The sequence below is a fragment of the Saimiri boliviensis genome, chromosome 8 (genome assembly GCF_048565385.1).
Source record: "Saimiri boliviensis isolate mSaiBol1 chromosome 8, mSaiBol1.pri, whole genome shotgun sequence".
NCBI classification, from domain to species: domain Eukaryota; kingdom Metazoa; phylum Chordata; class Mammalia; order Primates; family Cebidae; genus Saimiri; species Saimiri boliviensis.
Genome location: NC_133456.1, coordinates 89,853,775 through 89,925,863, shown reverse-complemented (window position 1 = coordinate 89,925,863; position 72,089 = coordinate 89,853,775). Strand labels below are relative to the sequence as shown.

The window sequence follows — 72,089 nt, the reverse complement described above, 5'->3', positions numbered from 1 at the left end:
CTCTGTCATTGGTAAGTGTGAGGTTTGGTGACAGGCTGTTGTGTCTCAGATCTGAAGGGTAAAGTAACTCATGTTGCTTATGATTTATCCATGTCCACAGTGTACCAGATGAATTACCGTGCACACTCCCAAAGTCACTGAGGGGACTAATACAAATACTTATTCCTTCTCTTTCAGATCTTGGCTGCCTACAGTTATTTTTCCCTTGCTTCAATCACATACAGCACACCCACTCAGAGCAATTAATTATCTTGGCTCCTTTGAAATTGCTCTCCAATCAAGTAAATATGAAAAGACAGAGTGTTACAAAAAAATAATTCCTATATGGTCCTCTCATTAGCCAACAATTGCATAAACAGAATATGATTTGATCTTTGCACCTGAATTTAGCAGACATGGAGTCACGCTGTCTCTAAGCTATTCTGATGAAAGCCCTGTTCTTTTTCTGGGATTTTGTGATATCGCATAATAATCTTCTAACTTACTGTTTCCTCGGCAAATGGTACCACAGCCATTGTGTGGCCCAGATGCATGATTCTACTTAAATATTTTAAAAGTGTTCACCTCCAAGGTTATGTGACCTTGTAGATTCATTTGATTCTCAGGAACATTGCAAAATTCCACAGAAATAATTTAATTAATGTTTAAAGCATTATAGTATTTTGAACTTAGTGATAGGTAATAGAAAGAAGAATAAAACTTTGCTTCTAATAGAACAGATAGAAATATAGGTGTTGTTCTTCATAAATTTAATGTTGGATTTCACTATACCGACAACATTTTCCTCCCAAGACTGATAAAAATATGAAGCATTTTCTACACCTGAGAAATAATAACAAAAAGGGAGACAGAATGAACTGGATATTAAGACTAGTATTAGTAATAATACTGCCATTAATATTTAGCATTTAATAATTTGTGGTACCTTTTACCTTTATATTAATGAAACTCATGTTAAGTGACTTGCCTGCGATCACATAGCTTAGGAATCTGGAATCAGGATTCGAACAGAATTTTAAACTCTGTACTTTTCTCATTATAGCATCTGATTTCCCAAGTTAGCTCTGATAGTCAATAAACAATTAGAAAAGTTGTCTCCATCATATTTTGCCATCAGTTCTTTTTTTCCTGTGATCACTGTTACCCTAACTATTGCCTTAGATTGAAAAAAATGTTAGGAATCAAGCTTGTTTCCAAGTTTGATCCTGAGTTGTCCAGTTACCAAAGCTGAGGTCTGAGTTGAATGCAGGAAAATCCTAACCCTGTTGCTGCTATAATCATAATACCAACTGCAGAATTGGGATCACACCCAATGTACTTGTAGAAGGATCTTGAAAAGCATGTTAGAGCTGGGGTTGTGCACAGAAGCCAACAAACCTGATCTCATCAAAGTAGACATGGCTGTAATTTGCTTCACAAATAACAAATAATAGAATAAAACAATTCTTCAATGAAAGGGGAATTGATTAGATCACATTTTGAGGCTGAAGTGGGCAGATCACGAGGTCAGAATTTCAAGACCAGCCTAGCCAATATGATGAAACCCCATCTCTACTAAAAACACAAAAATCAGCAGGGTGTGGTGGTGCAGACCTGTAGTCCTAGCTACTCAGGAGGCTGAGGCAGGAGAATCACTTGAACCTGGGAGGCAGAGGTTGCAGTGAGCTGAGATTATACCACTGCATTCCAGCCAGGGCCAGAGTGAGACACTGTCTCAAAAAAAAAAAAAAAAAAAAAAAAAAAAAAAAAAAAAAAAGTATCCCCAGTAGCAGACTGTAATCTAGTTGGATTCAAAGGCTCAGATGGTGTGATTAGTATTCAGTCTCTTTCTCTCTCTCATTTGTTTTTCTTAGTTCTCTGGCAGCTCCAGTTTTACATCTTCCAGCATCAAATTAAACATTTACTCTAGAAAACAGAACTATTAGCTTTGATTTGAACTACTTGGGTTAAATGCTGACCCTACAACTAATTACTGATTTACACATCCATCAGCGATCTTGGCTCCACCCAAACCACATGGAAAGAGAGTGAATAAGAAGTGGATTCATAATAAGCACAATGGACTCATTTCTTTCAAGAAAGACAGCTGGATGTTTTGAGAAGAAGCCCTGGAGTCTGCATATGGCCAAGGAGAAGTGAAGACGGATCAGGAACTAGTGTCCAAATTAGAACTGTAACATTCACACTAGTTTTCTTTCTCCAACACCTCACAGCTTCTATGGAGTATATTACAAGGTCTGACGTCCCCAAATCATCACCTAGCTGGCCTTTTCTGATTTTCCTTGGGATACAGAAAATGAAGGAAAATTGATGGTCTACGGGGCAGGCTATGTGGTAAAGCAGGGGTATCTAATCTTTTGGCTTCCCTGGGCCACAGTGGAAGAAGAAGGATTGCCTTGGACCACATTTAAAATACACTAACAATAGCTGATGAGCTAAAATAATAATAATAATGTTTTAAGAAAGTTTACAAATTTGTGTTGGGCTGCATTCAAAGCCACAGTCAGCTGTATGTAGCCGCAGGTTAGCTAAGTTTGTGGTAAAGAATTATGGATATAGTATGAATCGTGCAAAGTTATAAATACACTTGAACTAGACTTAACTCACAAAGAGAACCTTTTTCAGTCTACCCTTCTGATAACAATGACCTTCCTCTAATAGAAAGGTTACAGCTTTCAGTTAGATGACACATTGTTTTTTCCAGAGGGTTAGGGATGAACACAACTTATTTTTAAACCTATCTCAGCTTTCTACTATCTGTCTTGAACCTATAAAATAACCAAGATGGTGGCAAGGACAATCCAATCCCTCTTTCCTGGTCACTTTCAGCATCGAGTCTCCAATGTCTCTCTTTTTTCCCCTGCAGTTTCTGAGTCTCTGTGCTTCAGTTTCATGTGTCTGTCTTCTGTGGAAGTCACCTGCCAAGCTACATTACGGCAGATCTGATGATAGGCTTTATTACTTTTCTCTGGCAGCTGCCTGCACATTATTTTCTTTGCTGGGCAAGGAGGAGGTTTGTTCTCACCCTGTGTTCTCTGCTTCTCAAGTCTACGTATGAGAAGAGGGCAGGAGAAAAGCAGGCAGTGTAGTATATGTCATTCTATTAACAGGGGAGGCAGGAGTAAAAACAAAAGTAAATCTTCCCCCAATACTGGATGTTCCCAAATACACGGCGGACTTGTTTTAGCATTGTGGAGATCCCTATCAGGTGTCTTTGTTCCAAATTCTAACCGTGAAAGATCAGTTACAGGCCAGCTTTATTTAGACTTACCGGTTTTTGTTTGTTTGTTTGTATGTTTTTTGTTTTGTTTTGTTTTGTTTGTTTGTTTTAAATTTAAGAACATTTATTAGGAATCCACAAGACTAGCCCCAGATTTAATGATTTGCTACAAAGATAATAAGACTCAGAAATGCTGTTATACTCATGGTTGTGGATTAGCACAGCAAACAGATACAGATTAAAAATCAGCCAAGGGAAAGAAACAGGGAGCAATGTCCAGAAGAAACCAGCCATGATTTTCCATGTCCTCTTCCAGAAGGACACACATACTGCTCCATATAACAATGTGTGACACGTTCTCCCACACTCCCAGAGTTATATGTACATAATTCATTTTATTTATGTTTTTTATTGAAATCCTAATCAAAAGACTTACTGGTTTTATTCCAATGATTTTGCTTATAAAAAGGTTCCAGGTTGCTAGTACATAGGTTATCTCTGATTAGAAGTGAACTGTCTGCAATGAAATATAGATATTTCATGTTCAGTTTGGAAAAATCTGAATAAACCAGGTAGCTGTGACCTACTTTCTTAGAGAATCTAAACCATCAGTTCTGGGGCCATTACGAAAACTTGAAGATCTCACATATAGTCAATGGAGTCAGATATTGATATTATTCATTTGAATTCTTGATTAAAAGTATTATTTATTTACAGTGACCAAAATAATATGTTGGTTTGTTGTATCTTCCAAAAATGGCCACAGAAATATTATCCACATTTTTCCTAAACTTTGGCACTTCAAGACATGAAATCTCTAGTCTTTTCTCTTGAAACTAGGTAGGCTTTTGTTATTGTCTTAATGAATAGAATGAAGCAGAAATAGCCTTGTATGATGTTTGACACTAGATCCTAAAAGACAATACAGCTTTCTTCTGGATTTCCTTACTGGGACACTTGCCATTAGAGCCCAGACATCATTTTGTCAATAAGCTCTGACTTGGGACAGTAAATAATTTCATCACTTCTAATTGCCCTTTGATCAGGCTTAGTTGATTTTTAAAACCAATGAAAAGATGTTAAGTATCACGAATTAGAAGTGATACTCTGGGGAAAATATTAAACTCCCCTATTAAAAATAAATTTTCCTTCCTTCCTTCCTTCCTTCCTTCCTTCCTTCCTTCCCTCCCTCCTTCCTTCCCTCCTTCCCTTCTTCCCTCCTTCCTTCCCTCCCTATTTCCTTCATGACTTCCTATTTTGTTCCGCATCTACCAAGCTGAACACCTTTTTGCTAGAAATACAGGAAACAAACGGTATCACCAAAGTCCCACTTTCTCCTAGGTGTGAGTAGAACATCTTGGCATAGGACCAAAGTGGCCTGAAAGAGTTAAAGAATCATCCCCCAAGATACATTTCACAATAGATATATTTTATCACATTTTAATGCATCATAAATATGTAATTTAGTTGGTGAAAATATGCATATTTTTTCCTCTGCTTATTTCTTGATAGAGTTCATGGCTATCCTTTCTTCCTCTGACTCTTTTTAAACTTCAGTAAATGTCTATGTGCATTACTGTGAAATCTCCAAAAGACTATTTGTAGCATTTTCCTAAAATAACCTTTTCTGTAAGGACCATCCATTTATCCATACATCCGTGAATTAGTACACTTAACCCATATGTGTCAAGTGTTCATTAAATACGGAGTACTGGGGATCCAAAGGTGGGAGTTAGAAGACTTGCCCTTATAAATATCATAGTCTCATGCAAGAAATAGTAAAGAAAATATATAAGTTAATTAATTCAACAAACATTTATCAAACTTCTGTATTTTCAGGATTATGACAGACTCTGGTGTTCACAGCAATAAGAAAGGTAGATATATGTTTTATAGATAAGGGATTAGGGTAGAAAACCAAATAATAACAACAGCACAAAATCCAATAAAGAGTTTGGAGAATACCTTCTAAGGAAGAGTATCCAGTCTTTTGGCTTTCCTGGGCCACATTGAAATAAGAATTGTCTTGGGCCACACATAAAATACAACAACACTAATGATAGCTGATGAGCTAAAAAACATTGCAAAAAAAATGTCATAATGTTCTAAGAAAGTTTATGAATTTGTGTTGGGCTGTATTAAAGCTGTTCTGGGCTGCATGCAGCCTGCAGGCTATAGGTAGAACAAGCTTGTTCTAAAGGAAGTAAAGTATAAGCTGAAACCTGTGGACTAATTGGAGTGAGCCAGGTGAAGGAAGATTTAGGAAGAGAGTACAAGTTAAGAAGGGAAGCAGGTGTAAAGATCTAGAGGAAAGGAAGAAAATGGTATGTGCGTTTGAAAACCAAAAAATGTTCAGTAAGGGAAGGATGATGCCTAGATGGGAATGATGGTGGGGAATAAGCCTATAAAGGCAGACAGGTCTCAAAGGGAAAGGTAAATCATTGAAGAGATTAAGCACCCAAATAATGAGATAATTTTATGCAGACTCTTCTGATTGCAAGATGATGAATGAATCTTCATGGAGCAGGCCTAGAATCAGGAACCCTGTGAGATGGCTGTAGGGACAATCTTGGACGAAGGTCACGATGGTTTATATGAGGATAGTGACAGTGATGAATAAAAGTAAACATGTTTAAAATCTAGAAATATAATATGTAGAGCATTTTTATTTGATGGATTAGATGTCACGAATGGAAACATGAGGAGTCAGAATAAGTTCCAGTTTTCTAGGCTAGGCAGCAGGGGAGGTTGTCGGGCTACTAAGGGCAAACCCTTCCTTAGGAAGGAGTTTGGATCTGGAAATAAGATAATGTGTACGGTTTAGGTTATACTGAATCTCAGTTTCCTGTAAGATATCCCAGTAGAAATGTCAATTTACAGTCAATATAGCCAAGTTGAAAATTCAATATATATGTATGGAACTCAGAGAAAAAAAAAAAAAAAAGACTGAAACTAAACATGTAGAAACTATCAACATGTAGAAGATAATAGAAGCTCTGAGAGCAGTAAATGTATAAGGTCAGAGAAAAAGGCCTGGTGCAGAATTACAAAGAAAATTAACTTTTAGAGGAGATGTTGGATATCTAGATAGACTCATTGGGGAAGAGAAACCAGGAGAACGTGGAACCTAAGAAATCGAATACATTGCAAATGTTTATATATTTAGAAAACATATACATCAGTTTTAGGAGTATCATTGGGCAGATGCTGAGAACTTTGGATTAAACTAAGGTAGCAGCATTGGTGGGGAAGAAGAGAAAACATACTCTTGAGAGAGAAAGTGGGCGGCGCTTGGAAATGAATGGTCTCGAAAGACTAAGGGAGGAGTAGAGCAGTAATTCTCTGTTTGCTCCAGGCATCAAGGGCAATTGTAGAGGCTGCCCCACCAGTCAGGTCTTATCAGGGTTTATTCACACTGAGTGTTTAAAGAACACACAAGCAGGATGACTATACATCTTTCCGTGTCTTAAAAAGAGTCTGTTTTTATCACAGCCAGTTCTCACTGTGTGACCTTTGCAATGTAAAAAGAGTTACACAGCGAGATACTTGAAGGTGCTTTCCATCAAGGGATTGACAACTCTGCAGGTCTCCAAATGACACATTTTCTGACCATTCTTAAGTTGGCTTTGGGGGTTAGTTACATCCTTAAGAATATGTCTGTTCTGACAACCAAAGACAGAAGGATTATTTCTCCTGACAACCAAAGACAGAAGGATTATTTGGGATTCCTCCACAAAATGCATCCTTCAGATGTTAATTTTTTAGTTAGCTAACAACTAACTTGATCCAAAAAGGAGGGAAGCCTTCTGAAATTCTTACAACTTTAAGCCTGTTTATTACTTAAGGCATGAGATCTCTTCCTTCCTTTTTTCTTTCCTTTCTTCCTTTCTCCCCTCCCTTATCTCTTTACCTCTCAACAATCATAACTTAATGTTCTCATATCAAAGGCTTAAGGAAATAAGACAAAGTAGAGAATACAAGCTCTAAATACATAGAGAGATGATGGAAGGCTCCTGGCCTGCAAGGCCAGAGAGCAAAACACTGCCTGTGGCAAGGTCTCCTTGCGTGCAAATGGGACACTTTCTAAACAGTTGCTACCCAAGCACCTAAAGCTTTTAGCACCCTTGGATAGAACTCATGCAGCTGTTAAGACAGCATCACTTAAGCATTCTGTTCGGTCGATTAAGCCAGAAAATGGGTTAGGACTAAGCACATAAAATGTTCTAACCTGTTTGTGTGTAAAAGTCGCCATTATATTCACCTGGATTTTAAGAAACTGAGAATTTGCTTTATCACTAGACACTCAGAAAGCTGGGCAAATTATTACTTCCACAGAGGATAGGTAGTCCACGTTTACTTGCTTTAGGGTCATTTCACTTCTGGACTGGAAATCTTGTATCCTCTGGATCAGTGTCTATTTTTTCATCGGAAGAATCACACTAAAATTTTTATTAAAATGAACAAACAAACATGGTACACATTTTCTTTTCATTATCCATGATCCATTTTATATATTTATTGCAAATAGCCTTACAGTAAACATGTCATAATTTTAATGAGTCGCCTGTGTTGCTAATTAAAAGGCTTTATTAGGCTGGATTTCATATACTGCCTAATAGTTCCACAATTTATCAGGCTTTCTTTTCTCTACTGCCTAAGTGAGTCTATGGCCTCTTTGAACTCACCATTCCTTCCAACCTCCATGCTTTTCTAAATGCGCCTTGGCTAGGTTGTCATAAAATTCTGCCATATATGAAGGTTATATTACCCATGAACTAAATCACCTGAGTATTATCTTGAAAAACTAGCTATGCGCTATGTTTAGTGAGTGCAACAGAACTCCCTTGCAGAAAGCCTACAAAATTGAAAGCTGAAAACTGTGACTGTAGGAGATAAAAAGCACAAAGATAAAAAAGAAAATAGAAAAACAAAAACAAAACTTGAGCTTCTTAACGGAAACCCCCAGGGGGTGGGGATGGGGGGAGAAAAAAACCGATTTGAAGCAGCTCTGATCCTTGTTTTTTTCCAAATCCAAAATGCATGTCAAGTAAACATTTTACAAAATCAGTTATTCTTCTCAGATGACACCAGAACATTGGAACAAACTACTTTGTTAGGTTTGGATGTGAACTCCTGGGGTGTATAGACTGCCTTCTGTCCTTAAATGAGATGTCTGCCTTCCACATTCCTGCTATATTAAAATAACTAGTGGAAAGAATATGAATGCATGAAGTGCAGAAGTCACTTCATTTATTCATGCATTCATTCACTCATGTATCTAGCACATATCTTTTGAATGTCTGTTCTTTGTCAGACTGTGGATGCCGGAGTAGACAAAACAGTGTTTTTGACTTAATGGAACTTATTTTATAGTAGGAGCCAAAAGATAATAATTAAATAAGGACACAAAGTATTTTAAGAGAGTGTGAACTACACTAATTGGATATTTAAAGAAAGTGATAGCGTGACGAAGGGAAAACCTTGATTCTCTTCTCTCAAATCCCATATTCCATCTATTAGCAAAACCTGTTAGCCCTCCCTTCAAAATGTATTCAGAATCTGACTCACCCCAAACTGTGATCCTAAACATCCTAGCCTAAGTCAGCATCCGTGTTCTCCAGTGTGAACACAGTAGTCTCCTGTTTTCTTTGCTTCAGTTCGCATCTCCCCTATGATCTATTTTCGTGCAACCAGAGTAATAATTCTAACAGAGTCAGATCATGCTACTCAGTCCAGTGCCTTCTGATCTCAGAGTAAATGCCAAAGTCCCAGTAATGTCTTCAAGGCCCTTCATCAGCTGCCATCCCTCCACCTCTGCAACCTGGTTTCCCAACACCGTTGTCATAGCCCACGCTGCTCTAAAATCCTGGCTTTCTTATAATTCTTTAAGCACCACAGCCATGCTCCTGCCTTAGGCTCTGTGGTGGGTAGAATTCCAGAATGGTCCCCCAAGGTTCCTGGACCCTGATGTACACACGCCAACTGGCAGCTGGTTAACTGAACATGAGTCTAGGTACAGCTGTGAAGGGATTTCGCGGGTGTAACTAAAGTTCTAAATTTGTTAACTTTAAAACAGGAAGATTTTCCTGGGGGAGGGGAAAGAAGGAGACTGGCCTGATTTCATGAGACTTTAAATCTGGGTTTAGTGGTCAGGGGCAGAGAAAGTCAGATTCAAAACATAAGGGATTTGATGTTTAAGGAGTTCTCTGAAGCTAGCTTAAAGATAAAGGGGCTGCATGGCAGTGAATGCCAGTGGCTGTTAGTAGCTGAGAGCAGCCCCCGACTGACAGCCATCAAGGAAATGGGTATGATCACCACATGGAACTGAATTCTGTCATCAACCTGAGTGAGACTGGAAGAGGATCCCAAATACGAGATGATGTAGCAGCCCAGCCAACACCTTGATTTCAGCCATGTGAGACCCTGAGCAGGGAACGCAGTGGCACTGTGCCTGGAGTTCTAATCTGTAAGGAACCATGAAATACTACATGTGTGTCGTTTTAAGCCACTATGTTTGGAGTAATTTTTTGTGCAGAAATACAAAACAAATAGAGGCTCTTTGCATATTCCTCTTTCCTGTAATGTTTTCCTCAGTTATCCTTCAGAGACCCCCTCTGCCTTTCTCCCTCACTTCCTACAGGTTTCTGATTCATTACCATCTTGTTATGAGGCCTTTCGTAACACACAGGGGTCTGACATTCATATATTGGGTAATTTGAAGATTTGAATAAAGTGATTGTAAAAATGTAGTTGTTACCCAGCCATCCATGGTATTGCTGCCCAGTGTACATAGCAGCCAATATCATCGCAGTAACTTTCGAGAAAAGAAAAGCTTTATTGTGAGTTGACCGGCAAGGAGACAGGAAGAAACACTCAAACACCCAAAATTGTCTTTCCACTCTGAGGTCTGGGGCTGGTTTTATAGGCAGAGGGTAACAAGGTATAATCTGATTGGAATCTTCCCTTGGGGTGACACCAGGGCTCAATCTAACTGGATTATGGATTGTGCCATGTGGTGTCTTCTTCATTTGGTTCCTGTTCCTTGGTCTGAGCACTTAGGTTCCATGTGGTTTCACACTTAGTTCATGCTCAGTTATGTAACTTGCAACATGGGGTCATGGCAACTGAAAAACAACTCACAACTTTCACTGTACAAAGTTGAACCAGGTTAAGCTGGTTTTGTGATTACACAGGCAGGTTACAGAGAAACAAGAGTAGCACCCTGGGATTAATGGGAGGGCCTCAAGGGGAAAAATAATGATGGGAATTTGGGACGTGACTGTGTAGTGAGAACTATCCAGCAGGAGCTGAGACCTTCCATACACACGTACAGCCAGAAGGAGAAAGTCACAAAAGTAACACTGCTCGGCGGCTCTCCTCCATGCCTATTGTCCAGCTCTCTGACTGGAATGTGAGTGTTATGAGGGCACCTATCTGACCATGTCTGTTCCCTCCTTTATCCCTGGGGCCTAGAACAGTGCTTGAATATAGTGTTCAACATTTTTCAAGTGTATGTATGAGAAGGTAGGAAGATGTTATCGTAGACTGGGTAACAGAGGGCTTTCTCTAACACTTGAGCTAAGGCATAACTGATGATAAGAAGGTGGCCAAGAGCAGAAAAATTAGATAAAATTCCTCATGGAAGAAATAGAAAATGCCCAGGCCCTAAGGAGGAAATGAGGTTCTGTGTTTGAGGAACAGCGTAGACACACAGCTGCACTGAGGTTGAGTGTTGGAAATGATGCCTGATGTGAAAGAAGTAGGCAGAGACTAGCTCCTGGAGCATTTAGTAGGACATGATAGAGTGATAGAGTTTGGATCTGTGTCCCCGCCAAACCTCATGGTGACTTATAATCCCCATTGTTGGAGGTGGGGCCTGGTGGGGGGTGACTGGACCATGGGGGTGGATCCCTGATACCTTGGTGCGGTCCTCATGATAGTGAGTGAGTTTTTTGCAAGATCTGGTTGTGGTAAAGTGTGGCACCTTCTCTTCCCCCCACCCCTGCCATCTCTTGCTTCTGCTTTCACCATATAATATGCCTTCTATCACTTCATCATCTAGCATGAGTAAAAATTCCCTAATGCCTCCGCAGAAGCCAAGCAGACTCTGGTGCCGTGCCTGTATAGCCTGCGGAACTCTGTGCCAACTAAACCTCTTCATACATTACTCAATCTGAAGTATTTCTACATAGCAACACAAGAATAGTATAGCAAGGAGTTTACATTTAATTTTAAATACCAGAAAAAGATCTTGTGAGGTTTTAAGCTGAGCAGGTAAGAGACACTGTGTATTTTACATTGTTAATGTCCAGAGAAAAAATCCAAATATAAGGTAATAACTGAATAGCTGTGTTTGTGAGTCAAATCTTTGCTTCTCAGTTCTAATACATCCCTTTCTAGGTACAATAACTTAATGAACTCTCCCACTTTTTATTTCCCTGTGCCTTTGGTGTTTTTCTACCCTCCATACCTGACAGGAGAGTTTATGTGGGCTGCACCCTGCAGTTCTTTGATTAGAATCTTCAAATTTTAATTCTCAAAAATCCTTCAAGTGTTATCTTTGGTACTGTACAAAGATGGCAGAGTTATACTCTTCTATTTTGTCTTCAATGTCTAGAAGAATATCTGGGCATAGTAAGTGCTCAGTACTCAACACCTTTTAGAATATTTTATTATTAGCCCTTGCTGTTCTAACTTAGTAAAAATAAAATACCCATGATCAGGTAGTTTGTGATCAAATCCCAGCACAAGATCTTTCTAGCAATGCAACATTGAACATGCTTTCAGTTTCTCTCGATTTTAGTTTGTAATCTGCAAAATGGCATGGATAATATTATTTGTCAGTAATTAATTAAAGTAATAAATTAGATGATGTAATACTACAAAGTCCTGACACATCATTATGATGATAAATGAGATATTATTCTTGGCTATTTTTAGATATTGCAGGGGGAACACAGTGAGTTGAAGGAAAGAAGATTGTTTTGTACCTTTTCTCTCACCTACTCACTTGTATCCCCGGGAAAGGGAGCTAATATTAGCTATGTGTGTAGATATATATACACAAAACACACACACACACACACACACATACAAACACACACATATACACACACACACACACACACACACTTAATAAACTCCCCTATGTGTGTGTGTGTGTGTGTGTGTATATATATATATATATCAATATATCTATATATATATCCCAGGGGAGTTTACATACAGGGGAGTTTATTAAATGTGTGTGTTTATTAAGTATTAACTTACACCATCAGAAGGTGCTACAATAGGCTGTCTGGAAGCTGAGGGGCAAGGAGAGCCAATCCGAGTCCCAAAATTGAAGAACTTGGAGTCTGGTGTTCAACAGCAGGAAGTGTGCCGCATGGGAGAAAGATGTGGGCTAGGAGGCTATGCCACTCTCACCTTTTCACATTTTTCTGCCTGCTTTATATTCGCTAATTAGATTGTACCCACCAGATTAAGGGTGGGCCTGCCTCCCCCAGCCCACTGACTCAAATGTGAATCCCTTTTGGCAACACCCTCACAGACACACCCAGGATTAATACTCTGTATCCATCAGTCCAATCAAGTTGACACCCAGTATTAACCATCACAGTGGGAAAACACTACTTGTGTCTAGGAGTGGTGAGCACCAGTGCCCATTCCCACAGTGCAGCTTCAGAGGAGCTGCACAGGCCTGGGGAGCCTGGGGGCCTAAAGTGTGAGAGATGTGGCTTTGATAGCTTTATTGAAATGGCTCTGGGAGCAATAGTAAGCATAGAGGACTAGTCTGTCTCCAGTGCTTCATACTGGACAATGTACATAGTGATATTGACGATGATTAGATTAAAAAGAGAGAACAGGCCCTCCATTTTTTTTCCAAACACCAATCCAATGTCTCTGGAACCTTATACAACCTAAAAAGATTACCTAAAACTCAAACCTTACAACACAAGTTAAATTGGTTTCTGATCATCCTGGTTAGAGAGGTCTCCAAGTAAGATTTAATTTAATGTAGAAAAATAATGTGGTGGAGTGAAATTAAATGCTAAACTGTTTCAATAATGATGATGTAGATAGTAATTAGCAAATATTCAAAGGAGCAAATCTGCGTTGACCATTTTTCTGTGCACCATTTCCCACTTTAAGCCAAATTCGTATTGTAGACTGATGACATGAATTGTCTCGGAATGAAAGATTTCTGAAGAAAGAAGAGCTAATGGATGGATATGGAGGCTATTCCTCCAGCCAAACTCTTTTTATCATAGGATCATTGAGACAGAAAGGATGTCGGAAACGATTTTAATCTCTCTACTGCTTGTCTCTGAGAACGGCTGAGAGCATTATTTCTTCCTGCCACTTTCCTCTGAGATTATTTTGCTTACTGAAATCTGCTATTTGCATTATAAATTTATACAATAAAAACTATTCAGATGTGCTGAAGTGCAGCTCCTTAAAAATGTATGTAATTCCAGCTGGCTTTTTAAATGGCTGTCTTTGAAATGCAGAAATGCATAACAAAATCAACAGTGTTTCAGTGAGTGGAATTATTGAATGTTTCTTTGTTACACTGGGCATCTTTGAACAACTGTAATGCATTTACAGTGCTAGCTGGTCTCTTGAGAGACATGCATCAAACAGTGTTCTTGTTGGTGGGCTGGTTTGAGGACATAGAGGCATTCTTATGTTTGAAGCATCTCAGTAGTTTTATAAATTTTAAAAAATGTGATTTTTCTTTTAGTGATGATATGTTCATTGTATTCTGATGAGTTCTGATTCTTTGACTCAATGACTTCTAATCTAGTTTACAAAGTTTTTAAGACTAGATTACTAAAGACGGAACTTCTCAGCTCCTGGATTATGTAGGACAAGGATTGCTGCTTCTACAGACTCAGGAAGTTGCTATTCTGAGGAAATATGCACAGTGGAAAAAACATAGGTGGTGGGGTTGAATTGTCTGGGCTTGGAGCACAGCTCCACTGTGTTCTAGCTGTGTAAACTTGTAAACTTGTCTTCTCCTGAAAGCTACCCAAAGACAGGGACTTGGGTGCAGGTACTTAACCTAGGAAGTGATTCCAAGAAGGTACTTGACCTGGGAAGTGATTCCAAGAAGGTACTTAACCTGAGAAGTGATTCCAAGATGAAAAAAAAGGAGAAAAGCCAATGACTGATTAGTGCTGTAGACAACCAGAGCTCAATCTGGCCAGGCCTCTCTGAGGTTCCCTGTAAAACGTACTTTGCAATAGTCCCATGGAGGGGTGGGGAAGCTGGGCTGTATATTCACTGATACCTGTTTCTTAAGAACTGAGAGTTCTTCCCAAGGTGTTAAATTCCAGGTTCCGCCCAACTGTACTGACTAGGAACTGCAAAAGCTCTCAGAAAGCCCCCAGGCAGAGAATCACAGAAAACCTGACACTTGTTGAAGACATGGGGCGAGGGTACTGTCAGTGCAAATACGGGACCTCGGCGGTGGGCTGGAGGATCTGAGAGGTGAATAAACAGTGTCTCCTACAGTCTTTGCATGCGTAATCAAAGAATTTTATAAGAATGAGTCAACTTGGGAGGAAAATCATACATAGCGTAGTCTACCAACTTGTACACAACACCTGTGGAAAATACAATACTGTGTTTGCCATATAAAGGTTTCTGTCTAGTCTTCAGTACCTTTCCATTAACATGTATGGTGAGGGAGTAAAACTCAGAAGTATGACACCACTGTTTTCTCATACGATGTGCACTGAGATGTGTGCTTTGTGCATCAGGGGTTCCTGAATGGTTCTAGAAGATGCTGAATGTATTTTTAGCAGGTAACTGGTATTATAAAGTGGCAGCCTGGCATCTTCCTGTTTTTTCTCTGCATAGATCAGTTGACCTGCTTCGGGACTGTGATCTCTATGTGCTGCATCGATGAAATGCTGTTTTGAAGTCCCTGAGGTAGGGAGACACTCTTAGGATCAAAGGAGAATTGAAAATCATCTCTTTCTATGAGGCTTTGGAAAGTTGTGTATGATACCATTAGCCATGCTCCATGCAGCCTTGGTTAAGAGGCATCTTGGGGCTGCTATCAAGTATTTCATGCCCAATATAATCTAGGCTATATCTGTAGGCATGTAATGTATTATTAACCGCATTTTCCAAACGAGGCAACTGAGGACCAGAACATTGATCCATGTATCAGAATAACCTACTGGGCTCATTAAAACACAAATGGCTGGGCCTCACCCCAAAAGTTTCTGAATGCTGATTCTTTATCTGGAGTGGCATCTGAGAATTTGAATCTCTTACAAGTTCTCGGGTGATGTCAGTGCTGCTGGTCTAGGGACCGCACTTTGAGAGCTGCTTAAATACATATTTGTATAGTGCATCTCAGTATCTCAATTAATGTTTGTCTTTGCTGCTGGATGATCTAAGCACTAGAGACCATTTCTGTCTTATTCACTGGTCTTTCTGTATCTCAGGAACTGGCCCATAGTGCCAAGGTGTTTGTTGAAAGAGAAGATGTGTTAGTAAAAATCCAGGTGAAGCTTAACTATTGCCTGTGAACAGATGATGCTTTGCTGCCCAGAATGCCTATTTCTAGGTACATTTTTGAGGTCTTCTTTTCCAGAATCTAGTCTTCTTCTCACCATTTGATACCTGTTTTTTAAATCCTACTGAGCCAATTCCTATTCCAGGTGTCTATTGACTTGCTGGTCCCTGACTAGACATATTTCCTGAGTAAGTTGAGCTCAGGGGTCACTTATCCTTTCTCTGGACTGACTTGCTTTAGTGCAGCTCCACTATCTCTAGTCCATGGTGGATGTGTTATTTCTTGTCTCTATTTAACCTCTGTCTCTTAAGGAGCATAAAAGATTGATTTTGAAAACCACAGCCTGTCTGGGTTACATCATTAAAAACTTCTCTGAATGAAGCAGGAAAGAAGTCAGTAATTTTCTATTCCCCTTGAGGGTCTGGTATTATTAAAACAAAAAGAACCTTTGACTTTTATTTATTTCTTCATAATTGTCAGTGCCCTTAAGTTGCCTTGTAACACAAATGTGTTGAAGAAAAATCTAAACAATATCAAGATACTTCTCCTTATTTTATGAGGAAGGCATGGTTTTCTTGAAATCTTGGCTTAAGAAGATGTACATGGAATTATCCATGGGAATTTAGAATTCAGATTGCTGGGTCCCAACCCAGTTGTATTGAATTGGAAGCAAACTGTCTGTGGAGGAGGCCCAGAAATGAGCACCTCTGGGGACTGCTATAACCAATATGTGAGAACAACTGCTATAGACCATGGGCTGGCAAATATTTTCTCTAAAGGGTCAAATAGTAAATATTTTCAGCTTTGCTGGATGCATGGTTTCTCCTATGAATACTCAGCTCTGCCACTGCAGCTCAAAAACAAGCATAGCAATTTGTAAATGTGTATTAGTCCATTTTCGTGTTGCTGATAAAAACATACTTAACAATGGGACATTTATGAAGGGAAGAGGTTTATTGGAACCACAGTTCCACGTGGCTGGAGGAGCCTCACAAGCATGGTGGAAGGTGGAAGGCACATCTCACATGGCTGCAGACAAGAGAGTAGAGCTTGTACAGGAAAACTCCATTTTTAAAATCATCAGACTTCATGAGGACCATTCATTATCAGAACAGCACAGGAAAGACCCACTCCCATGATTTAGTCATCTCCCATTGGGTCCCTCCCACAACATGTGGGAATTATGGGAGCTACAAGATGAGACTTGTATGGGGACACAGAGCCAAACCATATCATTCTGCCCCTGTCCCCTCCCAAATCTCATATTTTCACATTTCAAAACTAATCTTGCGTTCCCAACAGTCTCCCCAGAGTTTTGACTTATCTCAGCATTAACTCAGAAGTCCACATTACAGACTCTCAACTGAAGCATGGTGAGTTCCTTCTGCCTATAAGCCTGTAAATCAAAAGCAAGTTAGTTACTTCCTAGATACAGTGGGTGTACAGGCATTAGGTAAATATAGCCATCCCGAATGGGAGAAATTGGCCAACACAAAGGGGTTAAAGGCCTCATGCAAGTCCAAAATCCAGCAGGGCAGTCAACTCTAAACGCTTCAAAATGATCTCCTTTGACTCTATGCCTCACATCCAGGTCATGCTGTTGCAAGAGGTGGGTGCCCGTGGTCTTGGACAGCTCCACTCCTGCGGTTTTGCAGGGTATATCCCCCCTCTTGGCTACTTTCACAGGCTGGATTTGAGTGTCTGCAGCTTTTTCCAGGCACACAGTGCAAGCTATTGATGGATCCACAATTCTGGAGTCTGGGTAATGGTGGTCCTCTTCTCACAGTTCCACTAGGTGGTGCCCCAGTAGTGACTCTGTGTGGGGGCTCCAACCCCACATTTCACTTCTGCTCTGCCTTAGCAGAGGTTCTCCATGAGAGTCTTGCAGCAAACTTCTGCTGGATATCCAGGCATTTCCATAAGTCCTCTGAAATCTAGGCAGAGGTTCCCAGACCTCAGTTCTTTACTCCGTGTATCTATGAGCTCAATACCCCATGGAAGCTGCCAAGGCTTGGGGCTTGCATGCTCTGAAGCCAGTACCTTGGCTCCTTTTAGGCATGACTGGAGCAACTGGGATACAGGACACCAAGTCCCTAGGCTTCACACAAAACATTTTTCTGGGCCCACAGAAACATTTTTTCTTCCTATGCCTCTGAGCCTGTGATTGGAGGGGCTGCCATGAAGACCTCTGACATGCCCTGGAGACGTTTTCTTTATTATCTAGGGGATTAACATTCAGCTCCTCTCTACTTATGCAAATTTCTGCAGCTGGCTTGAATTTTTCCTCAGAAAAAGGGTTTTTCTTTTCTATTACATTGTCAGGTGGCAAATTTTCTGTCCTTTTATGTTCTGTTTCCCTTTTAAAACTGAATGCCTTTAACAGCACCCAAGTCAGTTCTTGAATGCTTTGCTGCCTAGAAATTTCTTCCTCCAGATACCCTAAATCATCTCTCTCAAGTTCAAAGTTCCAGAAATCTCTAGGGCAGGGGCAAAATGTCGCCAATCTCTTTGCTAAAACATAATAAGAGTTACCTTTGCTTCACTTCCCAACAAATCCCTCATCTCCATCGGAGACCACCTCAACCTGGGTTTCATTGTCCATATTATCATCAGCATATTGGTCAAAGTCACTCAACAAGTTTCCAGGGAGTTCTACACTTGCCTACATTTTTTCCATCATCTTCTGAGCCCTCCAAACTGTTCCAACCTCTGTCTGTTACCTAAAGTTCCAAAGTCACTTCCACATTTTCAGGTATCTTTTCAGCAATGTCCCACTCTACTGGTACCAATTTAATGTATTAGTTGGTTTTCAGTCTGCTGATAAACGTGTACCTGAGACTGGCAATTTACAAAAGGAAGAAGTTTATTGGACTCACAGTTCTGTATGGTTGGGGATGGCAGAGGTGAAAGGCACATCTCACGTGGCTGCAGGCAAGAGAATACAGCTTGTTCAGGGAAACTCACATTTTTAAAACCATCAGGTCAAATGAGACCCATTCATTCTCAGGAGAACAGCATGGGAAAGACCTACTCCCATGATTCAGTCATCTCTCACTAGGCCCCTCCCATAACATGTAGGAATTATGGAAGCTACAAGATGAGATTTGGGTGGAAGCACAGAGCTCAACCATGTCAAAATGAGTGAGTGTAGCCATGTTCTAATAAAAATTTATTTATGGACACTGACATTGGAATTTCATATAATTTCCCTGTGTCATGAGACACAAGAAAAAAAATCCTTTAATTTTATTTTAACCACCTAAAAATATGAAAACCCTTCTTTTTTTTTTTTTTTTTTTTTTTTTTTTTTTTTTTTTTTTTTTTTTTTTTTTGAGACGGAGTTTCGCTCTTGTTACCCAGGCTGGAGTGCAATGGCGCCATCTCGGCTCACCGCAACCTCCGCCTCCTGGGTTCAGGCAATTCTCCTGCCTCAGCCTCCTGAGTAGCTGGGATTACAGGCGCGCACCACCATGCCCAGCTAATTTTTTGTATTTTTAGTAGAGACGGGGTTTCACCGTGTTGACCAGGATGGTCTCGATATCTTGACCTCGTGATCCACCCGCCTCGGCCTCCCAAAGTGCTGGGATTACAGGCTTGAGCCACCACGCCCGGCTGAAAACCCTTAACCCACAGGCCTTACATAGCAAAATGACATGGTAGGTTTGGCCTACAGGCTGTAGTCTGTTACCTTCTTTCCTGGACTGTCCTGAACTGTTGTAAGGAGAGAGTGGTATGCAGAGTTCTAAATACTCTGCTGATGCTGATGTTCAGTATTTGAGCAGAGTGTCTCAGACTTTATTTGCCTTTTTTTTTTTCATCTTGGAATTCTGGACAGCTTGTGAGGTAAGAAAATGTTAGAGAAATGAAAACTGTGAGACAAGCACTTTGACAGTCTCTCAGACAAGGTTTGGAAATTAAACTGTTAATGCAGTCTTTGAGGCCTTATAATGCTTTTGGTGTTTTTCATCAACATTATAGCCAGTGCCGTTTTGATAAGACTCAGTCATGGGTTTGGAACTCACAGTCCCAATAGTGCTGATGGTGGTAACTTCAACTTTGGCTCCAGAAATAACTTGTACCTGAAGTGTGTTTCTTGGGCCACATGCTTGAGTGTGTGCTGTTATTTTAGCAAGTGTCTTTGAGAATGAAGTCAACCCAACTCACTGGGGGACCAGACATCAGACAGAAAGAACGTACCAGATGTGGCTGGAACCTTCCTTGCAGTAATTCAGATTTCTAGACTTTCCATGATAAAAATCAATGCATTCTCTGACTGGTTGAGATAGAACTAGTCAGATTTTCTGCCACTTGAAATCTAGAGAGCCTTAATTTATATGTCTTCCAATTCAAACATTCTACAATTCTCTATCTTTGGGATCAACTATGCAAATGACTGGTCCATAAAATCAGCTGCTCCCTGAAGCACTGACTTGTCCTCAAGTGGCTGGAATTTAAGAAATGTAACAGTAACAATAGCACTGAGAGAAGGAAGATCAATATTCCTACTGTATTGCCAGTTCGTTATTTCTATCCAAATGGCATAAGGCAGATAAAATAGACACAACTCTTGTTTCCAATAGGTGCAAAACTTGTATGCCATGCAATTAAAATTGATAGAGATGTATTCCCAAGATCTTAATTATCTTAGACTGATATTTGGGGTTGGAGAGGGGAATGACAGTTTTTTATTTATTTAAGTCATTTTGTCTTGTTATATGCAAAATCCTGTTTTCTAAATGTGTGAGCTATTTGCTCCACACACCTCTAAGCTTAAAAAAGATGCCCTCTTTGTAAATATCATTTACAACTTTAAGAATATTTATGAGTCCTTATGTCTCTGAAAACCAAGAAGACCTATGAAACACAAAAGATACAGTTCGGCCAAACCATTCAGCTTTGCAAACACCATTGAATTATCACATAAGTCCCTTAGTTTCAGGCTACATTAGTGCCCTTTATTTCACAATAAAAGGATACCACAGACTGGGTAATTTATAAACAGTAGAAATTTTATTTCTTACAGTTCTGGAGACTGGGAAGACCAAGATTAAGACATTGAAAGGTTCACCTTGTGGTGAGTGTCCAATCTCTGCTGCTAACAATAGTGCCTTGAATGCTGCATACTTCGGAGGTAAGGAACTCTGTATTATCACATGGCAGAAGGTGAAAAGGTGATAAGGGGTAAACTTTGTCTGTCAAGCCTTTTAATGAGAGCACCTTAATCCTATTCATGAGGGAGGAGCTCTCATGGCCTAATCACCTCTTAAAGGCCACACCTCTTATGACTATCGTGTTGTCAACATCTGAATTTTGGAGGTGGCACATTCAGACCATAGCACAGGCCCTGGAGTACCTATTGTGAGAAGACCTCTTCTGCTAACTGACTGGACAATCAAACAGGCTGACCCCTGAGTGAAGCTGTGTCCTCCCATTCTGCTCTAGATGATCAGAGTCTACTAAAATGGATTTTAAAGCTGAATAACAGCAGGTTTTCTTCTTTAATGTTAATACTCTAGAACATCAATATGTAAATAAATGAGAATAACCTGTCATATGCTTTTTAATGTAGATTCTTAATTTTTATTCTCTCCCTGATGGTCAAGACGTGAGCAGTAGAAATCTGTGTTGAAAGAACAGCAGAACTTAGACAAATCTCAAACTTCCAGTATTTTCCAATATTGATTTTTCCTTTCCTCCATTTTCCCTTCCTGGAAGACTCTCCTTGGTGTCTCAGTGTACCAGAGGTGGTTTTCTCTGTAAAGTCTTTAGCAATCTTCTGTGCACAGAGTTATCCTCTTTCCTCCCACACTCCAGTGCCACTTTATGCATGCTTTTATTGTAACATTTGTTATGCTTTAACATGGGAGAGGAAAAGTATCAGGTTTTACTTCCTGTATCAAAATGTGGTCTTCTTGAGAACATAGTATGTTATTTACTTTTTAAGCTCCACACCTAACAGCACCTGACTCACAGTGAGATTTGGGGATTACTCAATCAATATTTGTTGTATTTGTTTGCTAAATGATAGTCCACCAGAATGCTATGTGGAGTATGTAACTACTTCTGCATGGTAATAGTAGCTTGAAATAAAAATTAAAACATTTCAAAACCTTTCCACCTCTAACTCACTGAGGTGAACAATTTAATACCATGATGGACATTTTCACGTTTTACATATTCTATTAGTTAACCATTGCAGTGTAGCAAATTATTCAGGAACTTATCCTTCACAAAAACAATAAATATTTATTATGCTACAGTTTTAGAAAGACAGGAATCCAGGGGCAACTTGGCTGGGTTGTTCAGGCTCATCGTCTCATGTGGTTGCCGTTAAAATGTTGATTGTGGGTACAGGCTTTAACAAGAGTGAGATAATCTGCGTCTAAGAGGCCTCACTCATGTCATAGTTGGCTGAGGAATTAGCTACCCACTGGGCTGGTTCTCAGTGGGAGGCCTCAGTTCCTTTCCACATAAACCTCTCCACATGGCCGACTTGAGAGGCCCAACAACATGGCAGCAAGTTTCCAAGTTTCCCCCAGAAAAGCCAGTTCAGGAAAGAGAGCAAGGCATAAACTGCAGTCACATGCCATCACTTCTGCTGTATGGTCTTGGTCCCGAGAGCAACTCTGATACCATGCATTATACAAGGGTATGCGTATCAGGATGCAGGGGCCATTTGGGACCATCTTGGAGGCTGGCTACCACCCGTATAAGGTTTTTGGTTTTAATAAAAAAATGTAATGATGCTCTATACATTTATTTTTAACTTTTTTTCACAAACAAATATCAATACACTTTCTCCAGGTTAGTAGATATGGATGGATCTAAGTCATTCTTTATATTGTAGCTGACATTGTAATACACTTATTTCAGACCTATTAATTCTCATTGTTTCCTATCACAATAAAGTAATAAATATTCCTTTATATACATTCTTACATATTCATTTTCATTTTATAAAGGCTACTAAAAGTAAAAATACTTTATCAAAAATAGTATTTTATTTTTTCCATTTCCATAGACATTATTATGTTTCAAAGGAGTGATAATATTTACTTTGCACCAACTATGCACAAAAGTACTTATTTTCCCATATCCTCTTCAGCACTGGATAATTTTTTTATATACATTTTGTCATTTCGATGGGCAAGAGAAATATCTCATTTTTCATTGAATATACTTATTTCACTGTTAGTGAGGTTGAGCACTTAACATATGTATTGACCTTATGCCATCTCTTTCCTGAATATTGTCTACTTGTAACCTTTCCTCCTCTTTTTCTCATCAATTTCTAGGGAGTGTTTGATATTTGCACATAGCAAGAGATATAATTTTAATTATTTTTTCTCTGATAAATTTATAGTATAGTCTCCTTAACAGAATATTAATATCTAACTCATCACCTTTTTGACTTGGTATATCTGAAAGTCCGCCAGGTTTTATAGGGATCAAGCATATACAGAGTGTCTTATTCCTAGAGAACTTAAGATTGGATGAGAACGTGGCTATTGACATTACTAAGCTGATTCCTCTACCCCAGAAAGTGGCAAATTAAGCAGTCTGTTGACTTTAAGATTACCTTGGAGATAGATCACAGAATTTAAAATGCAGTCACTCAGAAAGCAAAATTGCTTGGGAATAAAAGGCAAAAATTACTATCACTCTTTCTGCAAGTAGTGATATATAAAAAGAGAGAGAGAGAAAAAAAACTCCTCCCACTCTAAACCTTGAAGCCTCAGCAAATATTCAGACTCTTCAGATTGCATATTGTGATCAAAGCAGCAATCCTTAGGGTAAGCAGAAACTGCAAACTTCCCTCTCTCTGTGTGTTTTAAATCCCAAACTACTTTTCTGTCTAAACACAATAAACACCCTTGACCTTGAATTATACTGTTAGGAGATAAAAAATCTGGTATCTGGATGAGAGCACTGAAAATGAATTCTTTGCTCTCTGGCATCTTAATGAACAATGGCCAGTAAGAAATCAATATAAGATAGTATGACAAGCTGTGATTAATTGATTTTTAGATAAAATCCCCAATATAATCAATGTTTAATATATTGGCTATCTAAAAGTACATCTCTGGAATTACTGCTGCACTGTTTAGGAATCAGTTTGGGTGAATTAGCAGTGGGGAAGATTTGGGAAAAGAGAAGACAACGAATTGTTTTATATTCTTGGCAATATTATAAAGAATATTCTTAGATTTTAATTTCTTACTATGTTATCTGGGAGAATTTTCTGCTAAGAATCACAGTGGTTTTGATTACGTGGCAAATAGATTCTTTATTTCCATAGAATAGTCCTTGATACTATCATCGGAGATCAGTGAAGTGCTGATAACCCCTTTTTCCTACTCTCATCACTCTGTCTTAATAGTATAGTATAGAAGTCTGGGTTATTGTTCATAGATATTTGTTGCCCTTTCAAAATACCAACAGAAGACAGAAGGTGTGACCATGTTAAGATAAATGTAGGTGTTGTTATTCACAAAGGTACTAGCTATAAAGGCAAGGTGGAATGTAGTTTGTACAAAATCTTACAGTCAGAAAGTGAAAGTGCATTTACTAATCTAAACTAAAATGAATGCAGAGAATAGTAACTAGAACCTAGAAAGAATAAATCACAAGAGAATAGTAACTAGAACCTAGAAAGAATAAATCATCGTATAGAGAAAAAAAAAACTTTGAAAAAAGCAGTAGCCTTAAGTGGAGAAAGACAGCCAGCTGGAGGTAGCATCACAGGGAAGCTGTGAGAGGACTAAACACACGAACCTGACTTACCTTCCTAACTCCAATCTCCAAGAAGACCTGGGAGCTCATTGATATCATTTACTAGGGTCCCTTGGGACAGAAAGTAGAGTGAATGGAGTCAAGAAGGCTCCAGAGTGGCAAACAAAAGATGGAACACCGCAGATACTTGCACTCTTTTTTTACATTGCTGATATTAGGCTTGGCCTTTTGCTTTGCTCTGACCAAGGACGTGTGAGTAGAAGTGATATGTGTCACTTCTAGGTAGAAGCTTTAAGAACCACCGTGAGTTTCCCAGGCTCCTTGGCTCTGCCTTCACAGAAATACATATATGGATGGAACCTTCATTAGCTTGAGTTCCTCAGTAACTTTGCTGAGCTGAACCCTCTTCCCAGTCCTCAATAAAATGAAGTGAGGAAGAAATATATTTGGTTGTTTAAGACTTTGAGATTCATTCATTAACAGTTTCTGCAGTAATACTTTGTTCATCCTGACTGACACGTGTCACTAAACCATGAGCTTCACTTTTTGTAGTTGGAAAAATCAGCATGGTAACTGTGAAGGCAATGTACTGTAACAAATATATATCAAATTTTTTCACAAATATTAGAAAGGCTCTCTGAATTCAAGTAATTTTAGGATTTAGGCAGGCATTTCTATTTTTTTAAGTTAGCGTATCTGGAATTGTCATAGTACAGGTTGAGCATTCTTGATCTAAAAATCTAAAATCTTAAAATGCTCCAAAATTAAAAACACAATGCCACAAGTGTAAAATTTCACACCTGACCTTATATGGTGAGTTGTGGTCAAAACACTGTCTAAACTTTCTTTCCGTGCACAAAATTATTTAAAATATTTTATAAAATTATCTGTCTATGTGTATAAAGTGTACATGAAACATAAAGGAATTTCTCCTTTAGCTTTGGATTCTATCCTCAAGATATCTCATTACATATGTGCAAATATTCCAAAATCCCAAAAAGTGTGATGTCTGGAATAGTTAAAGTCCCAGTCATTTCAGATAGGGATACTCAACCTGTATTTAAGATCCAGATTGAATTAAATGCGGAAGATTGTTTTGAAATAACAGATATATTTAAACTTATTGTTTAAGGTCTATAGGGCTTCTTTAAATAAGTTATTTTGAAAATACATGTTTGCAAACTTCCTTTTAAGGTAGATTTCAAACTCTGAAAGGATGGTATCAAACCAAGAGTTGAATTACTTCAGTCTCAAGCTACTGAAGCACTTCAGTGCCTCCTGTACAAGAGTTAGTTTTCAGAAACGCTATTCACCTCCAGGATGCAAGGGCAGAGGTACACAATTCTGGTTAAAACCACTGGAGGGCCGTGTGGCACACACCTATAATCACAGCATTTTGGGAGGGAGGCCAAGGCGGGTGGATTATGAGGTAGGAGATTGAGACCATTCTGGCCAATGTGGTGAAACCCCATCTCTACTAAAAATACAAAAACTAGCTGAGTGTGGTGGCATCTGCCTGTAATCCTAGCGACTCAGGAGGCTGAGGCAGGAGAATCACTGGAACCAGGGAGTTGGAAGTTTCAGTGGGGGTATACTCCAGCCTGGTGATAGAGCAAGACTCTGTCAAAAAAAAAAAAAAAAAAAAAAAAAAAAAAAGAAAAAAAAACAGAAAGCACTGGAATCTTGTGCAAAGATTAAATAAAGCAAATTTTTTTCTGGAGATCCTCAAGGATCTATGAAGGTCTAGGGTCTGTTTTTATAATGCTGGTTGTATGAGTTCCAGGTGTAAGCTTTGTATACCATTTCGGAGAAAGCCCTGACATCCTGGCTATTTTGATGCCGGTTTATTTCTCATTGATAAAGTAGAAATAAATTAAATCATATTATAATGATAGTAAATATTATATAACTACAAATGTATATTATAATGATAATTAACACATACAAATTGTAAGCTCTTAGAAAAGCAATATCTGACAAGGTGCAAGCTCTCACTAGATGGTAGCTATGATGCTGCTGCTGTGTCTGCTCTCAAAAGTGGGGGTTCTAAGCAGACTCTGTTGCATGGCATTATCATTGAAACATGCATGGCAGCCTAAAAAGAATGGCCTGCCAAGTTTCCTGCACTTGAAACACACAGTATGAAGGAGGATAATTGAAATACAGTATATGGATCTGGTCTAACCCACTCAACTCAGTTGAGTCTTTAATGTCTGCCACACTGATTCATACTCTTAAGCATTGACTGACCACCTGTAAATATCCTAGACCTCTCAGGGGTCATCTGGAAAAAAAGACAAACAAGAGAAGTCACTTATTACTATGAACAAAAGCCAATGCTTTTGATCCCTGTGATAAATGAGAGGTGAGTCTTACTTTTTGGAAATTGAGTATATTGGTGCTTCCCGTTAGTGAGATCAGAAAGTAAGTTCTAAAATAGACTCTCAAGACCCCCTTGCATGTTAGTAGACTTGGTCTCTAGTAGGATCTCAGTTGGACACCTTCAGAGCATTGCCACTTGTAGCACTGCAGCATTAAGCTTTTTTTTTAAGAATGCTTGTGATGTTTGCACATTGATGGCATTTAAGCTTTTAATCACTGCTAAGTGACAAACCTGACTGCTCATAGTAAGGCAAGCTGCATTTCAACAGCTCAAGTGTTGTTCTCACATTGGTCTCATAATATCTTCATGTAATGCTTCTAGTAGCTAGACTTAGTTTATTAAAGAAACCAGGTTGTAAATTGACTTCTTATGGTAGTCCCTGGGACACACACACACTCTCATACTCACAAGCTACAGTCTCAGGAAGATTAGTATGTACAGTTCACTTAGGTTTCCCTACAATTGTTTTTAAATGAGCCTGAAACATAGCCACGTATGTCCAACACTGATGCTTTGAAAAGTTTTATTAGACTTAGCTTTTGGAGAGGACTAGCACCTCAGTTTACTTTATATTACTAAGCATCTTTTCCTTCGTCTTTTATCTTTGAACCTTCAGGTCTATGAACATCAGCTGTCAAATTTAAGACTGTGTAAAATCAGAGAGCAACTGAATAGTTGTAAGAATTAACTGATGTTTCTATATAATGGAAGATATATCCATAGTATTCAAATTAAGCTAGTCTATGGCGGGGGAACACATCAAAACTCAGTGGCTGAACACATAAGAGCATATTGTTGGCTTACACAATATTGGATTTGGGAGCAGCTGCTGCAGGTCTCCTGTCTTCTGAGATGTCTCCATGTGCTTTCCTCTTGTGTCTCCATCTTCCCCTCTTGGCTTTCAAGGTTGGCATTGTTCTCCATGGTGCTAGCTTCCTACTCTTGAAAGCACTGTATTCTCATTTTACTTCTTGGTCATATTCAAGGTAGATATTGGGTTATTGACCTCATTGGTAACTATATAGCTTTTCCATCTCTTGGGAATTGTTGTTGGTTCAAGAACCATTTTAGGTCTCATAGGAAGCCATGAATTTTTGTTCATTTTTTTCTCCAGGTTCAGGTTTCTTTGGCAACAAATAATCTCCAAAGTCTTGGCAGGATTTCCATACATCTATTCCAGTGAATTCCATGTGCCAGTGACCACGTGGAGTGTTCTCAGATTTTGAAAAATCTTTATTTTTTTGCTTTTTCATCCACCTTGCTGTTCAACGTAATGAGGTTATTTTGCCTTGGTGGGCACATCCTAATCTGATTTTTCCCCCTAATGGAAATATTTCCCATGGCAGCAACCTTTCTAGTAATGGTACAGGGAGTCCACTTCCATCTTACATAGACATTTGCTATTTAAGCAAACTACTTCCCTGATTTCTGTGGCAGCAGAAAAGAGAATAGGAGGATTTCTTACATACAAACACAATCATATACACTCACATGCTATCATCTCAGAAAGATCACTATGTACATTTCACTGTGGCTTATTAATACTAGTCACATGGCTCCTGCCTATCTGCAAGGTAGGCTGGGAGGTATAGTGTTCTGCATGCAGGGGAAGGAGAGCAGAACTGCTTTAAATTACAGCCACTAAATGTTAAAACAAGGTGGGGGGGAGGGTTTGAGGTAAGCTAGTCCTATGAGTTTAGTTTAGAGGTTAAAAAAACAGAGTCACCTTGTAGTATAGTTTGAAGTCAGGTAGTGTGATGCCTCCAGCTTTGTTCTTTTTGCTTATGATTGTGTTGACTATACGGACTCTTTTCTTACATATGTTTATTGCAGCACTCCTTACAATAGCAAAGACTTGGAACCAATCCAAATACCCATCCATGATAGATTGGATAAAGAAAATGTGGCACATATACACCATGGAATACTATACAGCCACAAAAATGAATGAGTTACATCCTTTGCAGGGACATGGATGAAGCTGAAAGCCATCATTCTCAGCAAACTAACACAGGAACAGAAAACCAAACACCGTATGTTCTCACTCATAAGTGGGTGTTGAACAATGAGAGCACATGGACACAGGGAGGGGAACATCACACACTGGGGCCTGTCTGTGGGTGGGAGGCAAAGGGGAGGGAGAGCATTAGGACAAATACCTAATGCATGCAGGGCTTAAAAAGTATAGGATGGGTTGAAAGGTGCAGCAAACCCCCGTGACACATGTATACCTATGTAAGGAAACTGCACATTCTGCACATGTATCACAGAACTTAAAGAAAAATGCAAAACAAACAAAAACAACAACAAAAACCAGAGTCACTAAAAATTCATCTGAAATCACAAATATTTCTGAGGAAGATCTAGAACTAGATCCCAGTTTTCTTAAAGGACAGTCCAGGAGTATATCTACCTGCTTTCTAATCATATCATTTTTATAAAAATTTCTAAGCTATTAGAACTGAATGACTAAATTTTCATCTCCAGGAAGTATTTGACTATGTATGAATTGGTACATGGACTTTACTTATTCTCTCTCCATCACTCACTCACTTGTGTATTCAGTGTGTTGGTGCTGAAAAGAAGAGAATATGTACACAAATTCCATTCTCCTTGTCTTTAAGGAGAAATCAGAATTTTGGAAAAATAAATGAGTAAACAGAAGATATTAATATAGTATGAAATATGCTAGTATTAATTGTACACAGACACAGGAAAATAAGTAGATCACTCAGAATTTGACATAGAGAGTGTTTTCTGAAGTGTTTAAATGAATCACAAAAATACTTCATTCCAGTTTTTTATAATGGAATGAGACATAGTTTCCAGTCCTGACTCTGCCATTTTCATGCAGTATGCTTTGGCATGTTGCTGTCTGACCATTACTTTTCTCAGCTGTAAAATGGGGCTAATAATACCTGCTTTGCAAGGTTGATTATGAAACAGATTAAATATATATATAAAACACTGATCAAAATGATACATTTAGTAGACATTTATTAAATGGTAGCAATTATTCTTACTGGTGATTTAAAATCATTTAAATAATTATGGGATTGAGAATACCTTAAGTGTCACACTCATTACTATTGATGGATTATTTCACTGAAAGTAATTTACATACATAGAAAGGATATGAATTATATAAGTAGAAAAGACATCCCTATGTTGCCAGCACTGCCATCACCACCATCATCTTTATCGTCTTTGCCCTCATGACCTTATCCTTTGCTGACCAAGAGGTCTTAGGTCCAAAGGAATGCTTCTCTGTACACACACACACACACACACACACACACACACGTATATAATTGATATCCTTTTTATGTATGTAAATTGCTTTCAGTAAAGAAATAGTTAATCTGTCAATAGCATTGAGTGTGACACTTAAGATATTCTGTATCCTATAATTATTTAAATGATTTATGTATACGTGTGTGTGTGTGTGTGTGTGTGTGTATACAGAGAAGCATTCCTTTGGACCTAAGACCTCTTAGCAAAGCATGAGGTTATGGGGACAATGATGATAAAGATGATGGTGGTAATTTTGGTGGTGGTGACACAGGGATGTCTTTTCTACTTATATAATTGATATAAGTGGAATATATGTATATGTGTATATATTATGAACATGTGTACAGATGTGTGTGTGTGTATATATGTGTATGTATATACATATGTACACAAATTCCATTCTCCTTGTCTTTAAAGAAGAATCAGAATTTGGGAAAATACATACACACACACACACACACACACACACACACACACACACACAAACCTACACACACACACACGCCCATACATACACGCAGATAAAAAGAGAAAGAGATTTAAGAAGTTTTAAGGAATTGGTTCATAAAATTATGGAGACTGGCAAGTCCAAAATCTGTTGGATGGGTCAGTAGGCTGGAGAACCAGGGAAAATTCAATGTTGCCAATTCAATTCCAGAGGCCATCTGTTGGAGAATTCCTTCCTCTAGGGAGAGAATCAGTTTTTTTGTTCTATTTTCTCCTTCAGTTGACTATATGAGGCCCACACACATTACGGAGGGCAATCTGCTTTACTCCAAGTCCACCAGTTTAAATGTTAATCTGATTCAAAAACACCCTCACAGAATCATCCAGAATAATGTTTAGCCAACTATCTGGACGCTGTGGTACAGTGAAATTGACACATAAAATTAACCATCACAAGTCTACTCCCTGTCAACCTGGCGCCTATATGTATCTCCTTAAACCATAGTCTCCAAAAAATAATAGAGACAATAATAATTTCACCTAACAAGATTCAACTATCCTACATACAGCCCAAAATGCTATAACCAATTTTTGAGAAGAGAATACAAAGAATATACATATTTATACACACATACATACATAAAGATATAGATATGCTTTGTATCCCCTTCTCATCTTCTTATTCTTTTTATAAAATATATCAATCTAATTATCAATCTCTAGATACATATATATATATGTGTATCTATAGCTGTAGATACATATATATGTATTTAGAGCTACATATACATATACATGTATCTACAGCTATAGATACATTTATATGTACATGCTATTTCTCTGAGGAGCCCTGACTGATATACTCATCATCATTATAAGATTTATAGAAATAATAACCATTGCTGACATTGGGCCAGGGCTTCTATATTATTATATTGTGCCATTGATCTCATGGAAGGTTTGCAAGAACTGATAGAGGAAGGTGTTGTTATTGCTGCTATCAGGAAACTGAGATCTAGAAAGTCTAAGTAAATGCTCATGCTAATGAAAGAACTTTCCATTTATTTCTGCAATGGTGTCTTAAATACTTTCTAGTACCACTTATGGCATATATGAATGCATTCATGAATATCAATGAATGAATAAATAAATATAAAGTCTGGGATAGTGAACATTTGAAAAGATGTCATAAAATACAAAAACAACACCACAAAGATAATAACAGGAACTATGAAAAATGCTGATACATTAAGAAGCAACAAACTCCAAAGACCAAAAATATATTTCACACATTTTAAGAGCAATTTGAAATGACACCAGGGCCCAGTGGATCTGGTGATCTGCTAAGCCACAGATAAACTCTGTATTTGTAATGCCTTTACTGTGAGTTCAGCAAATATTTATTATAAGAGTGCTAGGCTAGGAGCTTAGAATCTAATGAAGGGGATTAGAGAAGAATACCAAAAACTATAGCACTAGACAGATGAAAGTAAATTAAGTGAGTTAAAAGAAATCCATTGAGTTAACATAAAGGCTCTAAGGAAAGATAATATTTGGAAAGATGTATTAAATAGCATTTTTTCAAACTTTTTTTATCCCACTAATTATTGAAAAGAATGAACATCCAAAGGTACACCCTCCTGAGGCACCAATTTTCCTCCTCAAGGCTTAAAGTGAGAGGTAGGCAGTGGCCTCTACCTACTCCCTGGCCTCATGTCCTGCCCTTACCTTCTAATGCCTAGTGGCACTAGCTCCAGTTCCTTAACTCTACCAAGCTCCCACTTCTTAGCAGTCCTTTGCACTTGCAGATTCCATTGCATGGCTATTCTCTCTTATCCAGATCTCCATTCTTCCCCTTGCACTAGCAAATTCTGTTCATTCTTTACATCTCAGGCCCAGAGTCACTCCTTCAATGAAGCCTTCTCTTAGCTACTGTCCAACTCAAGTAACTTTGTCATTGCTTCCTAGGATCATACCCATTTTCTTCAGAACACTCATCTCCATTTATATTATAATTGCAAATTTATAACCAATATAAATATGGGCTGGGCTCAGTAGAATGCAAATAGGCAGCCCCTTAATATTTCTCTATGATTTTTTTTTTTTGAGACAGTGTCTTGTTCTGTCGACCAAGCTGGAGTGCAGTAGCTTGATCTCAGCTCACTACAACCTCCGCCTCACAGGTTCAAGCAATTCTTCTTCCTTAGCCTCCCGAGTAGCTGGGACTACAGGCATGTGCCACCACATCAAACTAATTTTTTGTATTTTTAGTAGAGATGGGGTTTCACTATATTGACCAGGCTGGTCTTGAAATCCTGACGTTGTGATCCACCTGCCTTGGCCTCCCAAAGTGCTGGGATTACAGGCATGAACCACCACATCCGACCCCTCTGTCTATGTTTTTAAGTGCCTTCTGGTATGTCATCTTGTCCTGCCACATCTTGGGGAAATGACATAGCTCCTCTAGACACTTTTGGATATTTACAAATAGGCTGACTTTTAGGATTAGAAAATCCAGGCCAGTGTAAAATAAAAACTGTGTCTTATTGAATTCAACTCTTCTGTAGACTTGGTTCAGAAGTTCCTTTCCATTTCACGAGTCCCTTCTACATGTTGATTCCACAATCTGCGTCATTCTTTACCATCCAGTGAGGAAGGAATCAGGGAGCAAAGTGAAGGTATGCATAGTTTTTTCTGGGTGGGTACAGTAGGCAGCTGATGAATCTCTTTTAGATGGATACATTCATTTGACTACCTACATGCTATGCTTTCTCATTCCTGAGACAATGGAATGCTAGAGCTCCATTTGTGCAAGGTAAGTGCAGTCCTCCATATAAAGTACTTCAAGTGGTCGAAATAAATGTCCACCTCACCCTACTTGATAAACACATCCACCTTTTTATTCACTGATTTTAAATAAATGAAATAAATATCTACCTCTCCCTACTCTAAATGATTAAAGTAAATGTCCACCTTTGGACTTTGCAAATAGCACATTTATTTCAACCATTTGATACCTGCTGGTGCAAGAGTAGACACTCACTCTAGATGTTTTTTGCAATCTTCCCAGCATCCCCACCGTGCTGTACACGTACCTTCCCCTCTCCCATGCCTCATCTTCCATTCCATGTCTCCACCTCCCTTTGCATCCTGCAGATGTACCACCTGTCCCTGTTGCCTCCTCTCTCCAGCCCTTTTGGATATCTTTGGTTTTTTTCTGCCTTGTCATTTCCAGTTTACTGTACCTAAAAGCTTGTACCCCCATCTTTGTATATCAGAACTCTACAAACTTTAGCTTTCAGTTTGAGAGCATCTGGCTAACAGTCTTCTAAAATGCCCAAGGAAGACTGGAAAAAGACAGGAGCTCAGAATGGCATGAAAACCCAAAACAGTCAGTCAACCATCATAGGGGTGCTGTATTAGTCAGGGTTCTCTGTAGGGACAGCACTAATAGGATAGATGTATATATGAAAGGGAGTTTATTAAGGAGTATTAACTCACAACGATCACAAGGTGAACTCCCACAATAGGCCACCTGCAAGCTGAGGAGCAAGAAATCCAGTGCCAAAACTTCAAACACAGGGAAACTGAGAGTGCAGCCTTCAGTCTGTGTCCAGAGGCCTGACAGCCCTCGCAAGCCACTGATGTAAGTCCAAGAGTTCAAAAGCTAAAGAACTTGGAGTCGGATGTTTGAGGGCAGAGACCTCCAGCATGGAGAAAGGTGAAGACCAGAAGACTCAGCCAAGCTGATCCTTCCATGTTCTTCTGCCTGCTCTATTCTAGCAGCACTGGCGGCTGATTAGATTGGGCTTACCCAGAATGAGGGTGGATCTGCCTTTCCCAGTCCACTGACTCAAATGTTAATCTCCTTTGGCAACACCCTCACAGACACACTCAGGAAAAATACTTTACATCCGTCAATCCAATCAAGTTGACACTCTGTATTAACCATCACAGGTACCAATCTAGGGGCAATGTCCATGGAATACAGGTAGACTCATCTGTTGTCACATAGCTCAAAAATCATGAGAAATACTTTTTTTTTTTTTCAAATAACATGTAATGTATATCATGCTATTTCTCGGACATATGTGAATTTCTCACTAGCCGCCCAAATAATTGTGTTAAGTCCCTATTGGGCCATTAACCAGAGGTAGCTCAGTAAATGACAAAAGAAAAGGAGAAAAACCTGAAGGTAAATTAGCCTGAATTCATACTACTGATCACATACAATTTTTTTAATTGTACCAATTTCAACTGTCATTAAATTGCTCAAGGTATTTAATTTATATATTTCACTTCATGCTTTCAATTATAGGGAGAGAAAAGACAAATAAAACTATCAAATATATGTGGGTTTTACTTTAACTCCTGTGTTTCCCAGCTCTGCTGATTTCAGCTCTGTGCCCAAAAACCTGGAATTCAGAAATTTTTAAGATGAGCTGAATTCCCCCAGCTTCCTAGAGGATGTGTTCTAAATGGTAGTTCTTTAATTAGAAGTGCAGCTTTAGGATATGGATTAGTTTTAATTTAATTTCGTTGGAGAAAAATTATGGATTTTTCTTTGCAGCAACAGTTGGTTATGTTTTTGGGTGATTTGAGTTATAGATACACTCTACATTGTAAAGATATTGAGAAAGAGAAATTGAAGCTTAAGTTAAAACTAACACAGGAACAGGAAACCAAACACCACATGTTCTCACTTACAAGCAAGAGTTGAACAATGAGACCACATGGACACAGGGACAACACACATTGGGGCCTGTTGGCAGCAAGTGGGGTCAGGGGAAGGAGAGCATTAGGAAAAATAGCAAATATGTGCTGGGCTTAATATGTAGGTATATATATATATATATATATGCCATATTTATCAACAGGTTCTTAAATACCATGTTAATTTAAAAGCTTTGCTGCACAATATTCTCTTTAATTGCATTATTTCACATGACAAGTATTATACAGGTATAACAAAATATCAAATGAGCAGACGGTTGAATGGCATCCTCCAAAAAGTGATGTCCATGTTCTCATCCCTGCAACCAGTGAATGGGATGGTAATTGGAAAAATGTTTCCTCCAGATGTAAATCAGTTAAGGGTCTCCAGATGAGGTTTATTATCTGGTGGGCTCTCAATTCAAAGACAAATGTCTAAAGATAGGTTAAAGGAACAGGGAAACTTGAGACAGAGGAGGGACAGAGACACAGATACAGAAGAGAAGGTCACACGATGATGGAGGAAGAAATCAGATTAGTGTGGCCCCCAGGAATGTCTGGAGCCACCAGAAGCTGACAGGGGCAAGGGCTAATTTTCCCTTAGAGCCACACAAAAAAAGTACAGGTCTGCCAATACCTATATTCCAGACTTCAGCCTGCATAGCTGATGTGGTTTGGCTGTGTCTTCACCCAAATCTCATCTTGAATTGTAGCTCCCATGATTCCTATGTGTTGTGGGAGAGAACCGGTGGGAGATCATTCAATCATGGGGGCAGTTTCTCCCATACTGTTCTCATGGTAGTGAGGAAATCTCATGAGATTTGATAGTTTTATAAGGAGTTTTTCCTTTCTCTTGGCACTCATTCTCTCTTGCTTGCCCCCATGTAAGATATGCCTTTCACCTTTTGCCATGATTGTGAGGTCTTCCCCAGTCTTGTGGAACTGTGAGTTCATTAAACCTCTTTTTCTTTATAAATTACTCAGTCTAGTGTGAAAATGGGTAATACAATTACTGTGTAGAATAGAGTAAATTTATATTTTTTAAGCTACTAGGTGTGTGATAATTTGTTACAGCAGCCCTAGAAAATTGCCAAAGTAATTATTCTGTATACTCTTGTAGGTTTTGTTTCAAGTTTTGTTATTATAGTCTATTATATTTGGGATATAATTATAATAAAGCATGTTGTTACATTTATTATTTCAATATGAGTTTGCAGTTAGAACAAATAATTAAAATGTACACATTGAAAAATACTTATATAGTGTCTATTATAGTTCATGTCATCCGTGTGCTGAGTAGCCAATCATTGGCGAAAGCAGCCTTGGTCCCTGTTCTCACTAAACTTATATGTAATTTATCTTGCATACTTCGGAGAAACTGAGACTTAACTGTAGTACCAACATATTGCCCAGAATTTAAAAAATTCTGTTAATCTGGCAATTTATAGATGAGTCTCTTGTCAGATTAATAGATTTTATTCTATAAAATGTGAAAGTGAAATTGAGAATTCATAATGGTAGCAGACAAAACATGGATTAACATATTGTTACCTGAAAGATATTGTCAACATGCCAGCCACAAAAAGTTACAAAACACAGAAAAACCAAAACACTGTTTATCCAAACTATATTTCATGGATATTAATTTTTGAGACAACTAGCTAGATTCCTGTCCTCATACTCATTCTCTTTTCTTTACTCAAAAAGTACAACTCCTGAAAATGATAGGACAGGAAGGAAAAGTCATCACATTACACGTATTAGACCTAGCAAAATATGCACCCAATAATTAAAATGTCAGCATGAGTAACAGAGAATGGAAACACATTGCTAATGAGAGAAAGAAGTCGATATTTATATTTGTTTTACATTGTATAACCTCTGAGCATCAGAGAAAGAAGCAGTGAGCAAGAGCTTCAGGGAGTAGAAGATGTTTACATTAATTCAAGTTAGTCATGTTCAATGAGTATTGAATGAGGGGGAAAGTATATAAAACATTAAAACAAAATTTAAAATTTATAAATTAAGCACCTCCTATTGGTAGAGCATTATTCCAGATGTGGTAAGTCTTCAAGTCCTACTCAAGGGTCATGAACCAGCCAAAATTACAAATTGTACATTTAAGTTTTTCTTCTCTTCAAAGAACATCTGCATCTTGTGAAACACAGTGGTAACTATGATCTGTATAATTAATCAAGCAAAGTTCAGTGTTAGTCATCAAATATAAGAAATCAGAAAATCTTGGCTCCCTTTCTCGTAACAGAGCTATGTTGTTTACCCAGCAACCCACACTGGGAAACTACTACTCACTCACTGCATGTAATCTCTGAGATGATCAATGTAGTATCCTACAATTTTCCAGAAAATGATGTGCATGCTGAAATGTTTAGGGAAAAGCTTACTGATGCTTGCAATTGATTTTGGAATACTTACAAATAAGTATAATTGATGCATGGATGGAGGAATGGATAGATGGGTAGTTAGAGTAAGGTATTGTAAAATATTAATGGTAGAATATAGATGGTAGGTATTTCTGGGCTCACTGTGAAAGTCTTTCCATTTTGCTCTATGTTTAAAAATGTCTATAATTTTATCTTGAAAAAATTCTCATTGTGTGACATAATTTGAATTGTAAGTGATACTGCTTCTCAAATATTTCATTTCAAGAGGGGAACAATAGAAAATTGTCATAGAGAAATTAGCCCCTGGCTTCAACTTACTGGCTACTAACAGAAATTATTTATGGAAGATACATTCTCAAGGAGAAAAGAAAGAATGGTACTTTGCTTTTTGATCTTCTAACAAAGAGTTTTTGATATTTGTGCAAATGATACGAACACAAATTTGTCACCACTTCTTGATTCTTTTCAGTGCCCAGCTGATCTAATTTTGGTGACTTTTTCAGTGGATATTTTTGAGTAGATCTAAACAAAAACTGTTTGATACCTAGTAGGGTCCCCAGGAAGCTACGCAGAAATAGCTATTTGCAGGGCTGAATTATACCCTCAGGGAACAACTAAGCATGTGCCTGTGAATGATTGGCTCTTTCAAATAAAATGATAGAACTGTTCTTTTGGCAACATCAGCTGTACTGGACACTTATTATGTGTAAAGCTTCATTTTAGACATTGGGAGCTCAAAGATGAATTAGACTTTGATGTTGTCCTTGAGTAGGTTTCAGGTAATGGCTTAACTATGCTGTCCTCTTATAGCAGTAGAATATTAATTGGGCCATGAGTGAAAAATATGGGAGTGTTAAATAAGTGAAACATAGTAATCTATATGTGAGACACAATCTTTTCTCTCTGTTGTCATTCATATCTGTAGTACTTTTCATCCCTTTTACCTGTAACTCCTAACCAAAAAAAGTAAACATGTCTTAAAAAATTACAACTCTAAAGCTCACAAGCTCCCATTAGAATAGTCCTGAATTTCAATACTGTAGTTATTCTTGTTCCTGGAAATGTATAGTAATAACTATTTATTATTTGGAGGAACCTCAGTGATCTAAGTCAAACCTTTATTTCATATAAAATAAAGGAGCTTTTATTTTATAAAGGAATATAAAATAAATGAAAGTTTTATTTCATATAAAATAAAATAAGAAAACAATGTATTGAGGTTACTCACTCTGGTCACTTGGGGGCTTCATCTTTAAAGCTGATTGTATTGTATGAATGACTGAACAAGTCTGAAGTTGTCAGTGAAGAACAGAATACCGTAAATGGAGGTTTCAATTGCTTTAACTTTATATTTGTTTTATACTTATATATAAATTGTAGGGAATTACTTTGTAAGATGTCATGAAAATGGTTTGCTTTTTAAATAAATCACTCTCTTATATCTTACCAAACCAAATATGTAAATCTCTCAGCTTCCTTCCATTCCTGCTTGATAGTGCAGACTTTCTATAAATGGTTCTTCTGACCACTGCAGTTTTGTGTCAACTGGTATTGCTATGTTCAGTCTTTCTCCTCCTTGATTCATTTTTCTCAAGACTGCCAGATATATTTGAATTTATTTATTTACTCATTAAAATTCTTCACTGCTTTCCCAAACACTGGACAAAATTCACATTTGGTTTTCAAGGCCATTTAAGACATGGACTCTTTATCTTTCCTTCTTCTTTCTCTCTCATCCTCTCTCCATCCTTTCCTCTTTCTCTGTCTCTTTGTTCTTCCTTTTATCTAGTATTTATGTAGTTCCTGCTATGGACCAAATTATCTCAATAGATGCTGAGTGTATAGAAATGGGAAAAATACAGACAATATTATTTAGGAATAAATTCTAAAATTTTATGAAAACACATTAAAGACTACCTTAGTGGAGAGGTAAGTCATATACATGGATTGGAATATTTTAAAGAGATCAATATCATTTTGCAATCAGTTTTCTGGAGTTGACCTATAAATTTAATTAAATTGCATCAACTCTTTCATTATGTTTTGGTATGATTTTTGTAGGCATTAAAGATACTAGAATTTATATGGTAAAAAATAAAATGACGAATTTCCAAGTCACTCCCGAAGATGGCAAGTTTGAGGGACTTTCCTTGCTAAATGCAATTTTTTTTTTTTTTTTTTTTTTTTTTTTTGAGACGGAGTTTCGCTCTTGTTACCCAGGCTGGAGTGCAATGGCGCGATCTCGGCTCACCGCAACCTCCGCCTCCTGGGCTCAGGCAATTCTCCTGCCTCAGCCTCCTGAGTAGCTGGGATTACAGGCACGCACCACCATGCCCAGCTAATTTTTTGCACTTTTAGTAGAGACGGGGTTTCACCATGTTGACCAGAATGGTCTCGATCTCTCGACCTCGTGATCCACCCGCCTCGGCCTCCGAAAGTGCTGGGATTACAGGCTTGAGCCACCACACCCGGCCGCTAAATGCAATTTTAAAAATAAATATAACTTCAGTAATAAAGTCTATGTGATATTCCACCATGGAGAGAGAATTGAAGATGAGAACAGAATAGAAATCTTAGACAAGGGCCCATACAAATGTGGGAACTCAGTTTAAAACAGAGCTAAAATATTGTTAGATCACTGGAAAAAATAACTACTGTTCAATGAATGGTGTTGAAACAATTATCTGAATAGGAAAAAGTAAAAATTGGACCCCCTAGCTCACACTCTTTTTACAAATTAATTTCATTTAGGTTAAACGCACACTGCAAAAGACTGTCTTGGTGAATATCTTTATGATCTCAAGATGTAAAGTTTCTTAACTAATCTCAGGGCTTCAGTGCATAAAGAGAAAAATCAATAATTTATTTACATTAATACTAAGAGCTTCAGTAAATGAATAGACTCCATAAATAAAAAAGAAGCCAAAATTTGGGAAATGATATCTCCAACATATCTAACTTAAAAACATTGTATCCAGCATAGTAAAATAAGAAATCAATGATAAAACCCGCAATTCAATAGGAAGATTAGCAAAGTTCATCTTCGGACTAGAGATCACCAAAGTGCAAATTAAAACGCAAGGAGCCCAGGCACCTTGGCTCACACCTGTAATCCCAGCACTTTGGGAGGCTGAGGCAGGCAGATCACTTGAGTCCAGGAGTTTGAGACCAGCCTGGACAATATGGCAAAACCCCATATCGCCTAAAAAATACAAAAGTTAGCTGAGTTTGGTGGTTCATGCCTTTTATCCCAGCTACTTGGGAGGCTGAGGCATGCGTATCTCTTGAACCCAGGAGGCAGAGGTTGTAGTGAGCCGAGATTGTGCCATTGCACTCCAGCCTGGGCAACAGAATGAGACGCGTTCTCAAAAAACAAACAAAAAGAAAAACAAAAATCTCCAAGGAGGTAACAAGTGTCGTCACAATTTGACAAAATTGAAAAGTCTTTCAAAGAGTTCTGTGTTCAAAACTGGAATAACTTGAGCAATAAAATAAAGTAGCATTTGATTATAATCAAAATATAAAATATTCGGGACTCCATAGTGCTACACATAAATGCTTGTGTAAATAAATAAATGGTTAAATATATAAATTCTAAATAATTTACTCATCTGCTTCACCCTCAAGCAGGTGGACCATAGCTCCCAATGTTTTAAGTGTAAGCTCCACATAGTGACTTCCTTCCAAAGAGTGTATACACTATGAAAAGAAAGAACAAAGAGTCATAAGGAAGAAGCCTGACAAACTACCTCAGCCAGCTTATCAACGTTAACATCAGGACGGATAATTCACGTTGACAGCTTGTGCCCTTGACACGATGTGGTGAAAATGGCACTTGAGACAATGTATTATACTGGGACAATGTATTCTTGGGAGGAAGAGGTCTTATCCCAGTGTAAACATGAGATCATGAGAACAAACATCAGCAGATCCTAATTAAGGGATAGTCTTTAAAATACCTGACAAGTACTCCCCCAAACTGGCAAGATTATCCCCAAAAACAAAGTCTGAGAAACTGTCATAACCAAAAACCTAAGGTAATATGATGAGTCTGTAATGTGTATCCTAGATGAGATCTAGGAACTAGAAAAGGACATTAGGTAAAAGCTAAGGAAATCTGAGTAAAGTATGGACTTTTTAAATAATAATGTTTCAACATTGGCTTTTTTAAATATAACAAATATTAGTAGGAGAAACTGGATGCTATAAATACTGGGAATTCTGTACTCTCTTCCTGAGTTTTCTCTAAGTCTAAAACTGTTCTAGAATAGAAATTTCATTAAAGGAAAAGTATTTCAACATCAGTGTTACCAGGAATGTGGATCTAATGCAAGCAAGACACACACACACACACACACACACACATACACACACACACAGACACTCAAACACACATTGTTAGTAAGAGTACACATTGTTGCAATCAATTTGGCAAACAACTTGGCATTATTTTGTAAAGTTTAAGATGGGCAAGGCCTATGACCCAGAAAAATAGTCTCTGGGATAGTCCTTAAAGAAATGATTGTGCTCTTTAACTAGGACACATGTGAATACATGTCAACTTATGAAAATGGCCCAAATATCCATTAAGAGTAAATTGGATAAATCAAGGTTTAGTTATATGATCAAGTGAAAATGAATGAACTACAGCTATGTGCAAAATGTGAATGATTCTCAGAAATATAATAAGGAGCAAAAAAGTGCTATAGTCAAATACAATTGTTAAGGTTTAATTAAGTAAATTTGAAACAGACAAAATTAATCAATATCAATATGTTAGGGATATCTGCATGTGGTAAAATTAAAATTATGAGAATTTTAAGGAGAATATGGGACAAAAAATGGGCACACAGGAGCCTTCGAAGAGAATGTTAGTGTCATCTTAGACTGTGTGGTGTGTAGCAAATGTTCTTAATGAATCTTTAATCCTTACACATTAGAACAAATATTTTGTTTCTTCTATGATTTGTTTATAGCAATTATTTTTAAAGTGCAGTAGTAACCTGTTATTTATCTCCAAACTGACAGTTCAAGGACTCCCCTTGAATGCCTTCTTCATCATCTCTTTCCAGATGTGGGTCTCCCTCTGTTGTCCAGGCTAGCCTCAAACTCCTGGACTCAAGCAAATCTTCCCACCTCAGACTCCCCAGTAGCTGGGACCATAGGCAATCATCTCCACACCCAGCTTTGAATGTCTTTTTAATTTTTCTGAATGGGAAATTCATCAAGAGTCTTAGCTGTGAATTTATATATAAAAAAGAAGATATGGTTATGTGTCTGCTAGTGATTGATTCATTACAGTGTTTGGGGAAGAGAGAGAGAGACAGGGGGAGGGAGGAAGAGAGAAAAGATACTTCTAAATAGTTCGAGGTATATAGCCTGGCTGATAATTCTTTTAACATGACAAACCTTTGTCTGAGTTCTTAAGTTCCTCAGGATCCTGCCCATGGTAATGAGATTTTTCCATTAATGGCAAGTTTACAGCCAAATATAAATGTTCTTAGAAAGATAAACTTTGAGGACATACAAAGTGGGAGAGGAACTGAGAAGAAAATAGAGCTGTTAGACATCCTGTTTGAGTTTTCCAATATCCATCTAAATTGGTCTTAAGTTTTCCAGAGGTTGTCTGGAGCTGCAGGAACTCATACTGTCTACATTGGGGAGCATTTGTTTGTGGTGCCACCCATATACTCCTCTTTGTCCAGAGGTAGAAGAGCATTAGTCAGTGCCTAAATCAATCTGTGCAGCAGATTCCTCTGATCCAAATTGACTATGCTGATATGTTCATAGATGGTCTTTAACCCAATCCAAACCTATGCATTATAATGAAATTTTGGCTAGAATTTCTAAAAAAAAAAAAAGTATGTCTTTTTTTATGGGCTAAAGGACTGAGAAAGCATAAAATTTGGAGCTAGTGTGGCCATTTTACTATATTCATGGAGGAATGTGGGTGGTCAGCCAAAATTGAAAGAGGCAGATAAAGGGTAGCTAAACACTGAAAGCATCATTTGAGCCCTAAATCCAGCTGTACCAGAAACTGGATCATTTCCTTGCAACCAAAAGACCCTTGAAAAGATCCATTCTAATAGAAGATATTTTGTCGTCCCATAATTGCAGGAGCAGAGACTAAAACAAGTCTAGTGTTGGAAAAATCTTGGGAATTGGACAAGATTATTCAACATAGAGCATCTGTTTGCTTTTGTTTCTAGTAAATGAAATGAAAAATCTATAGGATTTTTTATGATTGCCCTTGCTCCCTAGTCTTCATCTAGTTTAGGGGGACAGACAAATAAGAGGCTGCTTTTTCCTTCAAGCTCTTTCTCTTCTAGCTTCTTAAGTGAGAATCTGAACCCCTTTCATGTGTATGGTAAAGTTCTTTGCAAGGGACCCAGGACAGTGGAATGCAGACTCTTCCTGATGTTCCATGAGCAGATGCTACTGAATGCCTCCTATGTGTCAGGAACTAGTGGTGCCTGAATAAAGCAGAGATAAATAGACTCCTCTCTGTCCTCAAAAAACAAAAAGGTGACTAATAGTGATATAAAGCATACATTCATGGTTTCAAATCTTGGCTTCACTATTTATTAGCTAGTTAACATCTCTGCAACTCAGTTTCTTTATTGCTAAAGTGAGGATCACAATTGACCTCACCTTATATATTGGTGGTTAGGATTAAATGAGTTCTTATGTGTAAAGCACTGGGAAGACTGTGGGGTGCATAGTTACACTATCTACATGTAGGTCAAATAAATACATATGTAAATAAATAAGGAACACATATTCAGGGGGCAAGTTACTCAGGGAAGGGAGAGAAAACATGATAACACTATTGAATATATACTACATGCCAAGCACTGTTTGATATTTCATTTACATTTTCATGTCAGCCTGTTTTATATGGGTTGGTTTTGAAAAGATGCTTTTGCACTGGAACATAAGGCATGAGAAGTTCTTTCCAAACTATACCATGAATACTGAAGTTTATTGTCATTGTCCACCAGAAGGCAGAACTGTACACATAGTGAAAGTAGAGCCCATTTTCTTCTAACATCTACCCATGATCACTGGTTGTGAATTCATTTAACTATTCTTGATTTTCTTTGTAATTTTATTCCATTATTATGGTGCGTTCAGTATGCTGAACCTCTCAAAAGTTAGTGGAGATTATTCTAATAAAACTCACCCACTTGTCCTGGCTGTGAAGCAGTGTTTGAGTTTTAGCTAGGCCTCTCATGTCATCTCCATCTCAATGTCTTTGTAACATTTAATGAGCAACCAGAGACCATTTTCCCTGACACCTGCCTACCAGGAGGACATACCTATTAAACACTTCATATCCCTGCTCTTTCGGGACATTTTTGCTCTCCTGAAAGGTGTTGCCTTTCATGTCTGTGTGCTGCGGCGAAGTTGAAGCTGAGATTGGCTGGCCGTCCAAGTCCCAATTCCAAGGTTATTATTTAGTGCCCTGAGGCAAGAGAGGCTGGCAGCCTATGATGCCAGCCTCTGCATGGGGCTCTAGGCTGCTGTAATCGGATTTCTTGCCTCCTGCTCACTGCCTTAATGAGGTATGTCAGTTGGGTTTCACCCACCCACCACTTTTCAGTGGGACAGGTTCTCATGCCATGTAAAGTGGATCAAGCAAAAGCCTCCACAGCTTAGTAGAAGAATTTTGAACACAGCAAATTCATTGCAGGCTAGAACAGATTTCCACAGTACAAAAAGTGGCAGCTTCTAGGTCAGCTGGGGGCTCATAAACACGGGGAACAAGGGAGTTTTGTCCTTAATGTCAACGTTAAGGCTCTAGGCCTGTTCTTCTGGTTATTAAGACCTAAGGTTGTCGATCGCCTCTTTGCAGGCTCTCACTGTTCATTTCACTCAGGACATCAACTGAGTTTTTGTCTGAAATTGTCATTATGGCTGCAAGTGTTTAGACCTACCATTTTAATAATAGCTGTGTTACTCTGTTTTATGTTGTTTCTAACGGAACACCTGAAACTGAGTGATTTATTTAAAAAGGAATTTCTTTCTTACTGTTATGGAGGCTGAGGAGTCCAAGGTTGAGAGGTTGCCTCTGATGAGAGCCTTATTGGTAGTGGGGACTTCATGATGTCCCAAAATAATGCAGAATATCACATGGTGACAGGGCTAAGCATGCTAGCTCAGGTCTCTCTTGCTCTTCATAAAAAGCCACGATTCCCACTTTCTTGATAACTCATTAATATATTAACTCATTAATCTATTAACCCATGAGTGAATTAATCCATTTATGAGGGCTGAGCACTCATGATCCAATCACTTCTTATAGCCTTACCTTTTGATACTGCTTTATTAGGGGGCAAGTTTCCAAAACATGAAATTGGGGGACACATTCAAACCACAGCAGCAGCTAATGTTTATTGAATTCTTGCTGTCAAGCACGAATCTAAGAGTTTTAACCCTATTAACTTCTGTATTAGTCAAAGCAACCCTGTGAAGGAGGCATTATTATCCCCATTTTGCAGATGAGATGAAGAAAATTTCACAAAGTCACATAGCTAATAAATGATGGCCTGGCCGTAGCAGCAATATTAACAATGATGCCTCAAGCTAGAGTCTGAGAATGATTGGTTTTCCAGCTCCTGTATATACTCCATGTAAGATGACCAACTTTTTTGCCCTAACTATATCCTCTTCTTAGATACCCTGTGACCTGCCCCTTCATCTGTAGGTGATTGTACTAGGAATGCATACTTGATTCAAGATGTATGTGATGGTTAATATTTCATGTCAACTTGATTGGATTGAAGGATACAATATTGGTTGTGGGGGTGTCTGTGAGGGTGTTGCCGAAGGACAATAACATTTGAGTCAGTGGACTGGGGAAGCCAGACCCAGCCTTAATCAGGTGGGCGCCATCTAATCAGTCACTAGCGAATATAAAGCTCATATCTTTCTCCCGTGCTGGATGCTTCCAGCCGTCGAACATCAGACTCCAAATTCTTCAGTTTTCAGGCTCAGACTGGCTCTCCTTGCTCTTTGGCTTGCCGACACCCTATTATGGGACCTTGTGATCATGTAAGTTAATACTTAATAAACTCCCATATATATATATATGTGTGTGTGTGTGTGTGTGTGTGTGTGTGTGTGTGTGTATACACATACATATGCACACATATCATCTTATGTTTATGTAAGATAATACTTAATAAACTCTTAAGATACTTAAGATACTACTTAATAAATTATATATATTATATATATATAATATATATCTCTCATATTAGTTCTGCCTCTTTAAAAGAATCTTGACTAATACAGATTTTGGTTCCAGGAGTAGATCTAGAGAACAGAATATTAAGAACAGAGTTCTTGTATTGATTCTGAGGTTTTTGGAGTTGGCTGCTTAATATGATTAGACCCCAAAATACTAAGGAGTCTGCTTCTAATAGTATGGAGAACACTGATAGTCTTTGACATAAACTGTTTAGAGAGTTATGCAAAATAAATGCATTTGATGCTCCTGATTTGTGGCTTATGAGAGGCAAGGAGGTTGTTTGTTGTTGTTGTTGTTTTTGACTCTATACATAATCACTTTGACCATATGTGGAGAACCAAGTAACATAATGAAACTGGTTGGTTTCTCCTAAGTTCAGTGGAAAAATTGATGAAAGATTATGATGAACTCATGGATTCTGTGTCCTGGCTTCAGAAGCAGGTACCGAGCCTCAAATCTGCTAAGATTGCCGTGAGCGTCTTATCTCCTGAAGAAAAAGAACTACAATTATGGAAAAGTAGACACAAGCTCTTATCATACTAGAGGCTGACCTGCAATGAAAGATGCATGCACAGCCTCATCAGGCATCTGCTGTTAAAGTGAAGGCATTGATTAGAAAATAATAGGACCCTGCCACTTGGAATGGGGATATGGGGAGGACCCTGATGAAGCTAGGGACACTGAGTTTGTAAACTTTGATGAACCTTCTTTGCCAGAAGGAACAGCATCCCCATCTTCAATAGTGGCAACATCCCCTCCCTGACCCATGCTGCCATCAGCCTTTCCACCTTTGTCTAAGGATATAAATCCTTTGCTGCCTGAGGCAACAGTGATGGCCTCCCCTCAGGCAGTTGCCAGGCTAGATAATGTTGATTCTCCTCAGAATAATTGGGTGCTGAGGTGGCAGGGGCCAAGTGGCAGCACTCAACTGTCAAAGGCAAGGTGGGCATAGCTACCGTAATGGACAGCAAAGGCAAGACAACTAACAGAATAGTCTGACTAATGTAGAGCTCTGCCATTTCCTAATTAATCTCAGTGTTCTTAGAAGTCAAATTGATAGAAAGCCTACTGTATTCCTACTTAAATTATGCAAAAAGAAAACTTCTAGGTCAAATAGACAAAAGACTATCTTGAATTATAGAAACAGAGAATCTTGGCCCCTCAATCAATTTCCAGACTTGAACCAGTTTACAAACCCAGTACTCCTTGAATGAAGGGAAGGCTGGGTCCCCTTAAGGAAGGTCTCCACTGTATTACCGACAACTTATGCAATGACTCTTTCTCTTATCCTTTCCCGAGGAGACCTCTGGCCTTTTACCAGGGCAACTGTGCACTAGGGAAATGATCAGACATTTCGGGGAATACTGGACACTGTCTCTGAGCTAACATTGATTCCAGGAGACCCAAAATGTCATTATGGTTCTCCAGTTAAAGTAAGAACTTATGGTGATGATGTAATTAATGGACTTTTAGCTGAGGTCTGACTTACAGTGGGTCCAGTGGGTCCCTGGACTCATCCTGTGGTCATTTTCCCTGTGTCAGAATGCATAATTGGTATGGACATACTTAGCAGCTGGTAGAACCTCCACATTGGGTCCCTGACTGGTAGGGTGAGGACTGTTCTGATGGGAAAAGCCAAATGGAACTATTAGAGCTGTCTCTACCTAGAAAAATAGTAAATCAAAAACAATAAGGGATTGTGATTAGTGCCACCATCAAGGACTTGAAATATGCAGGGGTAGTGGTTTCCACCCATCCCTGTTCAACTCTCCATTTGGCCTATGCAGAAGACAGATGGATCTTGGAGAATGACAGTGGATTATTGTAAGCTGAACTAAGTGGTGACTCCAATTGCAGCTGCTGTACCAGATGCGGTTTCATTGCTTAAACAAATTAACACATCTTCTGGTACCTAGTATGCAGCCATTGACTTGGCAAATCCCTTTTTCTCCATTCCTGTCCATAAGGCCCACCAGAAGCAATTTGTCTTCAGCTGGCAAGGCCAGCAATATACCTTTACTGTCCTACCTCCGGGGTATATCAACTCTCTGGCTTTGTTTCATTATCTTATTTGGAGAGACTTTGTGAGATAGGGGCTAAAACAGAAACTAAGCCCCGCCATCCTGTAGAGATGACACCTGGGCCCTGGGCAGAGGTGTAGTTCTCAGAACTGTTACTGTACTACAATTCTCAGAAGTGTTATTTTCTATGGGTAAAACATTTCCACTGCTGCCCCCCTCCCCTTGCAACAAACTGGTGCCTTTAGCTTCTGTACAGACAGCTTGCCTTACATACCTCTGTGACCCCCTGAACAAAGATGTGGTTTTGCAGCTTAAATGCCTTGCTCCCCCTGAGCTCGGGGCCATGGGTTGGAGAGACATGAGCCCTCCATGGCCACTGGCAATAAAGACCCTGCAATTTGGCATACTTTTGTATTGGTGTTAATTTTCTGTGCTCACTCCGGTGCAACAATTGCAAGATATCACACTGGTCCATTACATTGATGACATTATGCTCATTGGATCTGGTGAACAAAAAGTAGCAAACACACTGGACTTATTGGTGAGACTTTTGCATGCCACATAACAGGAAATAAATCTGACTAAAATTCAGGGACGTTCTACCTCTAAAATTTCTAGGGGTCCAGTGTTGTGGGGTCTGTTGAGATACTCATTCTAAGGCAAAGGATAAGTTGCTACACTTGTCCCCTCCTACAACCCAGAAAGAGGCACAATTCCTGGTTGGCCTATTTGTATTTTAGAGGCAACACATTCCTCATTTGGGTGTCTTACTCTGGCCCATTTATCAAGTGACCTGAAAGGCTGCCAGTTTCGCATGGGGTCCAGAACAGGAGAAGGCTCTGCAACAGGTCTAGGCTGCTGTGCAAGCTGCTCTGCTGCTGGACCATATGACCCAGCAGATCTAATGGTGCTTGAGGTGTCAGTGGCCGATAGGGATGCTGTGTGGAGCCTTTGGCAGGCTCCCATAGGTGAATCATTGTGGAGGCCTCTAGGATTTGGGAGCAAGGCCCTGCCATCTTCTGGAGATAACCACTTTCCTTTTAAGAGACAGCTCTTGGCCTCTTACTGGGCTTTGGTGGAAACTGAATGTTTGACTATGGGTCATCAAGCCACCATGTGACCTGAATGACCTATAATGAACTTGGTGCTTTCCGACCCATCGAGTCATAAAGTAGGTCATGTACAGCAGCATGTATGTGATTGGGCTTGAGCAGGTCCTGAAGGTAGAAGTAAGTTACATGAGGAAGTGGTTCAGTGCCCATGGCCTCTACTCCTGCCACCCTGCCTTCACTCCCCAGCCTGCCCTGATGGCATTGTGGAAAGTTCCCTATGATCAGTTGACACAGGAAGAGAAGACTAGGGCCTGTTTCACAGATAATTCTGCACAATATGCAGGCACCACCCAAAAGTGGACAGCTGCAGCACTACAGCCTCTTTCTAGGACATCCCTAAAGGACAGCGGTGAAAAGAAATCTTCCCAGTAGGCAGAACTTCAAGCAGTGCATTTGGTTGTGCACTTTGCATGGAAGGTGAAATGGTCAGATGTGCTATTACACACTGATCCAAGGGCTGTAGCCAGTGGTTTGTCTGGATGGTTAGGGACTTGGAAGAAGCATGATTGGAAAGTTGCTGACAAAGAAATTTGGGGAAGAGGTAAGTGGATGGACTTCTCTGAGTGGTCAAAAACTGATGACATCTGTATCCTATGTGAGTGCTCACTGACAGGCGACCTCAGCAGAGGAGGATTTTAATGATCATGTTGTTAGGATGACCCATTCTGTGGACACTACTTAGCCTCTTTCCCCAGCTACCCCTGTCATTGCCCAATGGGTCCATGAACAAAATGGCCATAGTGTCAGGGATGGACGTTATGCATTTGCTCAGCAATATGGACCTGCTCTCACCAATGCTGACCTGGCTATGGCTACTGCTGAGTGCCCAATTTGCCAGCAGCAGAGACTAACACTAAGCCCTTGATATGGCACCATTTCTCGGTGTGATCAGCTAGCTACCTGGTGGCAGGTTGATTATATTGGACCTCTTCCATCATGGAAAGTGCAGAGGTTTGTCCTCACTGGAATAGATACTTACCCTGGATATGGGTTCACCTATCCTGCATGCAGTGCTTCTGCCAAGATTACCATCCATGGTCTCACGGAATCCCTTATTCACCATCCTGGTATTCCATATGGCACTGCCTCTGACTAAGGCACTCACTTTACAGTTAAAGAAGTGCAGCAGTGGGCTCATGCTCATGGAATTCACTGGTCTTACCATGTTCACTCTCATCCTGAAGCATCTGGATTGATAGAATGGTGGAATGGCCTTTTGAAGTTAAAATTACAATGCCACCTATTGTCACCTACTAGGTGACAATACTTTGCAGGGCTGGAGCAAAGTTCTCTAGAATGCTGTGTATGTTCTGAATCAGAGTCCAACTATGGTACTGTTTTTCCCATAGCCCAGGATTCACAGGTCCAGGAATCAAGAAATGGAAGTGGAAATGGGATCATTCACCGTCACTCCTAGTGATCCACTGGCAAAATTCTTGCTTCCTGTTCCCACGACATTATGTTCTGCTGGCATAGAGGTCTTAGTTACATAGAAAGGAGCACTATGACCAGGAGACACAACAAGAATTCCATTAAACTGGAAGTTAAGATTGCCACCAGGACACTTTGGTGTCCTCCTACCTTTAAGTCAACAGTCTAAGAAAGGAGTTACAGTGTTCGCTGAGTGACTGCCTTAGACTATGAAGATAAAATCAGTCTACTACTCCACAACAGAAGTAAGGAAGAGTATGCATGAAATATAGGAGATCCACTAGGGTGTTTATTAGTATTATGCCCTGTGAGTAAGGTCAATGGGAAATTACAACAGCCTAATTCAGGCAGGACAACAAAAGATCCAGACCCTTCAGGAATGAAGGTTTGGGTCACTCTATCAGGAAAAAAAACATGACCTGCTGAGGTGCATGCTGATGGCAAACAGGATACAGAATGGGTAATAAGAAGATGATAGTCATCAATACCAGCTATGACCACGTGACCAGCTGTAGGAATCACTGTAATTGTCGTGTCATCCTTCTTTTGTTAAAAACATGTTTGTGCATGTATACACTTGTACTAAGACAGTATCTTCATTTTATTTCCTTTTTCTTTATCATGTGACATAATACTTATTGACCTCATATCAACATTTAAGTATTTTTAAATTTATGTAGCAGTATTTGGGTTGGGGATTGGTGCATTTCCAGTTGTACAAAGGATAATTGTATTATTTTAGGTGTAATTAAGACCTTTTTAGTGTCTTTATTTGAAGATTATGTATGATCTCAGGAGATGTGTGTGGATTCAAGTTGACAAGGAGTAGACTTGTGTTGGTTAATATAGACTTCCTTTCAAAAACAAACAAACAAAAACTTAACACAGGGCATGGTGACTCACACCTGTAATCCCAGCACTTTGGGAGGCCAAGGCAGGCAGATCATGAGGTCAGGAGTTCCAGACCAGTCTGGCCAACAAGGTGAAACCCCCTCTACTAAAAATACAAAAATTAGCTGGGCATGGTGGTGCGTGCCTGTAATCCCAGCTACTGAAGAGGCTGAGGCAGGAGAATCACTTGAACCCGGGAGGCGGAGGTTGCAATAAGCCAAGATTATGCCACTGTACTCCAGCCTGGGTGACGGAGCAAGACTCCATCTCAAAAAACAAAAACCAACAACAAAAGACACTTAAAAGAGAACTAGCATTTGACCCAGTAATCCCATTATTGGGTATGTAACCAAAGGAAAATAAATCATTCTACCAAAAAGACAGATGCACTTGTATCTCCATTGCAGCACTATTTACAATAGTCAAGACATGAAATCAACATAGGTGGCCATCAATGGTGAATTGGATAAAGAAAATATGCCATGTAATACACTGCGCCATGAAAAAGGACAAAATTATGTCTTGCAGCAACACGGATGTAGCTGGAAGCCATTATGCTAAGCAAATTAGTGCAGGAGTAAAAAACCAAATACTGCATGTATTCACTTTTAAGTGGTAGCTAAACATTGGTACACATAGACATAGCCATGGCAGTGATAGATACTGGATACTACTAGAGAGAGGAGAGTAGAAGGGGAACAAGGGTTGACTAACTATTGGTTGCTATGCTCACTCCCTGGGTGTTAGAATCAGTCATACCCAAAACCTCAGCATCACACAATATACCCATATAACAAACTTGCACATGTATACTCTGAATCTAAAATAAAAGTTGAAATTATTAAATAAATATATAACAACATGAAATAAGACAATAAAAACTAAATAACATTCCAGTGGCAAGTTAAACAAAAGAGAACAAAACGGAGGATAAACCTCATTTTTATCAGCAAGAGAGTAAATATCGTTCCTCCAAGAATAGAGAAGTTAATCTGCAGAGAAGGGAGTGATGCAAGTATGAGGAGATAAGTAGGAGATTGTAAAATCTTAGATAATTTCATTGAGAAACTCCAGTTCCTGTGTACTATACCTGCTGTATTTCTTGCCACTTGATTCTGTACATTTCATCTGCAGTCTTTCAGTAAAGTTCCCTCTAACTTAACCCATCTTGAAATGACTTCTGTTGTTTGCAGTCATGTGATGACTGGCCAAAATATCCAGGGGTGGAATTTGGCAAGTAGTTTTATTTGGTTCCAATATTCCATATTAAAGTGAACTCTCTAAACATAAAACATGTAACTATGCCAAATTTTCTTGGTGGTTAGAGGACTATTATGTTTTCAGACCTTTTCCTCCATCTTTTAACATGTTTATAGGACCTTGGTTATTTTTGGCATTTACCCTATTTGCCCCCTTTGCCCTACTGCTGTCATCCACCCTTCCCATATCTTTGTTGGTGATTTACCATCTTCATATTGATCCATTAAGTCTGAGAAGGCTGAACTCCTAATTCAAAGGCAAAGGTCATGGGGAATTTTCATACCCTGTGGTGATTGGCTGAGGGGAGAGCAGGTGACCTAAGTCCATCCAATTAGAGTGAAAGTCAGAATGAAAGTATAGGGAATGCTGAAATATAATTACTCATTTTTTGGATAATAGAAGTGAGTCAGCAGAAGATTAGTGCTGGTGTTGCCAAAAACTACATTTTGTTCCTCTCAAGGAAAAAGCTTGTGTAAGAAAATAATCATTGTAGATAGAAGAAGAGAGATAGAGATGGAGATGGAGATAGGTGTAGATGGAGATGGAGATGGAGATGGAGATAGATGGAGATGGAGATAGAGATGAGAGAGAGAGATATTATTTGAGTCCCTGTAGGCCAGCTATGCCTGAAGCTGTATCTTCCCTTGAATTTTTCAATTCTGTAAGCCAAAAATTTTCCATATCAGTCAACTTGAAGAAATTTTCACATTTTATTATAAAGTGAGACAGAAGTTAAATAGTGTAGAATAATGTATATTTATTATCTCATTATCACAACAATATCAATACCAATCAAACCATCTCTCATCTGTATAATCATGGAAAGCTATTCATCAAATTTTTAACATCTAGGGGTGTGGGATGCTACAGGTGGAGTTGGAGAAAGATAGCAAAAGTATAGGGAGTACAGTAATAATGAATCATTCTGTAATTAATTTATGCAAAATTATTTATAATTGAATGTAGGTATGAATGGAGACACATGATAGTATGATCAATGAAATGTAATATTGTTACAAGCCCATGAAATTTTGGTTGATGTTTTTCTTTATACTTTAATGTATTTTGGGGTTTTTTGTTTTGAGATAGTCTTGCTCTGTCGCTCAGACTGGAGTGCAGTGGCATGATATCAGCTCACTATAACCTTCACCTCCCCAGGTTCAAGAAATTCTCTGCCTCAGCCTCCTGAGTATCTGAGATTACAGGCACCTGCCACCATGTCTAGTTAATTTTTTTTGTATTCTTAGTAGAGACAGGGTTTCAGCATCTTGGCCAGGCTGGTCTGGAATTCCTGACCTCCTGATCCACCTTGGCTTCCCAAAGTGCTGGGATTACAGGTGTGACTCACCGCACCCAACCATTTTTGTTATTATTTTAATGATTAGAAGATATTATGTTAAAAAATATTGGCAATACATAGGAAAAGAGGCCGTGTACTATTCTTTAATATTTTCTAATTTTTATTAAGTAATTAATAATTCACTTTATTAATAGTTCTTTTGGCAACAGAAATTTAATAATACTTTAAAATGTCAAAATATATTTGTTAAACACTGGGTTAAATAAAGTTGAACGCATTCCTTTACAGACTACATAAAACTGTACATTGTAAATCTCTGAAAGGGGAATTGAGTATTCAGCAGTTCTCAAATTTACTGGACCATGGAATATCCCTTGTGACTAGGGTAACATAGAATACATTTTGGGAAACAGAGAAAACAACACAACAACAAAAATAAATAGACTTTAATGTCATGTGTCCTTGAGTTACAGCCAAGACAGATGATTTACTTGACTTGTGACCTTGGGCTGTTCACTTGCCTTTTCATGCCTCACCCTTAAATTAGGTAGAATAGGTCTTTCTTCCAAGGCCATGTGAGGGTAAACCGGGCACGGTGGCTCAAGCCTGTAATCCCAGCACTTTGGGAGGCCGAGGCAGGTGAATCACGAGGTCAAGAGATGGAGACCATCCTGGTCAATATGGTGAAACCCCGTCTCTACTAAAAATACAAAAAAGTAGCTGGGCATGGTGGCGTGTGCCTGTAATCCGAGCTACTCAGGAGGCTGAGGCAGGAGAATTGCCTGTACCCAGGAGGCGGAGGTTGCGGTGAGCCGAGATCGTGCCATTGCACTCCAGCCTGGGTAACAAGAGCAAAACTCCGTCTCAAAAAAAAAAAAAAAAAAAAAAAAAAAAAAAACTGTAGTAAATATAACAGAATATTTAAAAAGAGTCCATGGATTTATAGGTTATCTATATGATATTTTCTTTTATGATATATTTTTCCAAACCTTAATAAAAAAGAAAATAATTTAAATGCATTTTTTATTATTTTTCGTACCCTTCCTTATAGTGGCTACCATATACCTTCTCTCTCTCTCTCTCTCACACACACACACACACACACACACACACACACACAAATATATTCACATCATTTCTTCTCTTGAAAAACAATTGTATTTTTCATGTGAAGCATAAGGCATAATTTATTCTTACTGGGATTGAATAAACAAAACTCTGTAGAAAGCACTCATCTTTCTGAGTTACTGGGGCAAAGGAAAGTGGCAAAAACAATTGTTTGCTCCCATCTAATTTGGTCATATGAAACAGAAACTTACTTAACTAGATTTAGGCTAGGTGGGGAGGAAGGGGGAGGGGGAATTGTTACAAGGACTTGAGGCTGCTCTGTTAAGCCAAGCTAAGACTGGAGGTTGATCCCCTTGTGGGCAGGAGAAGGAACAAGGCACCTGAGACACAAAGGCAGGTATTCTCTCTGATGCCCTGCACGCCATTTCCTTTCTACTCCTCTTCCATCTTTCCTTTCTGAAGAGCCCCCTTTGTTTCTCTATGCACAAGACAGCTGATAGTTGATTCACAGTGCCTGAGTCAGCATTTCTTTAATTAAAGTGATTTTTTAAAAAATGCTTAGCTCTGTCAGCCACAGTTAGAAATTCCCAGAAGAGTGCTCACCCCAATCCAGTCCACTTGAGGCAGGGACAGCAAACATAGGACATTAAGTGACTAATGAAGCTCACCCATGTGCCTGGGGTTGGCAAACTGCTCAAAGTGTTTGACCTTAGCAACCATCCCCAGTCATCTTACAACTAGTTAGTACTCTCTCAATCTTGACCTTTCTAATTCCTCTCTCCTTCATCTGGGCTGGGATACAGGTTTGTGGGTTTCTTTGCAGCCTTCTAAACCTATGAAGTCTTGCTAAAATGGGACCAAAGGTGCAATAATGACCTGGGCCTTTATCATTTAGATTAGACTTGCCTAATTAGCTATAAAAAATAGAGGTAACTATTAACTTATCTCTATTTTGGGAGATAAGCTAATAGGAGAGGATCATTGACCAGCTATAAAATAGGGAAATAATAAATCCATTTTCTTTTGGTTTTGAACACATTTTATAACTGCTATTTTGGCAAAAGTATTGACAACCTGTACTATTCAAATTAACTTATATTTGCTAACTTCAAACCAAGTACATGATACCACACATTTCTATAGTAAAAGAAATACAGAGTAGTGATTTGTGATAAGGGATATCTAATGTAAAGTTTGAAAGAAATAATTGGAAATGCACGTTTACTGAAATAAATATTGACTTATTGAATGCTTAGTATGTCTGGGACATCGTGCAAAATGCCTTATATACATTGTCATATTTAATCTTTATAAAAATCTTATGGGAAAAAATAGCATTTGGATTCCCATTTGATAGATGATGAAACCAAAGCTAAAATGTTCAGTTACTTGCCAAAGAATGAACATCTAGCTCTTGGTGGAGCTAAAGCCTGGTTGGTTTAAGTCTATGCCTGAGCCTTTACTTGGCTGCTGTACCTGCCCCCAAAGTAGGAAGTTCATTTTCAGATAATTGAGAGACATTTGGGAGCTAAAACATAGTCATCCAGGATTCTACAAAATGAGAGAATGTATTTGACCTCGAGACAATTCTCTGTACGAGTCACCTATTTGTATATTACTTCTGCCCACTCTCTGCCACTGACCCAGCTTCCGCAGAGGCTAAGCTTTTGCAGCTCTACGTCTATAAGCTAAGCTCAGAACTTCAGTAAGCTGAGAGTTCATTACCAAATGGGCTGGAAAAAAAAAGAAAGAAAGCACCACAATTCACGTAAAGCAGCTTCAGACCTAAAGGACTCTAATTCCGGCTCAAGAAAGGACTAGTGACCAACTTAACAGTTCTGTGGGTCACAGGAAAAATGGCTTGGAAATAAAGCCAGATTTGTTGCATGAGGTCTAATTAGGTAAAGCTCCGGGATATTATAGGCAGCATGCCTAAAGTAGTATTAGTGTCAGAGTATTAACATGTTGTGTTTTTTTAATACTATCTTAAAGCAGTCACTCTGAACATGAATCACATTAAGTCCTTTGTTTCATATAAATAATCGGTCTGTTACCCTAGCTCATAGTGAATAACATAAAACGTTAATAAACCCTTTAAAACTTCAGAACTGGCAGTATATTCAAATAACCCATTTTATAGACAAAGGTATTTAGGAGACTAAATCACACAGATCGTTATTTGTATTTAACTCTCTAACTGACCTGCTAACAAATGTGGACATCTAAATTCCGTTTAGATAGATATTCAATTATATATGTAAATAATTTTAATGCTCACTATTTGATTTTTTTCATTGATGAAATTATTTCAGTGTTCTAACATAAAGGGATGTTGGGACAGCTTATAATCATAAAGTCAGTCATACTTATATTTTCCCCCTAAAAATTATACTATTTAGGCCTAAAGCAAAAATTATACTATTTAAGTTTTGCCTTTTAATTGGGTACATATTAGATTTTGTTTAACAGCTTATACTCAGCTCTCCTAATGTGCTAAATAATGTATAAAATTGCCTTCTGATTATCTATGAGTAGATTTTCTATTAAATAGAAACTCTAGTACTAATTTTGCCATAGAAGACAGAAGTTTTCCTTTCCTCTTCAGTTTCCTGAGCTGAGGAAGGCAAAGAATTACAGAATTGAGCAAGTGCTTTATTTACTTTAAGGAAATGTCGATCTAAACATAAATTGTTTTTATGATTTCATATTTGAACGGAATTACCAATGTTTGATTGTATGTTCAAAAGACAGCCAGAACTTTTTCTATATTTAGAAGCTCCTCCATTAGAGACCATTCGATGCAAAATTTTTCCAAGATAAAATTTTTCTTGAATTTATCATATTAATTAATTTGCCTCTTTTACTGATTTGTAAAAGTTGACTAGGATGTCATGTTATTTGTATGCATTTGCACATGTGCGCGTGTGCACGTGTATGCACACACACACAGAGAGCTGCTGTATACAAAGGCGTGTTAGCTTTTAAAACCCAGAATTAGTTGAATAATTAAAACTAAGATTTGAGGCTCCAGATTTATAGACTTCCTAAGAAATGTCATCCTGCCCTTTTAGTATACGCTTTCAACTTAGCCATTCTGAAATGAGCAATTCAAACTTAATTAGAAATTAGATTCTTCTGGAAACTTGTGGATAGTACTGATGAGACTGCCTGAAAACTGTTCCATGACTGAGAGCAAAACTCACATCCCCATAAAATATGACTTTATTTTGACAATGAACCCCATGGAGAATCCAGAATCATTTTCAGTTGTAAATACAGGATTCTGTCACCAAGGCCACCATGGCTGATAGAGCATTGCTATCTCTTTTCATACATGACACTACCCTGAACACTGGGGGAAATACAGGGTGACTTTTTATATTCTTCCAGAAAACCTAAAAGCAAAGATTTTCTTCGGCCCTTGTATACCAAGTTTTCTTCAGCCATGTCTGAACTCAGAAACTGCCAGTTTATATTCCATTGTAAGTGGAACATTCTGAGGTACATGTTGCTGTCTTTGGTAAAATACATTTTCTAGGACAGCTTGTGCTTTCTAAAATGAAGAATGAGACACAGTCTGTTCTTAATATTTGAAAACCCCCAACTTCCTCACATGATTACATTACCACCTTAGTTGATGAATGGAGTAACTTCTTTTCTCATCCATTTTAACCTATGACTTTAGCTTAGTCTGCTTCCAATACACATCTCTACCCTGTCTCCTAACAAATACTTACACACTTACTTCTCTTGAATTTCACGAATATCTGTCACTCTTACTTAAAAAAAAAATAGCTACTACAGAATATTCTGTGTCAGAGAATCAGAAAAAAGAGCTATCAGAGAATTAGCAAAGAAATCCACTGGTGAAGTAAAGCTCGTCCTCAGGTTTCTTTTTTACTGTCTAATATGGAATTCAACATCAAGGAGACTGGTGCATTTATTACATGGAAAGCTAACTGTGAATGGTTTTCTGCCTTCCATAAGAAGACTCAGAAACTGAAAAGGCACAAGTCAATGATGCAATTAATAACCACTGTTTCCATTTAAGAGATTGTAAAAGGATAGATCTTATACTTTTGATATTTCCAGAAAGTAAAATCATCTGGTTAAAACTTCAGTAATGTTGCATCTGACAAGAAGACAAATCTCCTTCGACAATAAGTCTTAGTAGAGAAAGAATAAGTAATTTTTACTTCCCTTCTTTCCCAAGCCAACAAATATTAATCTGTAGCTGAGAAACTAGCAATGAACCTTTCCTACAGACATATACAGGAGTAATATATTTTCTTCTAGATGTTTGCATAGAGGTTGTTACAATCGAAGGGAGAGATCCTCAGAGACACAAAGAAATTCTATCAATAACAATGACAAAATAATGTATTGAATACTATTTTCCAGGCTTTTTGTATCAGCTATGATTCTTGAAATTGCAAGTAAAAGAAATGAAACAAGGGATATGCCTGCTCACATAACTGAGAATGCATGAATAGGACAGGCATCAGGGACCACTGTCCACACACTGGACCAAGAGCTCAAATAATGTAACAAGACCTCAGGTCAGTCTCAAGCTTTACTGGGTAAAGGTGAGCAGGGAGGCCAGGACAGCCTGTGGCATCTTGAACTTTACAGCTTTGATTTTAACCTAATGACAAATGACATTTTCCTGCATTAAAGAATAAGCCAGGGGTTAGCTCCGATGGGCTCTTTGACCTTGATCATCTTGCCAGTTCCTGAAGCAAACTGAGCATGTAGTATAATGAGATGATTAGCTTTTACTTAGTTTTCATGTTTCACTGCAGAAGAAGAGGTTAGAACCTGCCTAAAACTTAGGGACCAGGAATGAGAGATGGATGACTCACCAGAGTAGAATATCAGATTTATTAGTAGTAATAGATTTAATAGATTCTAGATAGCCCCAAATCAACCGATATCTACTTCAGGACCTCACATATATTTTACAAATACTAATTTATTAACTCTTTACAAAAGTCCCTATAAAAGAGTTTGCATTCTTATTCCCACACAACAGATAACATAGCAGCTGTAAAGATATTAAAGTCACATATTAGGTTTGTGACAGAGCTGGGCATTAAACCGAGGGCTGTCTGACTGCAGATCATTGAACTTAACCTCCTCTACATGCATCACTGAAGGAATAGCACACCCCTGAGTATCATGCAGTAAAAGCAGGAAAGCTGTGGCATCTTCAGAACACCTTTGGCAAGTGTATAAGTTACACTTCTGAAGAGCAGAGTGTTAAGATCCAGAGACATCAAGGCTAGGTTTGGGGCATATGTTTTAGTGAAATTGAAATTATTTTTAATTATCTTATCAATTTTGTGCTGTTTGTAATGGACAGAAATTTATTTCTCAGAGTTCTGAAGGCTGGGAAGGCCAAGATTGAGTGGCTGGCATCTAACAAGGGCCTTCTTGCTATGTCATCTCATGATGGGAGGTGGGAGAGCTAGAAAGCTAGAAAATAAAAAGAGGTCAAACTCCACCTTTTATAATAAAGATACTCTCGTGATAGTAGGCTTATTCTTCCACTGTGTTCTCATGTCCTAATAACCTCTCATTAGTGCCCACCTCTGAAAACCATTGCACTGGGGATTAAATTTCCAACACATGCTTTTTGGCAGACATATTCAAACCATAGCAAATATTTATTTAATCAAGAAATTAATGACTGCCATTCACATCATTAGCCTGCATCCTCATGGCAGGTTTGCAAAGTTCATAGGTTCACCTTCCACCTGCCAGACTGGGACTGGGCAAGTATTTGCACCACTCCCCTTCAACATTTGAAGCTTCAATAATACTGCGGCATTCGAATCCACATGTGAAGAAGGTTTGCCACACAGGCTCTGAAAAACCTTTTGATATTTCGAGGGATCAGTTAAAACATTTTAAAATACCTAAACGAAGACCAGTGTAAAACACTAAAACTGAAAAATTTTAAAGGATGGTACTTGAGAACTGAAACTACTGACACACTGAGCCTAGACACAGAGAACCAAAACCACACCTTACTATCCAAATTGATGTCTTTGGCTTTTCTTTTGTCTTCATTAGCATGCTTTATTCTTTCACAACTCTCCTATCTAAGCAAATGGCTTGATTGTTCAGTTCAGGAACTTCCCCCAAGGCTTGTCAGTTCTTCAGTGAAAAGTATCAATACTTTTCACTGTAAGAGTTTGAATCTTTCATCTCAAAATACTCACTTTGCTGTTTCCTCTAGTCTTGTACTGTTGTATCATGATTCATACCTACTTTTAACTAAGTCTCTACATTGAAGGAGTCACCATAAATGAAAGTTCCAATTTCCAAAAGATTCTTACATTACCTTCCCCTACTAGAGACATAGCTAAAGCATTACATTGTAATTTTGTTCTTCAGTAAATTGTGGCTTTCTCTACAATCTAGTGGCCTTTGAGTATTAGTGATGTTTTAAGAATTTAAGAAAAAATCTTGTCCAATATAAGTTAAGTAAAAAATAGAAGTATATTGTGGCAACGAGATGAACAGAGTAATGAGAGATAAAGCTAGAAGTGGAAGTTTGTCACAAGGAATGACCCAGCTGGGACAGCACAAACTGTTTTGTAAGGATGGTCCATAGCACTTTGGAAGAACACTGGACTTTAATTGGTTACTTAGCAGGTGAAACAGCTTATGCTTATATAGAAATTAAAGAGAAGACAGACCCTAGAATGTTGGGACACTGAATTTTGTAGGTTTTACCTCCTTTCTTTTTTGCTTATGATACCTAAGATGTGGTATGTGTTAAATAATCATATGTTAAGGAGAGACAAAAAACAAACAAAACAAAACAAAACATGAATGCAAAGAACATCAATACATGAACACTGGATATCCAGAACTAACTTCTAGCGATGAAAATATTGTCTACAATGTTAATTATTCAGATTAATTAGCCATCTATGTAATTGATTGATTAATCATAATAAGGAAATACAGAATATATTAGTCTATTCTCACATTGCTATGAAGAAATAGCCAATCCTGGGTAATTTATAAAGAAAAGGGGTTTAATTGATTCACAGTTCTGCATTGCTAGGGAGGCCTCAGGAAACTTCCAATTATTGCAGAAGGCAAAGGACAAACAGGCGCCTTCTTCACAGAGTGGTAGGATGGAGTGAGTGCAAGCAGGGGAAATGCCAGATGCTTATAAAACCATCAGATTGTGTCAGAGTCATTCACTATCATGAGAACAGCATGAAGAAAACCACCCCCATGATTCAATTACTTCCACCCAGTCCCATCTTTGACACACGGGAACTATGGGAATTATGGGGATTACAATTCAAGATAAAATTTTGGGTGGGGACACAGCCAAACCATATCATTCCACCCGTGGCCCCTCCCAAATCTCATGTCCTTACATTTCAAAAAACAATTATGTCTTTCAAACAGTCCCCCTGAGTTTTAGCTCATTCCAGTGCTAACCAAAAAGACCAAGTCCAAAGTCTCATCTGAAACAAGGCAAGGCCCTTTGGCTTATGAATCTGTAAAATCAAAAGGAAGTTAGGTGCTTTCTAGATACAATGAGGATACAGCCATTAGGTTATTACACATATTCCAAATGGGAGAAATAGGCCAAAATGAAGAGGCCACAGGCCTCATCAAGCCGTAAATCCAGCAGGGGAGGAAGATCTTAATGCACCAAAATGATCTCCTTTGACTCCTTGTCTTACATCCATGCTGATGCAAGAGGTGGTCTCCCAAGGCCCTGGGCATCTCGTTTCTGTAGCTGTATAGGGTACAGCTGCCCTCCATCCTGCTTTCTTGGGCTAACATTGAGTGTCTGGCAGCTTTTCCAGGTACACAGTTCTACCATTCTGGGGTCCAGAAGACTGTGGCCCTCTTCTCACATTTCCACTGGGCAGTGTCCCATTGGGGATCCTGTTTGGGGGTTCCAACCCCACGTTTCCCTTCTGCACTACCCTAGCAGAGGTTCTCTATGAAGTCTTTGCCTTTGCAGCAAACTTCTGCCTTGACATCCAAACATTTCCATACATACTCTGAAGTCTAGGTGGAAGTTTCTAAATCTCAATTTTTGATTTCTGTGCATCTGCAGACCCAACACTATGTGTAAGCTACCAAGTCTTGGAGCTTGTGCCCTCTGAAGAAATGGCCTGAGCTGTACACTGGTCCCTTTTAGCCATGGCTGGGATGCAGTGCACCAAGTTCCAAGACTGTACAAAGCAGGCTGCGGCTCATGAAACCATTTTTCCCTCCTAGGCCTCTGGGGCCCATGATAAGAGGGGCTGCCATGAAGATCTTTGACATGTCCTGGAGACATTTTCCCCATTGTCCTGGTAGTTAACATTTGTCTCTTAGTTACTTAGGTAAATTTCTGCAGCCAGCTTGAATTTCTTCTCAGAAAATGGGTTTTTCTTTTCTGTCACATCATCAGGCTACAAATTCTGCAAACTTTTGTTTCTGCTTCCTTTTTAAATATAAATTCCAATTCCAAACCATCTTTTTGTGAATGCATAAAACTAAATGACTATAAGAGCACCCCAAGTCACATCTTAAATGCTTTGTTGCTTAGAAATTTCTTCCACCAGATATTCTCAATCATTTCTCTTAAGTTCAAAGTTCCCTGGGTCTCTAGGGCAGGGACAAAATGCTGCCTGTCTCTTTGCTAATGCATAGCAAGAGTCACCTTTATTCCATTTCCTAACAAGTTCCTCATCCCATCTGAGACTACCTCAGCCTGGACTTCATTGTCCACATCACTATCAGCATTTTAGTCACAGCCATTCAACAAGTCTCTAGGAAGTTTAAAATATTCCCACATCTTCCTGTCTTCTTCTGACCCCTCCAAACTGTTCCAGCCTCTGTCTGTTACCCAGTTCTTAAGTCACTTCCACAGTTTCAGGTATCTTTATAGCAGCACTCCACTCCTGGTACCAATTTATTCTTTTAGTCTGTTCTGACATTGCATGAAGAAATACCTAAGACTGGGTCGTTTATAAAGAAAAGAGGCTTAATTGACTCACAGTTCCACCTTGCTGGGGATGCCACAGGAAACTTACAAGCATGGCAGAAGGCAAAGGAGAAACAGACACCCACTCCACAGTGTGGCAGAGTGGAGTGAGGGCAAGCAGTAAAATGACAGATGCTTATAAAACCCTCAGCTATCAGGAGACTCACTAACATGAGAAAAGAATGGGGGAAACCACCCCAATCATCCAATTACCTCTACCTGGTCCTACCATTAATGCATGGGGATTGTGGGAATTATTGGAATTATAATTCAAGATGTGATTTCGGAGTGGGGACACGGCCAAACTATATTGGGAGGTATAAATCGGTATTGACATGCCCTTAACTGGGTTTTTGAAAATGGAAATGAAAGTGGAAAGGACAGCCTGGAAATATTACAAAAGGCAAAGGAGAAAATAAAGAAAAACAGGGCAATTGAATACTGGGTTAATTTCTTGGACACTTTATAGACTAATAAAGTGAGTAAAATCTTCTTAACCACATAAAAGTGCTTCCTAGTGGTGGGATAGTCAAGTGGGCATTATCTTTTTAAAGAAAAACAAACAAAAATACCTACACACAAAACAATTAAAGGAACAAAAAATAATATATGCTTAGCTAAAATTGGCTGATCAGCTGCATCATGGATTGGATACGCTGTAAAATTAACAATTTTTAATTTTGCTAGTCTAGCAGAACTTGAGAGATCCAATCCAGGTCAATTTACATCAGGTGAATTGCTAACCAAAAGCAAATTACTAATTACCTGATTAAGATGTTTTGGTGCCTAGAAAATCTATATTTAATTTTACAGCACTTTAGAATGTAAAAGGCTATAGCTACTCTCCGCTTGAACTTCATTAACCCATGTCTTTTGTGGATTCATAGGCCAAAGGTACACAAACTACAGCTTATAAGACACATTTGGCTACACACTAGTTTTTGTAAATAAAGTTTTATTGGAACACAATAGCACCTATTTATTTCCTTATTATCTATGGCTGCTTTTGTATTATAAAGGCAGAATTGGCTAGTTGTGACGGAGACCCTGCAGCCCAACTAGTGTAAAGTATTTACTATTTGGCCCATTACAGAAAATGTTTTACAACCCTTGTCTAGTCTGCTGCTGTTTAAAATGTGGTCCATGAACCAGACACCTGGTTGGAAATGCAGTATCTAAGGCCCTAATATCACTTAATTAGTACCTTTGTTTTCAAAATCTGCAGGTGATACATGTGAAGTATGTGAAGGTGTGATCTAGAACACTCTCTAGATCTTAGCATAATCTAGCAAGTATTTATTCAGTGAGCAATATCTAGATCAATATGCAACTATTGAACTTCATCAATAGATATTTATTTAATATGTATGATGCACCTGGACCTTGCACACATCAGGAAAGGAGCCAAAGAAATGGCTCTTGTCCTTGAGGACTTTAAAATTTACTTACACAAATAAAAATTGCATATGTAACACTCTTAAAGAATATCATAATAGAGCACATCATAATATGCAGATTGTATTTTGCAGATGGTAAGTGATGAAAGAGAAACTTGGTGGATTATGAAAGGAATAGGAAAATACATCAGATATGAATGGCTTTGGACTGATTAGTGTAGTGTCTCGGATATGGTTCATAAATAAAAAACGGAGGAGTGAAATGTCCCTTAGTTTATCCAAGGGCTTTTTGCATTGCAAAGAAGAAATGCAATAGGCTCAGACAAATGGTTCCAAGGCGCTTAGTGAAACAGATAAATGCATGAGCACATGTGTTTTTATAGCAAGTAAATTAGGCTGTAAATCAAGGAACAAGAGATAGCGCTGAATATTCCTGCAGTTAAAATATGGCAAGAAATACCTGAACAACCTCCGATGAGATAATTGATAATGTCATGGTGAATTAAATATCTACAGTAGGATTAGCTATGGTAAACCTCATCTTTTTCCATGTTAAATGATAATTTCCTAAGAATAAGGCAATTTCAAATTCGCAACCCTACTGCCTTTTGTTTTTGTCATTGAGCTGTTTGTAAGCACTTAATTTAGTGGTTTGACGCTGGTTTTTTTTCTTCTCAGAATAAATAGAATTTCTCAGAAAACTCAGATGCACTTTTAATTCTCTGATGACTCTCTTCTACTCAACACAATTAATAATATTCAAGGAAAGTGGAACACCCAATCTTTAGATAAAGAGGCCCCCACCAATCTATTTGTTTTGCATTTGTTTGAGATTGCAGTTTTTCATTTAGAGTCTCAAAAGGCCACTGATCAGTTTGGCCTCTAACTGGCTTTCTGAATTGAGAAAAAAATCTTTTTTGTTGTTGTTGTTGCTTTTATAATCATGGTGGCAGAAAAGAGCCATAGGGCTACAGATAACAAGGAAAAGCGGATTCTTTAAGTTCCTTCTACAGAATTGACAGTTTCAGTGTGCTTGACTCACAGACTTCCATGTCCTGAAATTTAACATGCAAGGTTATCAACAGCACCTATTCTCCCTACATTCTATAGTTTTATTTACTACTAGGGCTGAGGCCCAAGAGAAAGGGAAACAAGGAAAAGATGAGCATATCAGTTGTAAATAAGAAGTGTGCTTTTATGTTGTGAGTATTAAAATTAGAATGAGGGTATCGTGATGTCACTAGGTTCCAACTCCACCTATCCCTAAACATCACTCAAAGTGTGTGTTGGTAGTGTTGGGAGATGGTGATTGAACATGGTGGCTTGGGATTCTTACTTCATTTCTGTTTTTGTTTGTTTGTTTGTTTTGTTTTGCTTTTTGCAAGTGGAACTTTGAACAGTTATTACATATTTAATAATATTTCAAAATTATTGATGACTCTTTTGGATGATAAGCTTTGTAATTACGCTTTAATGAGTTCTTATCTTGAAGAGATAGATTCTGAAATATTTACAGAAGAAATAATCCGATGCCTGAGATAAGCTTCAAAAGAACCTGGGATGGGACACGGATGGGTTGTAGGTAGATGGTCGTCAGATCTGTGTACTGGGTACACTGCGGTTCATTGTACTGTCCTGTGGTCTGTTGATTAGGTTCAGAATTCTTCCTAATTCAAAAGCTTACAAAAGGGACCTTGGTAAGTTCTCATCCAGATTTCAACCCCACAATATGGAGAGCACTCAGGTCCGAAGAGTTCCTGCTCCCCAGCTCCCTGCAAAAATAGCACCAGGCGAGGTCCAAGGCGAGGGAGGGTGTCGCTTTCATGGAGGTCCCACCAGCAGTATCACGATCTTCAATGGCTCAGCGACTTGCAGCCCTTGAACATTTGGCGAAGCGTGACTTGGACGCCGGCCAGCATGCTCAGGCACCGGGTCCAGTCGTGCTTGTGCTTGCGTTTGGTGTTGCTCAGCTGATACTCATTCCTGCAAGCCTTGCCCCGGGCCTGCTGAGGGTTGGGGAGGCCCCAGCCGTCAGGAACCCCAGCCAGGCTCGTGGCTGGAGCTATCTCCCACCCAGCAACGCTGCAGACCTGCTTGCGGGGCCCAACGGGGATCCAGTCAAGAAAGCCATGTCTACAGTCATTCCTGAAGTCCCCCATTTCTGTTTTTGACAACCCCCCACTTTCCACTCAGAGGGAATAGCCCCAATTTTAATATTAGAAATTGGGAATCTTGAATAGGGGAGGGAGTTCAAGAGACCTTCTATCACTCATATTGGTATTTCTTGTCCTCTCTTTTTGAACCCTGGAGAATGAATGGATTGGTTGGACTGGAGGAGTAAGGACTCCTTGTGAGTTTGCTATCCCACCAAAAGAAAGGTTTGAGTGTTTTGGGTGCTGACTCAGAGTTTCATAGTGTAGTATCATGGGTAGAATGCAAGACGACACTGAGCCCTTGAGTTCTGATCCTGGTGACAGTAAAATGCCATCCCTGCTTTTATAAGCTGGCTTTGCCTTTGGGCGTTGATGTTTTTATTTACAAGATTAAGATAGTAGATAAAATTTAGAATTCCAAAACTAACTCATGTGTCAAAAGATGTATCCTTTCCTCAATAAATCTAGAAAAGTCTCTATGTTGGAGACTACCTAGATGTCTCCCAAATCTAGTTTCTCTTTTTTGTCGGTTCTCAGCAAAACTACATTTACCAGCCTCTCCTTTAGTGGGCCAGGAGGTAACATGCTAGTCAATGGAATGTGAACAGAAATCATGCACATTACTTCCAGGGGAGTCCATAAAATTCCACCACAGTGATTTTCCATACTCTTCCACTTCTTAATTTCAGCTTAATGGCCACATTATGACCTTAGGAACCAAGTATTAAAAATGTGAAGCCATACATGAATGGAGCCCAACTCTCTTAATGTCTATTTATTTACTTATTTTGAGCCGGAGTTGTGCTCTGTCACCAGGCTGGAGTGCAGTGGCATGACGTCAGCTCTCTGCAACCTCTACCTCCCGGGTTCGAGTGATTCTCCTGCCTCAGCCTCCCAGGTAGCTGGTATTACAGGCACACATCACCATGCCCATCTAATGTTTGTATTTTTCGTAGAGACAGGGTTTCATCATGTTTACCATCTAAACGACTATTTTGAGAAGAACTAGCTAACAATCAGGAAAAACAATCTTGGACTTTATTTGTGCAAGAAATAAGTTTTAGTTTATTGAAATCATTCTTCATTCTTCATTTATGGATTTGTAATAACAGTTATTAATTAACTCATATTTAGGAATCAGTCTCAGGTTGGTTTGGATCACATGCCTTTCTAAAACAGCTAATTTTAATATTTCTGGTATGTGTGTATACATTGGGGGTGTTATTATTTTATCATTGGCAAGATTTGGGTCATGTGCTTATCCCTAAAGAAGGTTCAGTTCTTGTCAAATCACCTGGGTTTAGTATGACTGAGAAGTGAGCGTTGTTGTCGAAAGATCATTAGATTGTTTTAGGAAAAAAGCAATTCAAAGTAGGCTGAATATCAGATGTCTTACATAAATTACACATTCTCTAGGTCTGCTGAAGCCTAAGCTCCGTTTTGCCCTGCAGTCCTTGGTCGTGCTGGCATTTAGTAAATTTGTTGAATGCATGAGTGCCTGTATAGAAGGAAATAAGAAAATTAGCTCAAAAATCTTGCCTTTTCCTCAAGTGCAGCATTATTCAAATGAATTTGAATTTCCTCAACTCTCTTTCTCCCACTGCCCTTGTTCAACCATAACCTAAGCTGCACTTAAAACTGAGCATGGATTTAATGAGTGAACACAAGTCCCTTTGCAATTTGCTTATGCTCTGACTGTGTCTATAATATTCACATCCTCAGGGGTCTTTGAAACTATGCATGAACACATAAACATGGCAAACAACCATGACAGCAAAGTATGCTTATATTGACAAAATCATAGCATATAGAAATATGTGTTCTGGCAATTTCTGATTTCACTTTAGAAATTATTATCATTAACATAATACAAACAGTAAAATGACAATCATTTATGAACTCCCTACAAGAGGAAAACAGTGTGAATGTGAGTCCATTCCTTTCTAGTCCTTAATTATCTGTGCGTGTGTGTGTGTGTGTGTGTGTATGTGTGTGTACATATGTGTGTGCATCTCCTTGTTGCTCCCCAACATCTGGGACTTAATGTTGGCACAGTCTATTATCAACATAATCCTTTTCTCCTCGGAGCTGACAACTATGTTGGAGTCTAAAACTGCAGTACCAAAATATTTCTTTACTATTCCCTCCTAGAATGTTTTCCATTGATATTGAATCTGTTTAATTAGATTCTCAGATGTCCTTTCCCAATTGTTCTTTCTACCTTCTTTCTTCTTCTTCCCCATCTTTCTCCCCTCATTCTAGAGTGTTTTCGGGGTCCCGGATTGTTATGATCTTGTCTGTGTCTCCTGTGCTCATGTCTAGAGTAAACTCTTCCTGAAATGTTCCCCCAAAACAAGGAGGGCAACATCAGATACCTACAGTTTTCAGAGTGGAGCATCTATATAGTAAACAAAACAACTAAAAATAGATCTTATGGATTTACTGTAATTACTTACAAAACATATGGAATTGTGCCTGACATATAGAAAGCACTTGTTTATTTTGTTGACCTTATTGTTGGTTGTCTTTTATAACAATTTGAATGCATTTTAAAGTCTTCCTTCCCAGCTAGGATGGACAATGGTAAGATAAAGTGGTAAAGGAGACAGAGGATTCCATTCTGACATACATTTATATTATGACACATTTGAGATCACATTGAAAATAAAAATGCATTTTATGCATTTTAATCAGATTTTAAAAAGAGCATTTTCTCTTGTCATTAAAAATTTCAATGTGAAGTGACAAAATCCAGTAACAGTGATATTTTTTATTACTCTGAAGTTCTATCAGCTTGAGAGGTAGAGATTGTTTACTTCCAGTATGAGCCTCTTTATGAATTACTGCTGATCTCAACCTTAGTTAAAAACCCAAGGCATTTGCCCAGCTAATTTATTTGTTCATTTATTCATTTAACTAATATGTATTGAGCCCTTATTATGTACTGAGCACCATGGTAGCTACTAAGGATACCAAAGAGAGCAAATCAAATATGACTTTTATTGCCATAAAGCTTGCATTCTGGAGGGAGAATAATAAACCAAATAATTATATTAGTGTATTATTATAGTTTGAAGTGAAGTAAAAGTAGAACAATAAAGGATAATACTTTGGAAAGCTTACCTAGCTGTGGAGCTGGCAAAAAGAAACTTTAGGAAAGTATCTTCAGGAAGAGATGATTGAACTGAGAGTTTAATGGTAGAAACTGACACGCAAAGGGGGCAGGAAGAGCATATGCAATGGCCCTGAGGTAGTAAAGAGAAAACCCATTTGACAAACTGAAAGAAAGTCAGGATGACCAGAGTTTAGAGAACAAGGGCAGGGATGAAAATGGGGAGGAAGATAAAGGGGGAAAACCAGGCCTTTGTCCTGTAATTTTGTACTCTATTGGCAAAGCAATAAAAGTCTTTGAATGGTTGGACCCAGACAGTATATTTGTGCAAAATACCATCAGCAGAATTAAGAG

The 72,089-nt window shown here is 38.7% G+C and overlaps 2 pseudogenes; one reads left to right on the top strand and one right to left on the bottom strand.

The window, feature by feature from the left end:
• Positions 1-22,236: 22,236 nt before the first annotated feature.
• Positions 22,237-51,603, top strand: LOC141585493 (uncharacterized; annotated as a pseudogene).
• A 16,720-nt stretch (positions 51,604-68,323) lies between these two features.
• LOC101027741 (large ribosomal subunit protein bL34m pseudogene) lies at positions 68,324-68,601 on the bottom strand (annotated as a pseudogene).
• Between the last annotated feature and the right edge of the window lie 3,488 nt (positions 68,602-72,089).